The 66,770-nt window shown below is 62.8% G+C and overlaps 4 protein-coding genes across 4 annotated transcripts; 2 read left to right on the top strand and 2 right to left on the bottom strand.

Moving 5' to 3' along the window:
• Positions 1-6,876: 6,876 nt before the first annotated feature.
• TOR1B (torsin family 1 member B) lies at positions 6,877-11,827 on the top strand. Its single transcript, XM_055130601.1, has 5 exons — positions 6,877-7,113; positions 7,268-7,533; positions 8,834-9,009; positions 10,604-10,731; positions 10,821-11,827. The coding sequence occupies exons 1-5, from the start codon at positions 6,915-6,917 to the stop codon at positions 11,060-11,062; spliced, it is 1,011 nt and encodes a 336-aa protein (XP_054986576.1). The 5' UTR covers positions 6,877-6,914; the 3' UTR covers positions 11,063-11,827.
• An 899-nt stretch (positions 11,828-12,726) lies between these two features.
• On the bottom strand, positions 12,727-17,528 carry TOR1A (torsin family 1 member A). The gene is made up of 5 exons (XM_055130594.1): positions 17,276-17,528; positions 16,751-17,016; positions 14,549-14,724; positions 13,827-13,954; positions 12,727-13,105 (listed from the first exon to the last, which is right to left on the bottom strand). Exons 1-5 carry the CDS (start codon positions 17,463-17,465, stop codon positions 12,855-12,857), a joined length of 1,011 nt encoding a protein of 336 aa, XP_054986569.1. The 5' UTR covers positions 17,466-17,528; the 3' UTR covers positions 12,727-12,854.
• A 3,685-nt stretch (positions 17,529-21,213) lies between these two features.
• On the bottom strand, positions 21,214-30,885 carry C1H9orf78 (chromosome 1 C9orf78 homolog). The gene is made up of 9 exons (XM_004613270.2): positions 30,734-30,885; positions 28,661-28,720; positions 26,206-26,257; positions 25,345-25,415; positions 24,189-24,266; positions 23,594-23,791; positions 23,122-23,258; positions 22,862-22,960; positions 21,214-21,539 (listed from the first exon to the last, which is right to left on the bottom strand). The coding sequence occupies exons 1-9, from the start codon at positions 30,814-30,816 to the stop codon at positions 21,448-21,450; spliced, it is 870 nt and encodes a 289-aa protein (XP_004613327.1). The 5' UTR covers positions 30,817-30,885; the 3' UTR covers positions 21,214-21,447.
• A 107-nt stretch (positions 30,886-30,992) lies between these two features.
• USP20 (ubiquitin specific peptidase 20) lies at positions 30,993-65,084 on the top strand. The gene is made up of 24 exons (XM_055130484.1): positions 30,993-31,102; positions 45,015-45,111; positions 47,008-47,061; positions 48,740-48,802; positions 49,324-49,449; positions 51,310-51,406; positions 51,615-51,684; positions 52,530-52,643; positions 53,507-53,585; positions 53,907-54,249; positions 54,344-54,484; positions 54,682-54,797; positions 55,478-55,650; positions 56,114-56,208; positions 60,136-60,169; positions 60,271-60,316; positions 60,741-60,921; positions 61,025-61,151; positions 61,447-61,616; positions 61,694-61,775; positions 61,922-62,030; positions 63,528-63,630; positions 63,975-64,046; positions 64,122-65,084. Exons 2-24 carry the CDS (start codon positions 45,031-45,033, stop codon positions 64,280-64,282), a joined length of 2,637 nt encoding a protein of 878 aa, XP_054986459.1. The 5' UTR covers positions 30,993-31,102; positions 45,015-45,030; the 3' UTR covers positions 64,283-65,084.
• The last annotated feature ends 1,686 nt before the right edge of the window (positions 65,085-66,770 follow it).

The raw sequence follows: 66,770 nt of genomic DNA, 5'->3' as shown, positions 1-66,770 counted from the left end.
CGCCGTGCTCCCCAGGGCTCGCAGTCTCCGAGGTGCTCATGCCACTTTGGACCATTCTGGTCCGGGTCTCGCTGCGGGGGGACTCCAGGCTGCTCCCGGTCCTGTGCTCAGGAGCGACCCCTGGCCGTGTTCCGGGTCCTGTGCTCGGGAGCGACCCCTGGCGGTGGCGGGGGCAGGTGCGGCTGACGGGCCGGCGAGGTCAGACTCCTGCAAGACCCGTGCTCGGCCGCTGTCCATGGGCTACTGACCGTGGTCAACGCAGAGATGGCAACACAAGGGGGAAGTCGGGGAGACCCTCCACATGTGAATGTAAAAAGCATCAGAAAGTGGGAGCAGCGCAGAGGACACGGCGCGGACGCGGGAGTGGCCTGGACCGGCCCTGCACTGCGGAGAGAAGCGCTCCGGGCCGCGGGGGTCTCAGAGCCCCGCAGCTGGGTTTGGGGGGCTGCACTCAGGGATCGCTCCTGCCGGTGCTCGGGGGACCCTACGGGCTGCCGGGGATGGAACCCCGGGGGGCGTGCAAGGCCAACCCCCAAGGCCAGTCCTTGGGGCGGCTAGAGGGGAAGCATAGTCGGGCGGAGAGGACAGCCTCGGCTTGCATGGGTGACACAGGCCCATCCCCGGAGCCCGGCTCTAAAAGAGAACAAGAGGGGCTGGAGAGATAGCACAGCGGGTAGGGCGTTTGCCTTGCACGCGGCCGACCCGGGTTCGAATCCCAGCATCCCATAGGGTCCCCTGAGCACCGCCAGGAGTAATTCCTGAGTGCAGAGCCAGGAGTAACCCCTGTGCATCGCCAGGTATGACCCAAAAAAAAAAAAAAAAAGGAGAACAAGAGAAAGGAAAAGGAAAAGAAAAGGAGAATTAAGGCCAGGCAGAGAGGAAGAGGCGACGGCGTCACAGGGTTAAGGCGCTGGTTCCGCATGAGGCCAGGCCTGGCTCGACTCTGGGCACTGCAGGGTCCCCTCGACACCACCGGAGTGACCCCCAAACTGGGCCAGGTGTGGCTCCAGGCCCCCTCCTGACCCCCTCACCCCAAACTGAAAGGACGCTGCGGGCGGCTGGGTGCGGGGAGTGAGACAGGCGGCACGTAGAGGCGCGTGGGTGGCTGTGGGGGGCAGTTGCGCCACTTGGAAAATTTACTAGAATCACTAAATTGCAGCCTGGCCTCGTGGTATGCAAATACGCCTCCCTCCAGTTCTCTGGAAACGCCGCCGGTCTAGAACGCATTGACGGAGGGTTTGGGGATTTTTGTTTCGCTTTGGGTCACATGGGGCAGCTGTCAGGGCAGCTCCTGGCTCAGGGCCTAGGGGTCCCTCCTGCAAGTGCTCGGGGGTCTCTGCCATGCCAGGGATGGAACCAGCATATTGAATACAAAGCCACAGGGCCGGCCGGAGTGATAGCACAGTGGGGAGGGCGTTGGCCTTGCACACTGCCCATCTGGGTTCAATTCCCAGCATCCTATAGAGTCCCCCGAGCACCGCCAGGAAGAATTCCTGAGTGCAGAGTCAGGAGTAAGCTCTGAGCATCGCCAGGTGTGACCCCGAAAGCAATAATAATAATAATAATAATAATAATAAATACCAAAGTTACGCTCTGCCATTTTTCCAGCCCTGCCTCCCAGACTCAGTGACCCTCTGCCTGAAAGGCCACCCGGTGTGGGCAGCATCTGGACAGACACCGCCTGCGACCCCCTTCTCTGCCCGCCACACTGCACAGGAGCCGTCATTTCCACGGGGCTAAAGCGATAATACAGTGGGGAGGGCTCTTGCCTTACATGTGGCTGACCTGGTTTCAATCTCCGGCCCCCATAGGGTCCCCCGAACCCCGCCAAGAACGGTCACTGAGCACGGAGTCGGGGTAAGCCCTGAGCGCCGGCGGGTGTGGCCCCAAACAAAACAACACAGCCAGTTCCTTGATTCCGTGGCCAGGCCACGCAGCGCCTCACTCCAAACCCTGAGTGCTCGCGCCACCTGCTGGTCATACTTGGGAAATGCACCAGCCGCCCTGCAACGCGGCGAGGTGGGCGGTCTAGGGGGGCCCCAATTGTCCAGTTTTCTCTCCCCCCACACAGAGCAGCCGCGCGCCACGTTCCCCAGGGACGCTCAGGCTACAGCCCCGGAGGCCGCTTTAATTCTTTGTTGGTTGCTTGTTTGTTTGTGGGCCACACCCAGCAGTGCTCACTAATCACTCCTGGTGGTCACTAATCACGCCAGGGACCATAAGGGGCTCCGGGGATCGAACCCGGGTCCGTGCAAGGCAAATGCCCTCCCCGCTGTCCTGTTGCTCCAACCCCAAATGAGCCCGTGTGCTGTTTCTTTAATAAAATTAATTTCTTTTTTTGTTTTGTTTTGTTTTGTGGGTCACACCCGGCGATGCTCAGGGGTCACTCCTGGCTCTGCACTCAGGAATTACCCCTGGCAGTGCTCAGGGGACCATATGGGATGCTGGGAATCGAACCCGGGTTGGCCGTGTGCAAGAAAAACACCCTCCCCGCTGTGCTATCGCTCCAGCCCCTAAAATTAAGTTCTAAAGGCACTACCAGGTGTGGCCAAAAGAGCAAAATAAATAAAAAATTAAAATTAAAAAATCAAAGTCTACATCCTCTCCTTTCTTCCTCACCCCACCCTCAAGTCACCTCCGTGCTGAGGCTGAGACTGTGCCCATTCTTTCTCGTGCTTCTATTTTATTTTGTCTGGGGGGGGCACACTTGGCTGTGCTCAGGGCTCACTGCTGGTGGGACTTAGGGGTGGTGCCTGGGGCCCCGTCTCACCCCCATCATATCTCTCCAGCCCGCGGGCAGTCAGGAGTCTCAGCAGCAACGGATGCGTCTGTCGTGTTGCATGAACGCAGGTGGTGGGAGAAAACGGTCTTGGGAAATTCTGACGCCCTTGCTCCATCTTCCGCAGCAGCCGTGGGCGCGCCTGTGGGAGGCCTGGTTTGCACCCCCCGGTTCCACAGGGGTCCCTGAGCACTGCAGGGAGCGAGCCCTGAGGATCCTGCCCGGAGTAGCCCTCGGGCACTGCCAGGTGTGACCCAGAAACAAAAGTAAGGGGGCTGCAGGGATGGTCAGAGGGGGAAGGTGCACTGTGGAAGCTGCGTCCACCCGCACCGCCACCAGGGGTCACTCCTGAGCACAGAGTCCAGAATGGCCCGTGAGCACCAGGGCTGTGGACACCCCCAACAAAACGAACACAAACTAGCGGAAGTGGGGCTGGAGAGATAGCACAGCGGGTAGGGCGTTTGCCTTGCATGCGGCTGACCCGGGTTCAAATCCCAGCATCCCATATGGTCCCATGAGCACGGCCAGGGGTGATTCCTGAGTGCAGAGCCAGGAGTAACCCCTGTGCATCGCCAGGTGTGACCCAAAAAGCAAAACAAAACAAAACAAAACAAAAAAAAAAACAAACTATCGGAAGTGATTAGGGAGCCGGTGGCCCCAGAGGACAGGTGCTAAGAGAAAAGGGGTGTGGGGAGGGAAGATGGAGCACCCAGTATCGTTCCCAGCCCAAACCGGCTGCCCTGCGGGTCCCAGCCAGGTCCGGGCACACATCCCTGGGAGAGATGGGGGGGCTGGAGGGAGCGAGGAGAGGGACGATGACCAGCGGCTGGAATCACTTGGGGGTGACCGCTCGTGTGGTCCCTGCGGATGGAGGTGGTGTTGGAGCCACAGGCATTTGTCCAAAGCAAATCTGAGGGCCGGAGCGATAGTCCAGCGGGGAGGGTGTTTGCCTTGCACGTGGCCGACCCGGGTTCGATTCCCGGCGTCCCATGTGGTCCTGTGAGCACCGCCAGGAATGATTCCTGATTGCAGAGCCGGAAGTAACCCCTGTGCATCACCAGGTGTGACCCAAAAACGCAAAAAAAAAAAAAAAAAAGAATAAAGAAACCAAAGAACAAAATAAACAAAGCGGATCTGACTACCCCCCCGCCCCCCGATGGAGGTGAGGGACCAACTATGTGTCAGCCAAGTTTGGGGGAGCAAATGTCCCTCTCAACAGCCTCTCAGGCTTCCTGGAAATTAACAGCGGGTGTGGCCGCATAAAACGAAAGAGAGGGTGCCATGGGCGCGGGGGGGGGGTCTGTGCCGCAGACCACCCCTCTTATTTTTAATTTATTTATTTTTTGCTTTTTGGGTCACACCTGGCGATGTACAGGGGTTACTCCTGGCTCTGCACTCAGGAATCACTCCTGGCGGTGCTCAGGGGACCCTATGGGATGCTGGGAATCAAACCCGGGTTGACTGCGTGTAAGGCAAACGCCCTCCCCGCAGTGCTCTCGCTCCAGCCCCAGACCACCCCTCTTAATGAGGACGGGGATGGCCTAGGTCAGCATCCTACAGCGCGGCTGGGTCACCCCTGGCGGTGGGGCTGGGGGGTGTGATGCCAGCGCAGGGGAGGGGCCTAGTTGGGGTCACATGCAACAAGCAGCCTCCTAGCTCTGAGCCCGAGACCCGCGTTTTAAGGGGGTCAGAGCGATAGTTCCGAGCGTGGGGCGTTTGCTTTGCCTGCAGCCGATCTGGGTTCGATTCCTGGCACTCCACAGGGTCCCCGCGCACGGCCAGACGTGATCGCTGAGCACAGTGCCAGAAGTCAGCCCTGAGCACCCCTGGATATGGCCCAGATTCCACCCACCCCCTCAAAAAAACCCAAATTTGAATCATTTTATTTTTGCAGGGTGGGTGGGTTTGGGGGTCGCAGGGTTTCTGGCCTGGATTCAGTTCCTCCTAGGGCAGGTGGGCGAACCCCTGCACTGTCTGGCCCCGAGGCTTTTAAGCTTTTGGTTCATCCTTCCCGCCTGGCACCTCCCGCAGGGAGTTAGTCTCCGGCCTGGGAGGTGGGGCCCGGGCTGAGCCACCGGCGCTCGCTCGGCAGCGCCCCCTAGTGCTCCCGCCGGCCACGGTCCTTCCCGGCCGGCCGGCGCGCGGGCGCCCCTGGGCGGTCCACTCCCGGGGAGCTGGGGCCCGGCCAGGGGGCGCTGTCTCTGGTCCTGAAAACCCGCCAGCGGCGCCCGAGGTCAGGATCCGCCACGGAAGCAGCCTTCCGGGTACCCCCTGGCTGAGGATGTCCGCAGGGCCCAATGCGTCCAGCTGATGGTTTTGGTACTTTGGTGGCCACACCCGGCGGCACTCAGGGGTCACTCCTGGCTCCAAGCTCAGAATCACTCCTAGCGGTGCCCAGGGGACCCCACGGGATGCCGGGGATGGAATCAGGTCTGCTGCGTGCAAGACAAATGCCCTTTCCGCTGTACGATTGCTCCACGCCCCCAGTTTTGAATTTTTCTCTTTTTGGGTCACATCCGGAGATGCTCAGGGGTTACTCCTTGCTCTGCATTCAGAAATTACTCCTGGTGGTGCTTGGGGGGACCCTACAGGATGCTGGGAATAGAACCTGGATTGGCCGTGTGCAAGGCAAATGCCCTACCCGCTGTGCTATCGCTCCAGCCCCTATTTTTTTTTTTTTTGACCACCGTTTATGCATGGCTGGGCGCTCCCTGCTACTGTTCAAGGGAAAAACTGTGATTGGGGATCAGGGTGCCCGCGGGGAGAGGAAGGGACCAGCTCCAGGGACAGTCCCACAAGGAGGCAGCCAGCACTGGCTCAGAACGTCTGTGAAAACAGCAGCCTTTAAAGAGAGGGAGAGGGGGGGGGGCTGGAGCAATAGCACAGCGGGGAGGGCGTTTGCCTTCCAAGCGGCCGACCCGGGTTCGATTCCCAGCATCCCATATAGTCTCCTGAGCACTGCCAGGAGTAATTCCTGAGTGCAGAGCCAGGAGTGTCCCCTGTGCATCACCGGGTGTGATCCAAAAGAAAAAAAAAATTAAGAGAGAGGGAGAGAGTATGTGTGTGTGTGTGGGGGGGGGGAAGAGTGCAGCATGGAGTCCAAAGGTCCCCCAGGCACCAGCAGGACCGAGCCCTGAGCACCTGAGTGGGTAAGGCTCCACAACAAAATAATGTTTTTTATTTGAAATTTATTTAGTTATTATTATTATTTCTTGCGTCACACCCGGCGATGCTCAGGGCTTACTCCTGGCTCTGCACTCAGGAATCACTCCTGGGGGTGCTCAGGGGACCATATGGGATGCTGGGAATCGAACCCGGGTCGGCCGCATGCAAGGCCTCCCCGCTGTGCTGTCGCTCCAGCCCCGAGAGAAACTTGACCTTCGCTGAGTGGCTCTGAGGGTTGACTCCCACCGCCTTACCTCGCCGCTGAGACACATCCCAGGCCCAGTTTCCCATTGCTGTTTGAGTTTTGTTTCTGGGCGACCCTCAGGGGTCACTCCTGGCGGAGTGCGGGCACCGGCTACGGTGCCAGGGGTGCCAGGTCAGCTCCAGGCGAGGCCGGCGCCCCCCTCCGTGCTATCAACCTGGCCCCAGTGTAGATTTATTTTTGGGGGGGTGTCACACCGGCGGCGATGCTCAGGGGTTCCTCCCGGCTCTGCACCCGGGAATCATCCCGGCGGTGCTCGGGAGGCCTTAGGGGATGCTGGGAATCGAACCCGGGTCGGCCGCGTGCAAGGCAAACGCCCTCCCCGCTGGAGCTCCCAGTTCCGCCAGCTGCGTGCGGTCCGTATTCCGGTCTCTGCCCCCGCGCTGGGCCGTGGGAGCCGGGGTGAAGCCCGAGGGTCCAGCACCTGCGGGCGGGAGGCCAGGGGGGCGGAGCCCGGGAGAAACGCGCGCGCGGAGCCCCGCCCCCTCGCCCCGCCCCGCCGCGCCCCGCCCAAAGGGCAAAGGAGCAGCGCGCGGAGGCGGGGCCGGACGGACGCCTCTCGCGGCCCTCCCAAAGATGGCGCCGCCGGGATCCCGCCCCTCACCAACATGGCCGCCCGCGGGCGGGGCCGGGAGCGGAAGTGACGCACCGGGAAGTCCGGTCTGGCGGGCCGCCCGGGAGCCGGGCCGTGGCGGGGCGCGCGGGGCTATGCCGCCGGCCGGGCGGCTCTGGGGCGCCGCGGCGCTGTGGCTGCTGCTGGCGGCGCGGACGGCGGCGGCCTTCGAGCCCATCAGCGTGGGCCTGGCCATCGGGGTGGCGGCGTCGCTCACCGGCGTCCTGCTCAACCGCGACCTGTACTGCCGCTTCGCCGAGTGCTGCCAGGAGGAGCGGCCGCTCAACGCGTCGGGTAGGCCGGGCGGGCCGGGGGGCGCGCGGGGGCCGGGGGGCGCCGGGGCGGGGGGCGCCGGGGCGGGGGGGCCCGGGTCCAGCTGCACCTGCCCCCGCCCCGCGCGACCCTCCCCGCGCCCGTTAACGTGCCCCCCCCCCCCCCCGCCCCGCAGCGCTCCGGCGGGACCTGGAGGAGAAGCTGTTCGGGCAGCACCTGGCCGCCGAGGTGATCCTCAAGGCGCTGGCCGGCTTCAAGAGCAACAAGAACCCCAAGAAGCCCCTGACCCTGTCCCTGCACGGCTGGGCCGGCACGGGCAAGAACTACGTCAGCCAGATCGTGGCCCAGAACCTCCACCCCAAGGGCCTCAAGAGCCGCTTCGTCCACCTGTTCGTGCCAACCCTGCACTTCCCTCACGAGCACCAGATAAAGCTGTACCAGGCAAGGGCACCCCACCACCCCTGGCGCCCCCCCCCCCCGCTAACTTTGGCTTCTGCTGAGTAAGGGCCCCCCTCCAACCCGAGACTCCTTTGCGCAGTGCTCCTTTCTTGAATCCAAACGAATCCACCGGGGGTGTAGAGGCCGGTGTTCCCGTCTTACCGGGAGAGGTGGGGTGTCCTGCTCCGTGCAGGCTCTGTGGCCCGGCGGAGGGCACAGCTCCCAGCCAGCCGGCTCCGCGTGGCCACCAAGACCCCTTAGCGCAGGGGCCCGAGTCTTCCTGTGCCTGGACTCGGCTTCCCTCCTCTCCCCCACCTGCCCTGCTCAGGGAAGTGGCCCAGGGGAGGACCCAGAGGAGGGCGGTCACTCCCCAGGGCTCCTGTGTGCTCTGTCCTGCCCCCCCTCCCTGATGGCTTCAGACAGTGGAGCTGGCCGCCCCGTGTTGAGTTGTGAGTGGAGCTGGCACCCTTGGGGCCGGGGTCAGAAACAGAAACTGAAGGAGGAGGAAGGGCCGGAGAGCTGGGACGGGAGGTGAGGCCCTGGCCTCGCTGCCACCACCCGCTTCGGTCGCTGGCATCATGCAGTTATGTAGTTGCCCCGAGCAGCCCCCCCAGCACAGCCAGGGGTAGCCCCAGGTCCATCTGAGTGTGCAGAACTCCCCCCCGCCCCCCAAGAATCAAGAAACGGGAGAAGGAAGTGGATGTGGGGCCTGCACCCTCCCTGCCAAACTGAATCCTTTTCTTCTAATTTTTTCTGTTCCCAGAAATATGGGGTGGAAGGGGCTGAACTCGAGGGTGGCTGCTGGCTGGGGGGGGCAGGGGGCGGCGGGAGGGGGCGTTGGGCATTTGCTTAGGAACTGAGGCAGCCTAGCCCTGCGCAGGGGGGCGGAGGTAGGGGTCATGCCAGTGAGGGAGTGAGTGGCCACCCTCCCCCCATTCTTTTTTTTTTGCTTTTGGGGTCACACCTGGCAATGCACAGGAGTTACTCCTGGCTCATGCACTCAGGAATTACTCCTGGTGCTGCTCAGGGGACCATATGGGATGCTGGGAATCGAACCCGGGTTGGCCGCGTGCAAGGCAAATGCCCTCCCCGCTGTGCTCTCACTCCAGCCCCATCCCCCCATTCTTTGAGGAAGACACTTTGCACGTGATTGTCCCTGTCTGGGTGGCCCCGGGTGTGGGCCAGGGCCCCGGGCTCAGGGCTACGGCGGTTCCTGGTGCTCGTGCTGACCCTGCCGGGTGGACAGCGGCCCCCCACCCGGCCCTTGATCGCCCACCCCTCCTCCCTGTCCCGGCGGGTCTAGGAGCAGCTGCAGAAGTGGATCCGGGGGAACGTGAGCGCCTGCGCCAGCTCCGTGTTCATCTTCGATGAGATGGACAAGCTGCACCCCGGGGTGATCGACGCCATCAAGCCCTTCCTGGACTACTACGAGCTGGTGGACGGCGTGTCCTACCGGAAGGCTATCTTCATCTTCCTCAGGTCAGCTGCCCACAGTGACCCACCCCGCCCGCGGGGCCAGCGTGTGGCCACGGGGACAGGCTGCGTGTTCTGTCCCTGCAAAGGGGCGCTCGTGGCCAGAGCACCTGGTGTTTGGGGGCAGCAGCGTGGGCAGGGGGTGGGGGGCATGGGGGGGCCTGTTGGGAGGCAGGAGATAAAATCCCTTTCCAGGCTGGAGCGATAGGACAGCAGGGAGGGCTCTCGCCTTGCCCAAGGCCGACCCGGGTTCCATCCCTGGCATCCCATGTGGTTCCCTGAGCGTCACTGGGTGTGACCCCAAAACAAGAATAAGTTCAGAGGGGCTGGAGTGATAGCACAGCGGGGAGGGCATTTGCCTTGCACGCGGCCAACCCAGGTTCGATTCCCAGCATCCCATATGGTCCACCCGAGCACCGCCAGGGGTGATTCCTGAGTGCAGAGCCAGGAGCAACCCCTGTGCATCGCTGGGTGTGACCCAAAAAGCAAAAAGCAAAAAAAAAAAATAATCAGCTCAGAGGGCTGGGCGGGAGCTTGGCACAGCGGGCGCTGGCCTCGCGCGTGCCTGACCCAGAATCAATCCCTGGCATCCCAGGGAGCCAGGAGTGCTCCCTGAGCACTGCAGGTATGGGTCCCCCCGCCCCCCAGGAAAAGGCTTAGAGCTGCGCCTGTTTCTGAGCATCACAAGGAGCCACAGGCGGCGTGGGGAGGTGACGCCACGCGGCCGGAGCACGTGTTTACCACGTTGAGCCCCGGCTCTGGGGCACCAGCACTGCTGGGACCCGAGACCTCGGGGTGGCCCTAAACCCAAGCAGCAGCCCCAAAGCCACAGCACTGACGTGCCGGCCTGGAAGTGACTTTACACCTCTCGGGGAAGATGCTATTTCCTGTGTCCCGTAGGGGGGGAGTCGCTCTCTTCCCTAGGGACAAGCCCAGAGGGCCAGAGAGATGGCACAGCAGCTGTGGCGCCTGTCTTCCTGGGGCCCACCCGGGTTTGGTTCCTGGGCCCCCGGAGGGCCCCCCACAAGCCCGCCGGGAGTAATTCCTGAATGCAGGGTCAGGAATAACCCCTGAGCATCGCTGAGCGTGGCCCCCAAACAGAACGAAAACAAGAGTGAACTTAGAGGGGGCTGAGCTGTCGCACGGCGGGTCGGGCGCTCGCCGTGAACCTGGCTGGCCCAGGCTCGGTTCCCGGCACCCCACATGAGCCCCGCGCCCCTCGGGGAGTGATCCCTGCGCACGGGACCAGGAGGAACCCTGAGCACCGCCGGGTGTGGCCCCCAAACAAACAGTAAACTTAGAGCTAGAGCAGGGGTTAGACGGGTGAGTCTGACCCTCCCCCCATTCCATCACTGGCACCCCTGAGCACTGCTGGGTGAGCCCCACAATGCCCCCTCGGACAAAGGGGCTGGCGTGATACAGCAGGTAGGGCACTTGCCCCGCGCACAACCAAATGGGTTCGATCCCCGATTTCCTGAGCGCCCAGGAGCGGGGTCCCATCCCACCCCCGCCCGCCCCAGCCAAAACAGAATAGACTCCGAGCAGGCCTGTGCCCGGGCGGCCCCGTGCAGTTTCGCTTTCTGTGTCTTCACACGCCCAGCAACGCGGGGGGCGACCTCATCACCAAGGCCTCCCTGGAGCACTGGCGGGCGGGCCGGAAGCGGGAGGACATCCAGCTGAAGGACCTGGAGGCTGCGCTGTCCGTCGGGGCGTTCAACAACAAGCACAGTGAGTCCGCGGGCCAGGCGCCCCCGCCCCCCGCCCCTCTGGCCGTGCCGTCTGGGCCCCGGTGACCCCGGCGGGTGTCTCTGTGGCAGGTGGGCTGTGGCGCAGTGGCCTCATCGACCGCAACCTCATCGACTACTTCATCCCCTTCCTGCCGCTGGAGTACCGGCACGTGAAGATGTGCGTCCGGGCCGAGATGCGGGCCCGCGGCGTCGCCGTGGACGAGGCCGTCGTCACGCAGGTGGCCGACGAAATGACCTTTTTCCCCAAAGATGAGAAAATCTACTCGGACAAGGGCTGCAAGACGGTCCAGGCGCGGCTGGACGTCCACTAGCCCCGCGGGCTGCCGCCCGCCGTGCTCTGCAGCCCAGGGCCTGCGCGTTTGCACCGGGGCCGGGAGCTGCCCGACCCTCCCCAGGGTGGGGCGTGCCCGACCCCCTTCCAAGTGCCTTGCACGTGCCGGGGGGCAGCTCCAGGCCCGCCTGCCGCCTGGGCACCTGAGACTGAAGCTCTGAGGGGTGCAGTGACGAGGAGGGGGCGGCCAGAGCCCCGCCCCCAGCACCCACGTTTCCTCCGGAACTCGACAGTCACTACGAGGGTCCCCAGCCAGACGGGGACCCACCCGGGAGGAAGCAGAGCCGCCATTCCGGGGGGCCTGGCCCTCCGCCCCCGGGGGCTGCAGGCTGCAGGGCTGGCCGTGGCGGCGCGGTGGGCTGGGGTCTGCTGTCCTGATGCTCTGGGCGCCCTGGCCACGGCTGGCGGGGGGACAGCCGGCCCCTCCCACGCTGGCCCCGAGTGCCAGGTGCCTGAGGTCTCAGCTGTGACTGTCGCCGGGGCGGGGCGGGGCGGGGCGAAGGGGAGCGGAGAGGAGGGTGTCGTGCCCAGACCGCACCCCCCAGACCTGCTGGGTGAGGCGGGCGCCCTCAGTCCTTCCTTCCGGGCCAGGCCTCCTTGACGATGATGCAATAAAGGACGCGTGGCGGCCACCTTTGGACCGTTACTGTTGTGTAACTGGAGGCCACGGCCGTGCACGCGCCCCAGACACGCGATTGAAACGACCTCCTGAATGTCAGAGAATAAAGCCAGAGTGGAAATCTCATCACGCCAGCGCCCCTTTCGAACGGGCTTGTGAGCGGCTGGGTGGCTTCTGTCTGGGAGGAGGGGCCGGAGCACCCCGGGTCGCCCGCTGGGGTGTCTGCGCTGGCCGGGTGGCACAGTGGTTCCTGCCACCGCCCTCGGGGTAAAGCCAGACACGGCTCCTGAGCCCTTCGGACAGGACAGGTGTCGGGAACCTCACGGCTGGCCCTGGCGCTGCCTGGGGCCACACCCAGCAGTGCTCGGGGCTAACTCCTGGCGGGGGCGGGGGAGGACAGTGTACAGGGTGCCAGGGAGAGAGTGGGCTGGCCGCATGCACGGGGAGTATCCCAGCTGTCCCTGACCCTCTCACCTGGCTCCCCAGAATTAAGACCTCTGTCTCCACACCTCTGATCCCCGTTTCTGGGCCCTGAGTCTGGGGGGGGGGGTGTTGAGGGCACCTGTCCTGAGGCGCACCTCTGCTTTGCCACAATCACAGACTCGCTACTGAGGCTGGGGGCCCCTGGCCAGAGGCTGGCCCTGAGTCCAGCTGGGACAGAATCACGCTTGGGGCTGGACGCCCTGCAGGGACAAGGTGGCTTGGCACGGGCGACCCCGGTTCCACCTCCAGCTCCGTGGAGGGGTGGCCCAGAGCCAAAACGAAGCGCACGAGGGTCCGAGAGAGGACGGGGAACGGCCTGGTGACACGTGGTCCCCCGAGCAGCCAGGTCGGGCTCCCTCTCCAATCCGACACTTGTCGCAGGTGCCACAGCCGCCGGCCTTGCCGGGGGTGGAGCCGGCCTGGCAAGCGGCAGCTGGGATACCCCGGGGACTTTCCGGGACCCTCTGTCCCCCGCCCCGCCCTGCCCCGCCCTCGGAAGCACAGGTGCGCGCACGCCCACGGGGACAGCAAACAGGCAGGCGCCAGGTTTCTGACAGTAAAAACCATTTTAAATAGAGTCAGGCCCTTTTCAGTGAAACGCGAGTCGTCCGTCCTTGAGGCGGAGAATATTTAAAAACATGATTTTCAAGACACGGCGAGCGCGGCGGAGTCAGTCGTCGTAGTAGTAGTCGAGCTTGGTGAACACGGTCTTGCAGCCCTTGTCGGAGAAGACGCGCTCGTCCCGCGGGAAGAAGGTCATCTCGTCGGCCACCCGGGCCACGATGTCCTCGTCCACGGCATAGCCTCGGGCGCGCATCTCCACGCGGACGCACATCTTCACGTGCCGGTACTCCAGGGGCAGGAAGGGCACGAAGTAGTCGATGAGGTTCCGGTCGATCAAGCTGCTGTGCCAGAACCCGCCTGGCGGGAGGGGCGGGGAGGGGCGGGGAAAGGCGCCACGTTTGCGCAGGGCAGACACGGGGGTGGGGGCACGCCCAGCTCTGGGACAAGAGGCCGGTCCCCCTGACCCGGGCAGCAGGGTGGCTGTGGCCTGCCCGGGGTCCGCGCGCCCCTCACAAGGCCCCACCAGGGAGCGGCGGGGACAGGCTCAGGGGCCACGGGGGGGGGGGCCTGGGGCAGGGTGGGGTCAGCCTGGGGGGGGCCCTCCAAGCCTCTCTCCGTCAGGACGAGCTCTCCGGACCTGGCTGGGTACCCTCCCGCCCACAAGTCCCCGGCCCCTGCGGTGAGAGGCGGAGAAGCCGCCGGACTGACCAGGCCTCAGACCCACCCCAACCTGGGCCGGGCCTCTGGGCCGAAGCTCAGGACCCCACAGCTGGGCGGTGCCGAACTAGCCATAGCGAGAGTTCTGGGGGACGGGAGAGCAAACGCCCAAGCCCCGAGGTCAGCCTGCAGGGTCCCCGAGCACCCCTGGAGCACTGAGCTGGGAGCAGCTGCCCTGAAGCCCTGCCCTGTAGCACTAGGTGTGGCCCCCCCCACCACCCCGCCCCGCGGGCTGAGTCCTGGCCTGGCCGTCCAGGGGTCGTGACACCCATGTGTGGCCCCCTGTCCCCCGCGGGCCCAGCGTGGGGGACGCCCCCGCCCTGGGGTGTCCGGGCACCCTCCGTGGCGCAGCCCCACTCACTGTTCCTGTTGTTGAAGACGGACACGGCCAGCGCGTGCTCCACGTCCCGCAGCTGGATGTCCTCCCGCTGCCGCCCGCGCCGCCAGAAGTCCAGGGCCACGTCCGTGATCCTCTCGGCGCCGGCGTTGCTGCGAGGGCGGGCAGGCGTGGGCACGGGGCGGGCGGGCCGGGCGCGGGCGCGGGGGCGGGGAGGATGGGCGCGGGCACGGGGGTGGGCACGGGGCGGACAGGCCGGGCGCGGGGGTGGGCACGGGGTGGCCGGGCCAAGCGTGGAGTGGGCATGGGGCGGACTGCCCGGGTGCGGGGGCGGGGACGGGGCGGGCGGCCCGGGGGCGGGGACGGGGCAGAGGAGTTGTGCGCGGGGTGGGCACGGGGCGGACAGCCGGGGCGCGGGGGTGGGCACGGGGTGGACGGGCCGGGCGCGGGGGTGGGCACGGGGGTAAGCACGGGCCCGGGGTGGGCACGGGGCGGTCAGGCCCGGGCGCGGGGGTGGGGACGGGGCGGACGGGCGGAGCGTGTGGGTGGGCACGGGGCGGGCGGGCCGGGCGCGGGGGCGGGGAGGATGGGCGCGGGCACAGGGGTGGGCACGGGGTGGACAGGCCCGGGCGTGGGGCGGACGGGCCGGGCGCGGGGGTGGGGACGGGGCGGATGGGCCGGGCGCGGGGGTGGGCACGGGGTGCAGAGGACGGGCCGGTTGCGGGGCGGGGCCGGGGGCTGCCCACCTGAGGAAGATGAAGATGGCCTTCCGGTAGGACACGCGGTCCACCAGCTCGTAGTAGTCCAGGAAGGGCTTGATGGCGTCGATGAGGCCCGCGTGCATCTTGTCCATCTCGTCGAAGATGAAGATGGACCTGGCGCACGCGCTCACGTTGCCTCGGACCCAGGTCTGTAGCTGGTCCTGCGGGTGCGCGGGGAGGGGCGGCTCAGCCAGCGCCGCGGGAACCCCCCTCGGCTGCGGCCCCACCCGCGGCCTGGGCTCCACGGCCAGTCGCACAGGGCGGCTCAGGCCGGGGCTTAGTCCACCGGCCCCAGTGAACAAGCCCGTGTGGAGCGGAGCGGGGCTGGGCAGCCCACCCCTCCGGGCTCCTGAGCCCCCACTGTCTGCGTTGGGACTGGAGTCACGTGTCCCGGAGCCCCCAGCCCTCTTCATAAAAATGGATTTTTCGGGGGGCTGGAGCAATAGCACAGCGGGGAGGGCGCTTGCCTTGCACGTGGCCGACCCGGGTTCGATTCCCAGCATCCCATAGGGTCCCCCAAGCACCGCCAGGGGTAATTCCTGAGTGCAGAACCAGGAGTAACCCCTGAGCACAGTGGGTGTGACCCAAAAAAGTTAAAAAAATAAAAATCCACCCAGAAATGCCCCTTCTCTGGATGGAAGACTTCCTGGAGGAAGCCCAGCCCCTGGAGCCCAGAGATGCATGTGCCCAGAGAGGAAGGGCACAGGCCCTTGTGCCACAGGAGAGCTGGGAAGTGAATGTCCCGTACAGATGGTCCACGAGTCCCGTTTGGACCCCTGGAACACGGAACAACCACAGAGCAGAAAGCCAGGGGAGGGGGGCAGTGGCTCTGCATGTGGCCGACCCCACTCACTCTCCAGCCCCCACCCGCTCCCAGAGCTGTGCTGGGCATCGCTCAAAACCCGGAAGGTTCTGGAGTCTCACTCTGAGCCCTGGGCATGAGCGGCTCGTCCTGGGCAGCCGGATGGGCTCGACTCACCGAGGGGGCCGCTGGGAGAACCCGGAGCCCAATCCTGTTCCTCCCCCCCCACCGGACTGCTCCCCGTGGGCGCCCCCAGGCCTCCGACAGGTCACGTGGAGGCGTGAGAGGTCACTCTGCTGTGGGGCCTGAAGGCTGAGCCGTTGGACCAGCTCATCAGGGTCCTGTATCCCTGCACCCGGGACCACAACAGGGAAAGGCTCATTCCTGGTTTCCCAGCGTGACGACGCTGCCCCCTGGTGGCGGGAAGCGGGACGGCCCTCTGGACGCAGGGAGGGCTTGGGGGTGTGTCTGCTGACAGTGCACTGGGGTGGCTCCTGGTGGGTGTCCAGGGACCACGTGCAGTGCTGGGGTCCCAACTAGGGTCAGCCATCCAAGGCAAGTGCCGAAACCCCTACGTTACTGTTCCATCTCCTTTCTCTGGCTTCCGGCCACACCTGAAGGTGTTTGGGGCGGGGTGGTGCGGTGTGGGGCGGGCCCAGCTATCAGCCACGTCCAAGGCAGCAGCCCCGGCCCCCACCCCGCGCTCTCCTGCCCAGGGGGGCATCTTCTTTGCTCACTTAAAGGCTTCCAGCAGGCAGCAGCGAGGGGATTCTTCTGTCAAAAGGGGGAGCAGGTCCGGCCTGTTTAGCGCCTGGGCTCTACCTGCCAGGGGCCCAAGTCTCAAGCCGCCGTGTTACAGGTGGAGAAGCCGCCTATTAAAGGCCATCAGCTGCGGCCCGAGCCACGGCACGGCGGGGAGGGCGTTCGCCTTGCAAGCAGCCAACCTAGGTTCAATCCCCGGCACCCCGGATGGGCCCCCACGCACCGTCCGAACCAGGAGTAAGCCCCGAGCATGGCCAGACCCGGTGTGCCCCCCCCACACACACAAAAAAAAAACAACAAAAAAGCAAAAAGGTTATCCACGGTGCCCGGAACCACGCTGGCGACCCTTCAGTGAGACACAGGGTGGGAGGAAAAGCGGAACGGGTACTCGGGTTGCGTCCCTACAGCCACCTGAGCACAGGGCCAGGAGTTAAGCCCCGACCGGGCACTGCCCGGAGTCCGAGCGTCCCCCAGTCCCCTTCTACCAAGGGCTTAGGGAACCCCGCTACTAGGCCTTCCCAGGGGTGAGCCCCGAGGGCCTCACTCACCTGCAGGTGGCCTGCCCGTGCCCCCACCGGCCCCCGCAGACCACCCCCGCGAGAGCGCCCCCGACCCGCGCTTGCCTTATACAGGGTGAGGTTGGAAGCGTGGGGGAAGTGCAGCGTGGACACGAACAGGTGGACATAGTCGCTGTGCAGGCCGCCCTCGTAGATGTTCTCGGCGATGATCTTGCTGACGAAGTTCTTGCCGGTGCCGGTCCACCCGTGCAGGGAGAGGGTGAGCGGCTTCCTGGGCCGGGGGTTGCTGATGAAGCCCGACACCGCGTTCAGGATGACCTTCTTGGCCAGGTGCTGTCCGAAGAGCTTGCTGTCCAGGTCCCTCTGCAGCGCTGGGCCGAGGGCAGGGCCGGTCAGCGCCGGGGGCCGCGGGCAGCGCCGGGCCCGGACACACCCCCCGCGGCCACCGCCGGGCGGAGTCCGGCTGCAGCGCGCCCCGGCCGAAGTCCGCGCCGCGATCCCGGCCGCCCGGAGCCCGCCGGCCCCGGCCCGGCCGCCCCGGCCGCGCGCCCCCCGCCCCGCCCGCCCGCCCGCCCGGCCCGGCCCGCCGCCCCCCGCGCGCCCCCCGCGCGCCCCCCGCGCGCCGCCCACCGTCCCGGCTCAGGCTCCGCTTCTGGCTGCAGCACTCGGCGAAGAGGCAGTAGAGGCGCGGGTAGGAGATGTAGCCGGTGAGGACGCCGGCCAGGGCCAGGCCCAGGCTGATGGGCTCCACCGCGCGCACCGCGCCCGGCGCCAGCAGCAGCAGCAGCAGCAGGGCCAGCGCGGCCCGGCCCGGCTTCATGCCCGGACCCGCGCCGCCCCGCGCGTTCTCGCGTTGACAGCCGGCGCGCGCGACGGCCTCGCGCGCTTCCGGTGCCTTCCGGCGCCGCCGCCACCTTGGTAGGGGCGCGGCGCCGGCGGCCGCCATCTTGGTGAGGGCAGATGCCGCGCCCGCTTACGTCACACTGTTCGGATTCTCCCGCTCCCCGCCCACTTGTTTACATGGAAGTCGTGGGCCCAAGCGCGGTTTATTTATTGCAGTGAAGGTATGAGGGAGATGTCGGTCATTTGAAAAAAATTGTTAGACGATTTCTCGCATTGACGACTTATGGATTTTTCTCTCCAATGATTTAGAAATATTTTTCAGAACTACAACCCCAGGACATGTGCCCTAACCAGTAACCCCGTGTACTAGCGCATCACCCCCGAGTTTACATTTGTTTAACTGAGCAACTTTGCAGTGTAGCACTAGATGCTGAAAACCGTGCGTATACTTCGTTCAGCTCACCACTGAACGCCTGCTGGCAGGTGATGCTCCCTCTGACCCAGTTTACTCAGGTCTCCTTGCTCTGGCACCCACTAAATGGTCTCATTGCTTATTTTATTTGGGGCCACGCCTGCTGATTTCTAGGACTTACTCCTGGCTCTGCACTCAGGAATTACGGCAATGCCTGGGGGACCACTTGGGATGGGGGGTTGGAACCCAGGTCAGCGCGGTAAGGTAAGCTCTACTGTCATTCCCGCCCCCCATACTTCACTCCGGCCCCCCAAGCTTTTATTCAGTTCTTTGTTGTTGTTTTCTTTTCTTTTCGGGTCACACCCAGTGAGGCACAGGGGTCACTCCTGGCTCTGCACTCAGGAATCACCCCTGGTTGTGCTCAGGGGACCCTATGGGATGCTGGGAACCGAACCGGGGTCGCCGTGTGCAAGGCAAACGCCCTCCCCGCTGTGCTGTCGCTCCAGCCCCTTTATTCAGCTCTTTGAACAGCTTTGAATCTGAGGATTACCGAGAAGGAATGCAGCCCTCGCTGGCTCCCGGTTCCGCCTTTCACCGTGCACTAGGCTGGTTGCTGCCTTTGTTTCCAGAATGAGCCCGCGGGTGCTGGTAGGACACGACCCGAAGGCGCCACAGCGCTCCCGCTCCCGTTTCTATCCTGTCCCTTTACCGACGCGCTGGCTGCACATTTCTCCCTCTCTCGGTGCTTGGGTCTGCTGTGGTAACGTCTTTGCAGGATGCCCTGTGATCGATTGGACTTGGATCTCTTCATTACAATAGATTGTCCCTCTGGACTGGGGTAGGTGAGCGGTGATGCGCCCCTCTGGTGCCAGGGATCGCTTCTGGTGGTGCTCTGTGTGGCACCGGGATGGAACTGAGGCCGGCCGCGAGTAAGGCAAGCACCGACCCTCTGCACTGTCGTCTCCGGCCAGAAGGGGTCGCTCCTAGCTCTGCACTCAAGGGTCACTCCGCGTGGGGTCCAGGGACCATATGTGGCGCCTAGGGACAAACCTGGGTGGACCAGGGGCAAGGCGAGCACACCCCCCACCATAACATACTATTTTTAACACTAGTTACATGCTACTGACAGAGCGAACTCTTGCTGACTGGCCTTGGTCACCGACACAGCGAGCGGAGGCTGTCAGTTCTCTCTGCTGTAGCCCCCCACCCCTCACCCCTCCAGCCCTGTTTGGGATACGGGCAACCCCACACTCGGGGTCCTGCTTCCCCTTCGAGGAGCTGAACAGGGCAAATCTTTGGTTTGGGGCCACTCCTGGTTCTGCGCTCAGGGATGACTCCCCGCGGGGTCTGGGATTGACTCTGGGTGGGCCACACGCACGGGGAGCCCCTTCTGGCTGTGCTGTGGCTCTGGCCCGGGGTTCCATCTCCAGTGTCAGTATTCACATCATTTTTTTTTTTTTTTTGCTTTTTGGGTCACACCTGGCGATGCACAGGGGTCACTCCTGGCTCTGCACTCAGGAATCACCCCTGGCGGTATATGGGATGCTGGGAATTGAACCCGGGTCGGCGCGTGCAAGACAAACGTCCTACCAACTGTGCTATTGCTCCAGCCCCAGTATTCACATCATTTTTAACTCAGATGGAACCTGCACCCGCCTGTTCATAGTTCTACACATTTTAGGTTTACTTTTGGGTTGTCCTTGCTCCTCCCACAGGGAGCTTGTTACTCCCACCACAGTGCTCCCGAGGCAGACAATTCCATTTGGCACCCCCAACCCTGTGTTTATCTTTAACCTTTCCTTTGTGCTCTCCTTCTCCTGTTAATCACTTTTTGTCAAATTCTTCTGAAGGCTCTGGATTTTGTTAGGTGAAATATTGCCTCTTTCGTGTTCTTTGCAGTTTATTTTAGAGCACTGTCCTTTTTGTATAGACGCAGGAAGGCAGTTAATGCTATGCTTTTTTAATGGGAATTAATTGACTCTGAATATTTACTCCTGGGCATTGACCATATTTACTTAAGCCTCAGTGCTAATTCCTAGCACCCCAATAGGTTGGTCCTGGCGAGGGACTCAGATGGACCAAGGACAAGTCATAAGCTACACCGGCATTGAAAAGGGACAGGCTAAGCACCATAAAACACGAAAGAGCACAGTCATGGAACAAACTGTCATGACCCAAAAGAGAAGTAATTGGATAGGGACCCTGCGGGGGTTAGGCAAGACTAATCTGGCCTGAGGACTGTGGTCTGGGAGCTATAGCGAGATGTCCCCAGGAAGAGCCAGCCTTTATTTTAAGCTTAATATATCTTATTGTGTTCATACAAAATCGATAAAATACATAATTGATAAAAAAGAAGCAAATTTAAGACGACTGTTTAAATGGATCCTGGCTAAGGAAAGGAGAAAGAAATACACCCTTTGGGGCTGGAGCGATAGTCCAGTGGGGAGGGCGCTGGCCTTGCATGTGGCCAACCCGGGTTTGATCCTCAGCATCCCATATGGTCCCTCAAGCACTGCCAGGAGTAAAGTAATTTCTGAGTGCCGAGCTAGGGGTAACTCTGAGCAGCGCTGGTGTGACCCAAAAAAGCCAAAACAAAGAAAAAATGCACCCTTAGACGGAATTCTGTTTTGGGCAGATCTCCTAGCAGGAATCTAGAGTGCTGGCACTTATGTAAAATTTAGCCCTTGAGTAAATCCCCTAGAAGAGCGTCCCCTGAGGGAGGGCTGTACATCTGCTCCTTGTTTATAAGGTCCAACCACACCTGTGTGGAACTGCTACCCCGACCCTTCCTGATTTCTCCATAACTAACGCTATGAGATTTGAATAAACAGCCACTGGTCACCATCCAGCCTGTGGCCCCTGTTCCTTAGTCAACCAGCTGGTGCACCAGGGGACGCTCAGGTCACTGTGGGCGGGTCGGTGACCTGCCAGAATAGCGACACCCGCCCATTCACTCCCAGCCCCGAGGGGTGCCCGCACCTCAGCGGCTGGCTCCCGAGGGTGAGGAGGAAACTGAGGCATATGTGATCCCCCTGCTTCACTGACCGGCTGGAGAGGGCCCCGTCCCCCACAGCTTGTCCCAGGCTGGAAGAGGAAGGGACCAGGACCCAGGGACCCGGCGCGTTTGGTCCTTGCCCTGACCCGGGTGACTTTGTGCCTCTGGACGAAGAGTAGCTGGGTGACCCCCAAATCCAGCCTGCTGGGCCACGTCTCTGACCCTTCCCCGGAGACTTGCAAGAAGCCACGACTGTGCCACGAGAAAGCCAGCCCCACCTGCAGGACGCATGCTGGCCCGGACAGAGGCGGGACCCGCTTATGTACAAATCATTTAGTGACACGGCAGGAACAGACTTGGCCCCGCAGGGAAACGACAGTCTCATCTGCAGAGGTTACAAACCCGGTGCCCGGCAAGCCCAGCTGCCCGGCGGGTGGCCGCAGTGGCCGGGCCTTGGGGATGGCTGGCCCGTGCGACCCAGGCTCCCGCCCCGGGCAATGTCCAGTGCAGGGGCCGCCCCGCCCTCCCTCCGCCCGCTCCCCGGAGCGTCAGTCAGTAGCGCCTGTTCATCTTCTTGAACTTCTCGTAGTGGTAGTCGTCCGTGGCCTTCTCGTTGGCAGGCCGCTTGCGGTTCGGGGGGGACCCTGTGGGGGAGACATGGAGGGAGGTGTCATGGGGAGGCTGAGCTCGGCGGGTCACAGCAGATGCAGGCCCCGTCCAGCCCTGGCCGCCCCCAAGGCCCCGCAGCTTCTCTGCTTGGGCTGGCAGGGGCTCGAGACCCTCAGGTTTATTACTCTTCATGTCTTTCTTTGGGGGCCGCATCCGGTGGTGCCAAGGGCCGACTCCTGGCTCTGCACCCAGGGAGCAACCCCGGCAGGGCCCAGCGGCCACTAAGGGGTTCTGGGGACGAAATCCTGGGCAGCCTTGCAGGGTAAGTGCCCCGCCCCTGTACTCTCCGTCTCTGTATTGTTATTTTGGCTTTGGGCCACCCAGCACTGCAAGTTACTCCTGGCTCTGCACTCAGGAATCACTCAGTGGTGCTGGGGACCCCTTTGGGGTCCAAGGACAGAACCCGGGCGAGCCACGTACAACCAAGTGCCCTCCACGCTGTACTACTGCTTCCTCTCTCTCTCTCTCTCTATATTTTTTTTGCTTTTTGGGTCACACCCAGCAATGCACAGGGGTTACTCCTGGCTTTGCACTCAGGAATTACTCCTGCCAGTGCTCAGGGGACCATATGGGATGCCGGGGATCGAACCTGGGTCGGCCACGTGCAAGGCAAACACCCTACCCGCTGTGCTATTGCTCCAGCCCCTCCCTCTCTATATTTTTAATTTATTTTGTTTTTGGGTCACCCCTGGCGATGTTCAGGGGTTACTCCTGGCTCTGTGCTCACTCCTGGAGGTGCTCTAGGGGCCGTATGGGATGCCAGAGGTCAAACCAGGGTCGGCCATGTGCAAGGCAAATGCCCTGCGCTATGGCTCCGGTGCCTATTTTTTAAATTTTTGAGCCACACTCTGGGTTCCCTCCAAGCCTCTGTGCTCAGGGATCGCCCCTGGGGGCCCCGGGGGATCATATGCGCTGCCAGGGGTCCAATGGGGGCCGGCCACAGGCAAGGCCGGTGCCTCCCTGCTGCCCTCTCTCCCCGGGCCCCCAGCCCGTGACTGGCCCGAGCATGGCAGTGTCTGGGGACCCCGAGAATCACGGGATGCCACCCCCTCGCCTCCAGCACTGCTTGCGGGGCCCAAGGAAGAATAAACATGAATAACGGGTCTGGGTGGCGACAGAGAAAGCCAGTCACAGGGGCAGCCCGCGGCGAGCGTCTGAACAACTCGAGTGGCTTCTGCTCCTGGTGGTCTCCGAGGGGCGCGAGCCCCTCTGCACAGGCCCACAGGGAGGGGTGAGGAGCCTGAGGCTGGCTGGGGCCCAGAGCCCGCCCCCAGTCCCCAGCCCCCGGCCCACTCACGCTCCGGCTCCGGCCGCTCCGTGTCGCCCACTCTCAAGGGCCGAGCCTTGGGCTCCTCCTTGTTCCTCCGGATGGGGGCGTTGAGCTCCTCATGATAAACTGGACCCCAAAACAGCAGGGGGGGCGTGAGGGGGGGTATAGGAGTGGGAGGGACGGGGTGCAGGGGTGGAAGGGGACAGGCTGCAGGAGTAGGAGGGGATGGGGCGGGAAAGGGCGTGTGTGCAGGGGTGGGAGGTGGCGGGGCGGGGCGGGGCGCTCACAGCGGTTGTGCTGCACGTAGTTCACGGCCATGTTGGTGGGCACGAAGGACGTCTCGCTGTCCTTCTTCTTGTTCTGCTGCTCGGCCAGCAGCCGCGCTTTGGCGTCCTCCGTGGAAATGATGTTCTTGATCTTGGCGCTATGAGGGACAGGGCGCGCGCGTTGGGCGGCCAGGCTCGGTCCCCTTAGGAGTGACCCCCGGCAAGAGGACCTCAGGACAACCCAGCTGGCAGGGCAGGGCAGCCCGGCGGGAGGCAGGCCCCAGGCTCTCTCCCGCAGCAGCACTGGGGTCACCCCTGGCGATGCTCAGGGGACCCTACCGGGTGCCAGAGGGGGAACCCGGGTCATCCCTGGGGGGCGCACAGGGCCCCCCCCAGCAGGGCTGCAGGGGCAGAGACGGGGCCCTCAAACCTCTCCTCGGAGCCTCAGCCCCAACCCTCCGCCAACCCCCCGGGGACGCGGGGCGGGACGCACTCGATGCCCAGGTCCACCTCGGGGATGCCGCTGAGCATCTGGTTGGACAGCATCTCCTCCGTCTTCTTGGCCGAGGCCACGCGGATGTTCTCGGGCAGCTCGTACAGGCAGTCCTCGGCGTTGCGCGGCTTCACCCTCTGCTCCTCCTGCTCCACGACCCCCTTCCTCCTCTTCAGCTCCGTCTCGATGTACTTCATCCTGCAAGGGGCACGCTCCAGGGTCACCAGGACACGCCGCAGCCCCCGGAGAGACGGGAAACAGAAAAGGAACCTGGGAGGTGTTTTTTTCCTTCTCTCAAACAGATGGTTTTTCAGTGCAAAGCGCCAACTCTGATTATTAGGTCCAACCAAGCCTTCCGGAAGGTTCTCCGAAGATGGCGCTAACGGAAGCTTGTACGTGTTTGGTCAACACGCCCGTTGGCCAAATAAAAGTGGGCAAGTCCTGCCCCTAGCCCTGTACGTTCTGGGGAACTACCACCCTGCCAGGGCTCTGAAGGGTCCCAGAACCCCCGTTTGGAAGAACCTAAGGAGCCTGAAGTCTGCAGCCCGAGTCTGTGGCGGGCGGGCGGCGTGTTGCTCCCCTCCCCGGCACCTACATGTCGGCGTCCTCGTCCCGGCGGTTGGTCTCTGCGGAGAATGACGTCCCCAGGTGCAGGTCTTCCTCGTCACTGATCCTACAGGGGACAGTCAAGGCTCAGCAGGGCAGGGCCGCGCTCACCAACACAGCGACTGCCACGGAGCCGCGGACAGAGACGAGATGAGGCCACCTGCCCGCGCGCTGCTGATCTGGGCTCGGTCTTTGCCCACACCACCCCTGGCACCGCTGAGGGAGCCCCACGGGGGGTCAGTCCTGAGCACAGAGCCAGGAGCTGCCCCTGAGCACCTCAGGGTGTGGCCCGGCCCCTCCGGCCCCGCAGTCCACAGTGACCAGAGGGCTGGAAAACAGCTCTGAGACAAGAGGAGCTGAAACCAGAAACAGGGGGGAAAAGACACTGGGGCTGGCCAGCGGGGAGGGTGCCTGGCCTGCACACAGCAGCTCGGGTTCAATCCCCAGCACCCCCTGTGGCGTGATGCCAGGCGACCTGGCCAGGAGCGACCCCCGATTATTAAGTCCAACCAAGCAGAGGAGGAAGCCCTGAGCACTGCTAGGAGTGGCACAAAAACAAACAGAAAAGAGAAGAGCTTTTCTGTTCTCTGGGTGCAAGACACATGCCCGGGCTTGCTATGCCTCCCGCCAGCCCCGCTCAGTCCCCGCTGGGGCAGCTGAGTACCGCTGGGTGGGGCGCCCGAAACAGAGTTTGTGTGTGTCTGTGTGCATACACACACACATATATATTTAAATTTAGGGAAACAGGAAGGAGTGTGTGTGTGTGTGTGTGTGTGTGTGTGTGGGACTCAGGGTTTCCTCCTGGCTCTGCTGACGCCGGGTTGGTGCTGCTGGACTCTCTGGTCTGGTCCCTTTCCTTTTTTTCTTTTTGGGTCACACCCGGCGATGCTCAGGGGTTACTCCTGGCTCTGCACTCAGGAATTACCCCTGGCGGTGCTTGGGGGACCCTATGGGATGCTGGGAGCCGAACCCTGGTCGGTCATGTGCAAGGCCAACACCCTCTCCGCTGTGCTATCGCTCCAGCCCCCCCTTTCCATTTCCAACCACGTGGCCTGGCAGCACCCAAAGGAGGTTTCAGAACAGTCCACGGGAGCCGCAGCTGCGGGCCCACCGGGCTGTGCTCGTGAGGCCGCCCCCGTACTCACTTCTCTTTGTTCCTCTCCTTGAGCTTCTTCATGTCCACCATGCCGCCCGTCTTCATCTGGAAGGGGTCATCCTGCAGGCAGAGCCCGGCGGACAGAGGCCCCCGCCGGCAGAGGCAGAGTTATGTTCTGTTTCTCGGGGGAACCGTACGGGGAGCCGGGGCTCAAACCAGGGTCAGCTGCACGCAAGGCAAGGGCCCACCCACTGGGCTGTCTCTCCGGCCCCTAGAATTTTTTTTTTAATTGTTGTTTGTTTTGTTTTGGGGCCACAGCATTTGGTGCTCAGGGCTTCCTCCTGCCTCTGCACTCAGGGATCACTCCTGATGGTGCTCAGAGGGCCGCATGGGATGCCGGCGGGGGGGACTGAACACGGCAAAGCAAACACCTGCCCACTGTACTACGCTCTGGCCACCCCCTTGTTTTCCCGAAGAAAACACAACCCCTCTCAGGCTGGAGCGTTAGTACAGTGGGCGGGGAGTTTGCCTTGATGTGCTGACCCAGGCACCCCACAAGATCCCCGGCACCCCATAGGGTCCCCGCAGCAATGCCAGGATTAATTCCTGAGTGCAGGTTATTCCAGGAGTAGCCCCGAGCATTGCTGGGTGTGACCCAAAGAGTCAAAAAAACAGGGGCTGGAGGAATAGCACAGCGGGGAGGGCGTTTGCCTTGCACGTGGCCGACCCAGGTTCGAATCCCAGCATCCCATGAGCACCGCCAGGGGTGATTCCTGAGTGCAGAGCCAGGAGTAACCCCTGTGCATCGCCGGGTGTGACCCAAAAAAGAAAAACAAAAAAACCCAAAAAAACCACACCGCCCTCACCACCACTTCTGTCCACACCACCCAAGGTGGACCCCACAACTCACCACTAGAGTGGTCTCTTCCTGGACCTTCTCCCCCACGAGCAGGGCCACGGCGCTGAGCAAGACCAAGAAGGTGGACGGAGAGAGAGAGAGTCAGGCGCAGCTCAGGCACGGGGAGAGGGTTGGGGCGTTTGTAGGGTGTGATGTCAGCACAAGGGCTGAGGGCGGGCCCCAAGGCCAGCTGAAAAGATCTGAAGCATGAGCCAGGACGCGGGAGCCCAGCCACAGGGAAGGCCCCTGCCGGGCACACTGCGCCCCTGGGCTGGATCTCGGCGGCACCTCGGATGGTCCCTGTGCCCCGCCAGGAATGACGCAAGTGCGTGCCACGAAGAAGCCCTGAGCACCGGCGGGTGTGAACCCAAAATCACAAAGCAACTTCAATACTGTTTCGGACTAGGATGCTTCAATATTTAAAACACACACACACACACACACACACACACACACACACACACACACAGAAAAGGGCCTGAGAGGTGGGTACTCATCTTACACACTGTGCATCAGGGGTTGATACCCAGCATCCCATATGGTCCTCCAGCACCACTGCTGGGGGTGATTCTAACAACCCTGTAACTGTGTATTTCACAGTGATACAATAACAACAAAGATGGGAGCAATCCCAGTGCAGAGCCAAGGGGAAGCCCTGAGCACAGGTATGGCCCAGAAACAGAAATAAAAACAAAGAAACAAAAACAAACCAACAAAGACCTACTAGCAGCTGAAACATTATGCAGCCATTAAAAAGGCTTGGGAACATAATCCATGTCCTAATGAACTGAAATAGCAAAGAAGAGGGGCTAAAGGGACAGTATAGGGGTGAGGCCTGGCACACAGCCACCCTGGGTCTGGTGCGGGTATTGCATACGGTCCCTTGAGCTCTGCCAGGGGTGATCACTGCATGCAGAGACAGACGTAAGCCCTGAGTATAGCCTGGTGTGGCCCCAAAGCCAAATCTGAAAGCAAAGCCAAGGAAACAAACAAAAAACCCTCAAACAGGGGCTGGAGCGGTAGTACAGCGGGGAGGGCGTTTGCCTTGCACACGGCCAGGTTCAATTCCCAGCATCCCATATGGTCCCCCGAGCACTGCCAGGAGTAATTCCCGAGAGCATGAGCCAGGAGTAACCCCTGTGCAACGCGGGGTGTGGCCCGAAAAGAAAAAGAATAAACAACCCTCAAACAGCAAGGAAACATGCTGTGGGCAGGAACAGAGGTGGAAGGCATTTGCCTAACACGGGGCAGCCTGGGCTCAACCCCTGGCAGCTCCTACGGTCCCTGGGCCCGCCAGGCATGATCTGTGCGTGCAGAGCCGGGGGCAGCCCTGAGCACCGGCAGGGTCTGGCCCAACCCGTGCCCCCAGCAAAAACCCACCCCCCCAACCCAAAACCAAAAGAAACCGACAAAATAGCATAGTATAAAAGCGAAACTGCTTTTTCATCTTTGCAGAAGAGAAAACAGATTGGGGGGAACACCAGGCCCAGAAGGGTCCCTCAGGACAGCCTGGTGCGATCACTGTAATTACTGCTTCCTTTGCTAGTTTGGGGGCCCTCCCTGCTGCACCGCGCCAACGCCAACCATGTCCCCCTCTCCTGGCCCCGCCCGGTGGTTAGCGATGGAGCCTACAGCTTCCCTGCTCTGACGTTTCGGAATTAAGCCCAGCCCAGGAGCCTGTGTTTCATTCCACTCATTTCATCCCGGGCAATCGGGACAGGAGTTTCTGATTCCTGTACTTCCGGCGTGAACCGTAAGACCACCTGGTTTGGGCCGGAGCAAAAGCACAGCAGGTTTGGCATTTTTCTTACACACGGCCTACCCGGGTTCGATCCCCGATATCCCATATGGTTGAGCCCCACCAGGGGTAATTCCTGAGTGTAGAGCCAGGAGTAACCCCTAAGCATTGCCGGGTGTGACCCCCCCCCAAAAACAAAACAAAACAAAACAAAACAAAAAACCCAGCTAACTCAAGGATTGTCCTGGTCAACACCTGCAAAGAATGGGTTCCCTCTCCGGGCAGCGCCAAGTACCCAGCATGTCAGAGAAAGGGGCTCGTGGGGGCTGGAGCGACAGAACAGCGGGAAGGGTGCTTTGCTTGCATGTGGCTGGCCTGAGTTCAATCCCCAACACCTCATATGGTCATTGGAGCACTGCCAGGAGTGATTCCCAAGTGCAGAGCCAGGAGTAACTTCTGAGCATCACCAGATGTGGCCCCAATGCCTGCCTCTCTCTCTCTCTCTCTCTCTCTCTCTCTCTCTCTCTCTCTCTCTCTCTCTCTCTCTCTCTCTCTCACACACACACACACACACACACACACACACACACACACACACACACACACACACACGAGGGTCTTGTGAGGAGCCACGAGGACAGCAACCTGGGCAGGCTCTGTCCCTGACGCCCCAAGTGCTCCTCCTGCACATCCCTTTTACACCCCCCCACCCCCCCGCCATGTACCCACCTCACCCCATTGGGTCTCCTCCTCAAATTCTGCACCTCTCGGGTTTCTTCCAGTTTTAATCTGAAAATAAATAAGTAAATTAGAGCCACGCGCACACAGGTGAAGGGCCCCTTCTGCAGAGAACTCCACGGGTCCCGCTGCCTCCCTTTGCTGCGGGGCCAGAGAGCGTGCCCAGCCCCGCTGGGAACCAGACCCACTCCGCATTCGGGGTACCCCGCCGGCCGGGAGGCAGTTCCATGGCACAGCGCGAGCCTCACACCCACGAGGCCAGGGTCTGCTACCTGGGACCGAGGACGGCAGAAAGGAATCAATAGAGACCCGGCACCCCTCTCCCAACTCGCTGCCTGGAGAACAAACCCGTCGCCAGAGATCTCAGTTTCTTTTTTCACACAAGGGCGCAACCATCCCTCCACACACAGGGCACTGTGAGGTTTATGGGGCACCTGGGCCCCGACCCCCGCCGTTTTAGGGCCACTCCTGGCACTGATCAGGGATTACTCCTGGCTGTGTGCTCAGGGATCACTCCTGGCTGTGTGCTCAGGGATCACTCCTGGCTGTGCGCTCAGGGATCACTCGAGTGGGGGGGTGTTGGGAAATCAACCCTTTAGGTTGCTGGGGATCGAGCCAGAGTGGGCCACGTTTGAGACAAGCCTCTCTGCTTCCTACTCTATCTCTCCGGCCTCGTGTTCTGAATGATTTCAGATCGTTCTGACCTGCTGGAAGCTTGTTTTAGATGAAAGCTGTTTATGTCCCTCTCCCCTGTCCTAGCGCCTGCAAACGGTCCCTGGAGAATGAAGCACAGAGCTAGGAGTAAATCCTGAGCACAGCTGGGTGCGCTCAAATCCGACAAAGTTGTTTGTGGTTTGTACTTAACACGTTGGGATGAAATTATTCAAAAGTTGGCTGGTAAGCCTGATCACACCCCGAGCGCTTGTCAGGGTCACACACTCGGACACCTCGGCAGCGGCAGCTCTGCGCACGCCGTGAATGCTCAAACTACACGCCTCAGGGTTTGCTGGGTGTCTGTGAGGAAAACGCTGGCTGCTGAGTCAAACTGCTGCTCCAAAGCTACCTGGAGACACTGACTCCTGGGGTCAGATGGTGCCAAGCCTCTGGGCAGTTCCCAGAGAACAAGGGAGATCTCCTCCTTGCCGCGGCTCAAGGGGGAAGCAATCCCCTTAACAACTCCCGGAGCGGCCCACCTGCCTGCCAACGCTTCCGGGCGGTGATTCCACAGATCCAGCTCCAGCAGGGAGGGATCTGCATGGGGAGCAGGCGGGTAAGCCCCCGGCCCCCCTTCCCAAGAAGCCAGCCCTAGAAAGGTAAGTTCACAACTGAATCTGAACTTTTTTTGAGGGGGTCACACCCAGAGATGCTCAGGCGTTACTCCTGGCTCTGCGCTCAGGAATTACTTCCGGCGGTGTTTGGGGGTCCTTATGGGATGCCGGAGATTGAATCCAGGTCAGCCCTGTGCAAGGCAAACGCTCTACTTGCTGTACTATCGCTCTGGGCCCCTGAATCTGAACTTTCAGGTTTTGTTTTTCTAACTTTTGCTTTGGGGCCACAGGGGAGATGCTGAGGGAGAGCGCGGGGACAAGACCCTGGGGTGCTGGGGATTGAACCGGGGGCCCCCTGCAACTCGAGGCAGGCGCCTTAACCGCCCGTACTTACGTCTGCTCCCTGGGAGGGGCGGGCCGTGTACCTGACCCACCGCTGGTTTGGTACCCGAGAGCGTACCTGACCCATCGCTGCTCTGGGCTGCAAAGTTTCCGGATTGACTTGGCAGACGACACGGGGGGCCGGCTATGCGCGTACCTTGCACCAGGGCCGATCCCGGGCACCACCTACGACGCCCCGAGCCTGCGGGACCCCCGAGCGCACAGCCAGGAGGGAGTCCCGAACACAAGCCGGGTGGGGGGCCCCAAACCCGAAGCCAAAGCAACGGTCCGCCGGCGGCACCGAGCGCCGCCGCCCCCTGAAAACAATCGCCACGACGGCTCCCGGGCAGCAACGTCCATGCCGGAAACAGCCCGAGCCCGGCCGGTCCCCACGGCAGCCCCGCCCCGGACTCACCGGACCTCCTCTGAGTCCTGGTCGTCCTCTTCCGACTCCGAGTCGGCCCGCCGGCGGCGGAACGTCTTCCCGGTGACCGGCATATCGGCGCCGGCCCCGCACTCCGGCAGCCCCGCGCTGCTGCTTCCGGCGCGCGGCGATGACCTCAGCGCGCCGGCCCCGCCCCCGGGTCGGCTCCGCCCCTGCGCTCGCCACGCCTCCCCAGTGCCCGCGCGCTCGCCACGCCCCCGCCTCGACGAAGTGCCTCCCGATTGGGCGGCCCGCGCGGGGGAGGCGGGGCGCTGCCGGCCGGGCCCCCGGACCCGGCGCGGCGCCACCGCCGAGGACGAGCTTGACTGACAGGCGGCGGCGGCGCGGTGGCGACGGCAGGTGAGTTCCGGGCCGCCGCCGGCTGCTTCGGGGGGGGCCGGGCCCGCGGGAGCCGCCCGCCGGCCCCCAGCCCCGCTCGGCCCCGCCGGGGGAGCGGCCTCGGGCCCGGCCGCCGCCGCCGCCCCCCGCGCTCGCTGCGCCCCCGGAGCGAGCAGCCTGCGCCGCTGTCCCGGGGCCCGGCCTGCCCGCGTGCGGCGTCTCGGGGCGCCGGGCCCTGACGTGCGTGCCCGGGGATGACGAGGAGGCACCGATCCGGGGGCCGCGGGGTGGACGCGAGCCCCCGCTGCGAGCGGCCTCGGGGCCCGAGACCCCTCGGGAGGGGCCGAGGCGCAGGCAGGCGGGGTCTGGATGCCCCCGATCGCTGCACACCCCCCGCCCGGGAGTGGGTGTCTCGGGAATTTCCAGCCGCTTGGGCAGTCGCTGAACACTGGTCACTGTTAGCGTGCCCCGGGAACCTGCCGTTCTCCTGGACTCCTGCTGCCCTGGCAAGAACCGGCTCCCTGCCGAGCCGGCCCAGGTGGCAGGCCCCGGGCCAAGCACAATCTGGTTGAACTGGGCGTTGGGTGCAAGGGAAGTAGATGTCAGTGGCTTATCACAGTGCCAAGAAGGATGCCGAGCCCTAGGGACAGCGGGGCACGGGGCAGCAAGAGGCCGTGCCTGACCGCCAGCCTGCGGCTCCTCGGCCCCGGGGAGGGAGGAAACAGGGCTTTGGATCCTGCTGCTGCAAAACCTTTTCCCCCATGAGGCAGCCTCGCTGGAAAACCGCCCTCTCTCTGGAAAGTTCTCCTGGGAGATGCTCGTTCTCCGACTCCTGCTGAGCAAATGGGAGTCAAGACTTCCTGTCAAGGCCTTGGGGCAGAGGCCCTGGCTCAGTGGCCTGTAGGTCTCGCCCGCTGCAGCTGGGCGGTGGTCATTGCTGTTCTGACTGTCTTAGTGATGCTCACGCATACTGGCTCAGTACTGGGGGTCACTCCCATTGGTGCTCGGCGGAGCCATTGCAATGCTGGGAATGGCACTTGAGGGTCCCTGAGCCATCTCCCTAGGCCCCTGGGCTCTCTGGGCATCCATGGGCATCCCTGGCCTGGGCTCCTGCTGGTGGTCGGAGGGTCTCTGGGGAGCTGCCGTGGACGTGCCCAAGACTCTGCCCGCAGCTGTCTTGGGGCTCACCCCGTTTGGAGTGCCGGCAGGTACTGGTCCTCCTGGACCGTCTCTGGGCCCAGACGAGGGGTTCCCAGGCTGCCTTGGTCACTCCACCACCAGAGTGAGCTGCGTGTGGGAAAGTCGGCTTGCTGGGCGGGCCAGGGATGGGGGAAGCAGCTTCTCGGCGCTTCTGGAAAGGTGGCGAGTGCCTGACTGGGCTTGGGGGTGGGGGGGGGATGTTTGTGTTGTTTGTTTGTTTTTGGGTCACACCCGGTTCCGCCTGGCTCTGCACTTGGGCACCACGCTGGCGCTGGCGGCTGGCAGGCGGGGCTCAGGGAACCATAGGGGGTGCCGGGGATGGAGCCCCGGTCCCGCGTGCCAGGTGAGCGCCCTACCGACGCCCTCCGGGAGAGTACCCTTCGCTTCAAGAAGGGCCCCAGGGTTGGCCCGGCGGCGGGTGTGGGCACGCTGGCCCGTTTCCAGGGCTGGTGCGCGGAAGCTGTCGCGGTGGGTGCGGCTGGCGGGAGCGGCTGGCGGGAGCTTGGCTGCCTGGGGCAGGCGCTGTTCTAGGTGCTGGAAGTGAGCGGTCAGCCCGGAGGGGCAGCGCTGGGTGGGTGGCGGGAGTGGGGAGTGTCTCTCAGGCCCTGGGAAGTGTGCCGGAGTGTCGGAGGGCTGGGTCTGCACAAACAGGAGAGGCACCCGCAAACCGGCTGGGGGGCCAGGGGGGCAGCAGCTGAGGAGGTGGGTTGGGTGGTGCCTTGACATGACCCTGAGTGTGCTCTGTCTGGGCGCGGGGTCCTGGGTCCACCGGCTCCCCCCGTGGCCGAGAACAGGAGTTGCCCCCCCCGCGCCCCCCACCCACCCCCGTTCCCACTTACCATTTCCTGGCTGTGTACCCCCAGCGTTGTGGTTTTAGGGTCCCAGCTTGCCTTCTGCTTTTTTTTTTTTTTTTTTAGTTCTTGAGCCACACCCGGTGGTGCTCAGGGGTCAGTCCTGGCTCTTGACTCAGGAAGCCCTCCCGAGAGGCTGAGGGGACGCTTAGGGATGTGGGGGAGCGAACCCGGGTCAGCAGCATGCCAGGAAACTGCCTTCCACTGGGCCGCCGGGGCCCTGCCTTCTGCTGCGGGACGCTCACTCTGAGGTCGCGTGGACCCTGGGCGCCTCCAGCTCCAGCCTCCGGGGGCCCAGCCACAGCCCTTGCACCTCAGGGGGTTATTTATGAGGAGTGGAAGGGCTCTGGGAGGCCGCTGGGTGGGGGCTGTCCCCACCTCCTCCCCCCGCCCCAGCGCGGAGTGGGCTTTAGGGAAGAACCTCCCTGTGCAGGGCTGAGTAACTGCGGGCGCCGGTTGCCACTTGGGATTTTGGGCGCTGCACGGCCTCCAGCCGGCCCAGCACCTGTTTGGGCCTCTATGTGCCCCCATTGGAGGGTCGGAGGCGGGGGGATGGGGGCTTGGGATGGGGCTCAGGGAAGGGGCGTGGCTGGGATGTAGGGAGCCGAGTTTAGCAGGAGGACAGAGAGAAGAGGCAGAAAGGAGGGAAGGGGAGGAGTTTCGGGGAGGGGAAGGGAACACCGGGAGGGGGGCAGGGGGCTGATGTGGGGCCCGTGAGCACTGAGTAATGGGCGCCCGCTGCTGGGTCCCTGCCCGCTGCCTCCCTTCCTCCTGCTTGCCGGGGCCCTGGGGGAAGCAGACCCAAGGGAGCAGTGCTCCGGGAGCTGTGCCCGCCGCTCCACCCCGCTGGAGAGGTCCCTGGCGGCCCACGGCAGTGTCGCCCGCAGCCCCCGAGACACCTGTGCTCGGGACCCCTGCTCAGCAGACGAGGGTGTTTTTGTTTTTATTATTTATTTTTTTTTTTTTGCTTTTTGGGTCACACCCGGCAATGCTCAGGGGTCACTCCTGGCTCTGCACTCAGGAGTCACCCCTGGCGGTGCTCAGGGGACCCTATGGGATGCTGGGATTAGAACCCGGGTTGGCCGCGTGCAAGGCAAATGCCCTCCCTGCTGTGCTATCGCTTCAGTCCCCTTGTTTTTATTATTATTATTATTATTATTATTATCATCATCATTATTATTTTGCTTTTTGGGTCACACACGGCGATGCACATGGGTTACTCCTGGCTCTGCACTCAGGAGTCACCCCGGCGGTGCTCAGGGGACCATATGAGATGCTGGGAATCGAACCCGGGTTGGCCGCGTGCAAGGCAAATGCCCTACCCACTGTGCTTTTGCTCTAGCCCCTAATTTTTAAAGTTTTCTTCAGAGCCACACCCAGCAGTGCTCAGGGCTGACTCCTGGCCCTCTGCATTCAGGGATCACTCTGGGTAGGCTGGGGACCAAACCTGTGTTCAGGGCAAGCACCCCACCTCTGTCCTGTCCCTCTGACCCGTCCCCTTGAACATTTTGTTTCTCTGGGGGGCCACACCTGCCAGTGCTCAGGGCTTCCCCCTGACTCTTTGCCCAGGGATCTTTCCTGGTGGTGCTCGGGGGACCCCGTGGGGTGCCAGGGATTGAGCCCGCATTGGCTGTAGTACCTGTCTCCCCGTCCTCCACTTACACCCCAGAGCCTCTTTGTGGGGGTGCCCTGACCATCAAGCCGGAGGTAACCTCCTCCCCCATGCTTCACTGGGTGTGACCCCAAAACAAGAATCTCCCAAAGATCCCCTTTCTCTCTTTGAGGGGAGAGCAGGAAAGGGGCTGGGGGTGTCTCCTGGAAAAGGATCGCCCAAACTCAGCGACAGGAATTCTGGGAATGGGAATGAGAGTGTCTCTGGGAAAGGGTCCCCCAAACTCAGCGACAGGAATTCCGGGAATGGGGGTGTCTCTGGGAAAGGGTCCCCCAAACTCAGCGACAGGAATTCCGGGCTCCAGCACCAACGTAGGGGCAGGCCCAGCGCTGAGGGTTTCGGTGGAGACGCCACTTGCCTGGGACCACACCGCAGGACAGGCCCCTTGGGGTCTGCGCCTCCGTCCGTCCCACTGTCCTGGGGTGCGTGCTGCCTCTTTCTTCCGTAAGGGACTTGGGGGATTTATTTGGGACCCGGAGAGCTTTGGTGGTTCTGAAGCCCCAGAGTGCGGCGGGGGAAGGTTGGGCCACGGCCACTGGTCACTGTGGGACATGCAGAAGCAGCTGGGCCGATAGTTCGGCGGAGGGGGGACTTCCCTTGCACACGGCTGACCTGGGCTCAATCCCCAGCACCCCAGAGGGGCCCCTGAGCTCCGCCGGGAGTGGCCCCCAAACAAAATCCAAATGCAGAAGATAGCAGTGGCCGAAATGAAGAGGATGCGGACCTTTGAGATGGACAAAGGCCAAGGGGAAGTTCAAAAGCAGGGCCGGGGAGGCAGGCCGGGGGGCGAGGCCGGCCTCGCACAGGGCTCCCGAGGGTCCTACCCCTGGTACCATGCATGGTCTCCTGGGTACTGTCCGGCGTCATTCCTGAGCACTGGGCCAGGAGTAGTCTCTGAGCACTGCCAGGTGCGGCCCAAGAATCTCGAAATGGAAGGGGACCAGGGAGATAGAGCAGCGGGTGAGGCGTTTGTCTTGCACGTGGTTGACCTGGGTTCAACGTGGCATCCCCTATTGTCGCCTGGACAGCACCAGGAGTGACCCCTGTCAGGTCCAAGAGCAAAATATACGGAATCCCTGAAACCGAGAGCCAGCAGCCTGCGAGCAGGGGGGGGGGAGACTTCGGAAGCACGAAGTGAAGGTGAGGCAGGGCCGGGACAGGGCACAGCAGGGAGGGCATTTTCCTGCACTCGGTGGCCTGGGTTCGATTCCCAGCACCCCAGATGCACCACCAGGAGTGATCCCTGAGTGCAGAGTCAGGAGTAAGCGCTGAGCATCAGCAGGTGTGGCCCCAAAACAAGACAGAAAAAATGTAAAGGGAAATCTCTTCTCTCTCTCTCTTCTTTCTTTCTTTCTTTCTTTCTTTCTTTCTTTCTTTCTTTCTTTCTTTCTTTCTTTCTTTCTTTCTTTCTTTCTTTCTTTCTTTCTTTCTTTCTCCATCTTTTTCTTCCTTCCTCTCTTTCTCTTTCTCCTTTCTTTCTTTCTTTCTTTCTTTCTTTCTTTCTTTCTTTCTTTCTTTCTTTCTTTCTTTCTTTCTTTCTCTCTTTCTCTATCTTTTTCTTTCTTCTTCTCTTTCTCCTTTCTCTCTTTCTTTCTTTCTTTCTTTCTTTCTTTCTTTCTTTCTTTCTTTCTTTCTTTCTTTCTTTCTTTCTTTCTTCCTCTCTTTCTCTCTCTTTCTCTTTCTTTCTTTTTTTCTTTTGGTTTTTGGGTCACACCCGGCGGTGCACAGAGGTTACTCCTGGCTCTGCACTCAGGAATTACCCCTGGCGGTGCTCAGGGGACCATATGAGATGCTGGGAATCAAACGCGGGTCGGCTGCGTGCAAGGCAAACGCCCTACCCGCTGTGCTATCGCTCCAGCCCCTTTCTTTCTTTCTTTCTTTCTTTCTTTCTTTCTTTCTTTCTTTCTTTCTTTCTTTCTTTCTTTCTTTCTTTCTTCCTTCCTTCCTTTCTCTCTTTCTCTTTTTCTTTCTCCTTCTTTCTCTCTCCCTTTCTTTCTTTCTTTCTTTCTTTCTCTTTTTTTTTTTTTTTTTTTGCTTTTTGGGTCACACCCAGCGATGCTCAGGGGTTACTCCTGGCTTTGCACTCAGGAATTACTCCTGGCGGTGCTTGGGGGACCATATGGGATGCCGGGGATCGAACCCGGGTCGGCCGCGTGCAAGGCAAACGCCCTACCCACTGTGCTATCGCTCTGGCCCCTCAGCTTGATACTCTTCATGGCCATCCATTTAGGAGCGAATTTCATAACTTCATTTTTTCCTGACGACTGCATAGTATTTCATTGTGTCGATGTATCATGAATTTTTTTTAAGAAAGTTTGATTGTTTGTTTGTTTTGGATCACATCCAGCAATGCTCAGGGGTTACTCCCGTCTCTACACTCAGGAATGACTCCTGGCGGTGCTCAGGGGACCATATGGGACGCTGGGCAAGGCAACGCCCTCCCTGCTGTATCACTCCAGTTCCCAGGGAAACAATTTTAACCTGAGCCCCAGTTGTGAATTTGGAACTCACTTTTATTATTTTTTTTTTATTTTTTTTTTTAATTTATTTATTTTTAATTAGAGAATCACCGTGAGGGTGCAGTTACAGATTTATACACTTTTGTGTTTATACTTCCCTCATACAAAGTTAGGGAACCCATCCCTTCACCAGTGCCCATTCTCCACCACCCGTAAACCCAGCGTCCCTCCCACCCTCCCCAATCCCATCTCCCCCCCACCCCACCCTGCCACTGTGGCAAGGCATTCCCTTCTGTTTTCTCTCTCTAATTAGCTGTTGTGGTTTGCAATAAAGGTGTTGAGTGGCCGCTGTGCTCAGTCTCTAGCCCTCATTCAGCCCGCAACTCCCTTCCCCCACATGGCCTTCGACTACAATGTAGTTGGTGATCGCTTCTCTGAGTTGACCTTTCCCCGGAACGTGAGGCCAGCCTCGAAGCCATGGAGTCAACCTCCTGGTACTTATTTCTACAGTTCTTGGGTGTTAGTCTCCCACTCTGTTATTCTATATACCATAGATGAGTGCAATCTTTCTATGTCTGTCTCTCTCCTTCTGACTCATTTCACTCAGCATGAAACTTTTCATGCCCATCCACTTGACTACAAAATTCTTGACCTCCTTTTTTCTAACAGCTGCATAGTATTCCATTGTATAGATGTACCAAAGTTTCCTCAACCAGTCATCCGTTCTGGGGCATTCGGGTTTTTTCCAGATTCTGGCTATTGTAAACAGTGCTGCGATGAACATACATGTGCAGATGCCATTTCGATTGTACTTTTTTGCCTCTCTGGGATATATTCCCAGCAGTGGTATTGCTGGGTCAAATGGGAATTCAATATCTAATTTTTTGAGAGTCGTCCAAATTGTTTTCCAGAAGGGCTGAACCAGTCGGCATTCCCACCAGCAGTGAAGAAGGGTCCCTTTCTCCCCACATCCTCTCCAACAGCGGTTGCTTTTGTTCTTTTGGATGTGTGCTAGTCTCTGTGGTGTGAGGTGGTATCTCATGGTTGTTTTGATCTGCATCTCTCTGATGATTAGTGATGCAGAGCACTTTTTCATGTGCCTTTTGGCCATTCGTATTTCTTCCTTGGTAAAGTTTCTGTTCATTTCTTCGCCCCATTTTTTGATGGGGTTGGATGTTTTTTTCTTGTAGAGTTCAACCAGTGCTTTATATACCATTGATATCAACCCCTTATCTGATGGGTATTGTGTAAATATCCTTTCCCATTCTGTGGATAGTCTTTGTATTCTGGTCACTGTATCTCTTGCGGTGCAGAAGCTTTTAAGTTTAATGTAGTCCCATTTGTTGATCTCTGTTTTTACTAGATTGCTTAGTTCCGTGTCACGTTTGAAGATACCTTTATCTTCAATATCGTGGAGGGTTTCGCCGACCTTGTCTTCAATGTACCTTATGGTTTGTGGTCGAATGTTGAGGTCTTTAATCCATTTTGATCTGACTTTTGTGCATGGTGTCAGGTCAAGGTCTAAACCCATTTTTTTGCATGTGGTTGTCCAGTTGTGCCAGCACCATTTGTTAAAGAGGCTTTCCTTGCTCCACTTCACATCTCTTGCTCCCTTATCAAAGATTAGATGGTCATACATTTGGGGTTGTGTGTAGGGATATTCCACCCTGTTCCATTGGTCTACGGCTCTGCCTTTGTGGAACTCACTTTTAGGGTGGAATGAGGTCGAGGTACGGGTGGCCCCCGGCACCACCGGCTACTCTTGCTCTAGTCCCTCCGACGGCCGTGTTGCACCGTGGGTCGGCCGAGCGCGTTGGTTTGAGCCCGGCTCTCGCTTCTCTCTTCCACAGGGGCTGAGAGATCGGCCTGACGGTTTCCTTCCACGCGAGAGCCTGCCGGGACCCGGCTGGCGGTTTCCCTGGCGGCCGATGCGTGTGGGGGGCAGCGTCTCCCGAGGGCGGCCGCCTCTTTGCAGATCTGCAGCATCTCTGGGCCGGGAGGGTTCGCACGTCCTGGTTTTTTAGCCATTACATGGCTCCCGCCAATGTTGTTGTGTCCCGGCCCGAGGTTCGCTTGGGTGTCTGCGGGCCCGCCGTGCCTTCCCGCCCAGCCTGTCACTGTGCTTGTTTCTGCACCCCTCCTGGACCCTGGGCGCAGGAGCAGTCCGGCAGGGAGGGCGCTGGCCTTGCATGTGGCTGTCCCAGGTTCAACCCCGGCACCCCGCAGGGTCCCCTACGCCCTGCCAGCCGTGATCAGAGCCAGGCGCACGTCCTGAGCACCTATCCGGGTGCGGCCAAAAACTGAGACAGAAAGAATGCCAGAACCCCGGGTGAGCTTTCAGGAGCTCCTGCTGAGAACGAGGGGTCAGCGGGCTGGCACTGGGCCGGGGCGGTCTTGCGGGGCCCCGGCGGAGAGTGTCAGCATCAGTGACCCCGGGGACTGACCCTGAGCCAGGACTGTGCCGGAGAGGCCCGGGGCGGTGCTCTGCCTGCCTGTCCTCTCAGGGGGGTGGTCTCCCGGGACCCCGAGCCAGGCTCTGCAGCAGACAGACGCTCGCAGGTCCCCCCCCCCCACATGCCTCCGTGGGCCCCGGCCCCCTGCCTGCCTCCCTGTGGCTCCAGCATGGCCCTGTCCCGGGAGACGGGCACGGAGGGCGGCTAGCCGCACAGTTTTCAGGTGTTTTCCTATGTGGCGTTGTGGGAACCCGAGTGGGTTGTTTGCATCTGTGAGCTGAGAGTGCCGTTGGCACCAGGTCTCGGCTCCTGCTCTCCGCCAGAGGAATTGGGCACAGGGCAAGGACTGGAAAGCTCAGGCCGGAGCCAGAGTTCAGCAGGGAGGGCGTTTGCCTTGCATGCTGCCGACCTGGGTTCGGTCCTCGGCATCCCACAGGGCCCCCCTGAGCACCGCCAGGAGTGATTCCGCATGCAGAGCCGGGAGTGACCCCTGAGCATTGCCGGGTGTGGCCCCCCAAAGACGAAATACAAAACCAAACCAAAAAAACACACCTTACGGCTTCAGATTGTGTCAGGCTGGCGCCCACCCCATACTCTTGCCCTCCGTGAAGGTGACCAGGACCCGAGGCAGCAGGAAGGGCGTTTGCCCTGCACGTTGTCAGCCTGGGTCTGACCTTCACACCCCATACGGTTCAGGGAGCACCGCCAGGAGGGATTGAGTGCAGAGCGGGGAGTTAAGGCCTGAGCACAGCGGGGTGTGACCTCAGAGTGGGGGGGGGGAGACAGGGGCTGGAGTGATAGCACAGCGGGGAGGGCATTTGCCTTGCATGCGGCTGACCCGGGTTCGATCCCCAGCACCCCATAGGGTCCCCCGAGCACCGCCAGGAGTGATTCCTGAGTTCAGAGCCAGAAGTCACCCCTGTGCATCGCTGGGTGTGACCCAGAAAGAAAAAAAATTAAAAAAGAGCCTTCAGCCGGGAGTGACGGGCCTGGCACGCAGAGGGGCGGGAAAGAGGCCCGAGCCGCCTCCCACAGACCCTGAGATCTTGGGGATCACTGGGGTCCCCCCACTGGAGCCTCTTCACGAGCCCTGTGAGCGGCGTTCGGGGCCTTGAAGAGGCCTCGGGCCTGGGCCCTGCGAGTGTCTCAGTGCCCCGCGCCCGGCCCCAGCTCCCCCTCTGTCTCACAGGTGCCCTGCCAGAGGCCGGCTCTCCCTGCACCCCCTGCCCCCTGCGGTCACTGGAGAATGCGGGGCCAGCTGCTCCCCGGCAGTGCCACTGTCCTCAAAGGTGGGGCCACGCCTTCCCGGCCCTGAGCACTGTCTCGGGAGGCAGTCTGGTGATTTTGTAGGTGAAATAATGGCATTGAAGTCACCGGGCGTTTGTCTAGTGGGGGGGGGGGGGGCGGTGCCTCCAGGTTCTGCCCAGGGCGTTAGGGCGGCCGCTGCTCGGCTGACGGGCATCCCGGGCCCTCTGTGGTGTCGGGCCTCCAGGCTGTACTCGGGGTTCTCAGGGAACTGCGGGGTGCCACGGATCAGACTGGTGTGGCCGGCAGGGCCTGAGCCCGGAGGCCCCCCCATCCCCTCCTCCTTTCTTTTCTTACTTTTTTCCCTGGTTTTGGAGCTGCACCCGCAGTGCTTCCTCCTGGCTCTGCACTCAGGAGTCACTCCTGGTGGCTCGGGGGAGCATGTGGGGCGCAGGGGGTGGAACCCTGGCCGGGCAAGCGCCCTTTGCCCTGTCCATGGCTCCATCCTCAGCCCCGTCTTCTGCCCAGTGAGCAGGCTGGCCACAGCCGCCTGAGGGTGGCCGGGAGGACACCGGGACTCCAGGCCTCCGGAGCTCGCGTGCTGACGGGGTCTGAGCCAGGGGAAGGGTCACCTCGGGCTGATCATTCCAGGCGGGGAGGGGCACAACCCTCCAAAATGGACCCCAAGTGGTGTTGACACAGCCCCCAGAACATGTGCAGGCTCCACTGGTTCCCACCCAACGTGTGTGCCTGTGTGTGCCTGCATGCATGTGTGTGTGCATGTATTTGCCTATATATGTCTGCATATACACACTGCGGGTGTATGTATGTGTGTGCCTGTGTGCATGTATGTGCCTGTGTATGCCTACATGAATGTGTGTGCATGTGTCTGTGTGTTTGCCCATGTGCCTGTGTGTATGTTATATGTGTGTGCATGTGTGCGTGTATGTTCCTGTGTATGCCTGCATGGATATGTGTGTGTATGTGTGTGCCTGTATGTGTGTACCTGTGTGCATGTGTGCATGTATGTGCCTGTGTATACCTGCATAGATATGTGTGTGCATGTGTGTGCCTGTGTATGCCTGCATGAATATGTGTGTGCCTGTGTGTATGTGTATGCCTTTGTGCATGTGTGCACATGTGTTGCTGTGTATGACCGCATGGATATGTATGTGCATGTGGGTTTATGTAAGCTTATGTGCCTATTTATGCCTGTGTTATGCAAGTGTGTATGGGTGTATCTGTAAGCATGCTGTGGGCATACGTGTATGTGTGCCTGTGTATGTATGTGCACATGTCTACATATGTGTGGCCTTTTGCATCCATGCATCATGTGTGTCTGATGGGCTGTAAGGATGTGCATGTACTGTCCCAACATGGAGCCCCAGCAAGTGAAGCATTTCTTTTCAGAAATCATTTTTCTGGGGCCAGAGTCATAACACAGGGGATATGGCATTTCCCTTGCGTGCGACTCACCCAGGCTCGATCCCGGCATCCCAAATGGTCCCTCTGGTACTGTCAGGACTAATTCCTGAGTGCGGAGCCAGGAGTCGGCCCTGAGCATCGCCAGCTGTCGTCCCCAAACAAAACCAAATGAAACTAATCATTTTTCTTCTTGCTTTTCTCCCCCCATTATGGGCACATACCTTGTATTTATTTGTTGTTGCTGTTGTTGCTCAGAGATTTTTTTAATTGAATCACCATGAGATATACAGTTTCAAAGTTGCTCATGATTGAGTTTCAGTCACCCAGTGTCTTAACACACACCCTTCATCAGTTGCGAATTTTCTATTATTTATTTATTTACTTATTTTGCTTTTGGGGTCACACCTGGCAATGTACAGGGGTTACTCCTGGCTCTGCACTCAGGAATTACCCCTGGCAGTGCTCGGGGGACCCTATGGGATGCTGGGAATCGAACCCGGGTCTGCCGCATGCAAGGCAAATGCCCTCCCCGCTGTGCTATTGCTCCAGTCCCTCTCTTTCCTTTTTTTTTTTTCCTCTTTGTGTCACCCCACACCTGGCGATGCTCAGGGGTTACTGACTGCGTTCTGGAATTGCTTCTTGCTCTGCTCGGGGAACCACAGGGGTGCCGGGGATAGGGTCCGGATTGGCCACATGCGAGGCTAGACACCCAGCTGTGCAGCCCTCCCACCCTCTCTCCTTTCAGGCACTGTGGTTTGCAGTAGTTACTGGAAGGTTATCATGGGTGCCATTTACCTCCTTTGGATCAGTTCTTGTTCAGAGTGATCATTTCCAGTTATTATTGTCATAGCGGTTCTTCTTTGTCCTAACCGCATTCCCCACAGCTTGTGGCAACTTGCGGACTGTCCTCTTGGCCCTCATCTCTCCAGTCTTTGGGTATTATTCACGTACTGTTATTTCCTATATCCCTCACATGAGTGTGGTCGTTCTATGCCTGTCCCTCTTCCCCGGGCTCGTTTCACTCAGCATGATATTCTCAGTGACCATCCATGTACGAGCAATTTTCATCACTTCATCACTTCATGTTCCCTAACAGCTGCATAGTACCCTACTGTGTAGCTATGCCTTGGTTTCTTTATCCTCTCTTCGGTTGTTTCCAGGCTCTGGCCCTTGGGCGCAGGGCTGCAGTGAACACAGAATGCAGACGGCTTTTCTGCCGTGCGTTTCTGGGCCGCAGAGTATATTCCCAGGAGTGGTAGTGTTGGGTCACATGGGAGCTCAATTTCTAGTTTTTTTGTTTTTTTAGGAATACCCATATTGTTTTCCAAAAAGGCTAGACCAGTAGACATTCCCACCAGGGATGAATGGGAGTCCACTGGCTGGTCTTATTCTTTTTGATGAGTGCCAGTGTCTGAGGCCTGAGGTCTTACCTCATTGTTGTTTCTATTTGCATCTCTGGTGATAGTGATGTGAAGCACTTTTTCAGGGGCTGGAGCAATAGCACAGCGGGGAGGGTGTTTGCCTTGCGCACGGCCAACCCGGGTTCGATTCCCAGCATCCCATATGGTCCCCTGAGCACCGCCAGGAGTAATTCCTGAGCGCAGAACCAGAAGTAACTCCTGTGTATTGCCGGGTGTGACCCCCCCCCCAAAAAAAAAAAGAACACTTTTCATTTGCCTTTTGGCCATTTGTATTTTTTTTTTCTTTTTGGGTCACACCCGGAGATGCACAGGGGTTACTCCTGGCTCTGCGCTCAGGAATTACTCCTGGCAGTGCTCGGGGGACCATATGGGATGCTGGGAATCGAACCCGGGTTGGCCGTGTGCAAGGCAAACACAAGCCCTACCCGCTGTGCTATTGCTCCAGCCCCTGTATTTCTTCTTTGAGGAACTTTCTGTTCATTTCCTCAATTCCTCAGATAATCACCTCCTCAGATCCTCCCTCATCTCCTCAGATCCTCCCTCATCTCCTCAGATCCTCCCTCACCTCCTCAGATCCTCCCTCACCTCCTCAGGTCCTCCCTCACCTCCTCAGATCCTCTCTCACCTCCTCAGATCCTCTCTCACCTCCTCAGATCCTCCCTCACCTCCTCAGATCCTCCCTCATCTCCTCAGATCCTCCCTCATCTCCTCAGATCCTCCCTCACCTCCTCAGATCCTCCCTCACCTCCTCAGGTCCTCCCTCACCTCCTCAGATCCTCCCTTACCTCCTCAGATCCTCCCTCACCTCCTCAGGTCCTCCCTCATCTCAGGTCCTCCCTCACCTCCTCAGGTCCTCCCTCACCTCCTCAGATCCTCCCTCATCTCCTCAGATCCTCCCTCATCTCCTCAGATCCTCCCTCACCTCCTCAGATCCTCCCTCATCTCCTCAGATCCTCTCTCACCTCCTCAGATCCTCCCTCACCTCTGCGAATCCTCCAGCAGCCCTGTGGGGCGGGCAGTCTCTTCCCCCAGCCCTCAAAGGCGTCGAGAGGGCTCGGGCAGGCCCCTACCTTCCTGCTCAGAAAGAGTGTGTCACCCTCTAGGGGGCCCGGGGACCGTCACTGCCAGTCAGGACCCCCCAGCCCCCGGCCAGCCGTGGCGGCTGTGCTGACGCAGCGGCTCTGCGTGTCTGTCTGTCTGCCTGCAGGTGAGCCTGCGCCAGCATGGGGGACGCCGGAGACTTCTGTCCGCACCTCGACTCCATCGGGGAGGTGACCAAAGAGGACCTGCTGCTCAAGTCTAAGGTAAGGCCGGGACGCCGGGCCCAGTGCCCGGGGCTGGCACCTGCGGGGCCTCCTCCAGGCAGCTCCTAATGGCACTAACGGCCACTTCACCCGTCCACCGGGGAGCCACGGGCCACGGCCCATTGGCTGGCGGAGAGTCCCCTCGGCCTTCCCCAGCCCAGAGCCCGGTGGCACAGGTGTTGGGACAGACCCAGGTCTGGTCTGCTGAGGGCCCAGACTGCGCAGGCGTCTCTGGATGCTGGACCCCTGCTTAGGGGGCGATGCCGTCATCTTTCTGCAGTTAAAATTGTGTGACTGGGGGGGGCCGGAGCGAGAGCACAGCGGGGAGGGCGTTTGCCTTGCACGCGGCGGACCTGGGTTCAATCCCCGGCATCCCATAGGGTCCCCCAAGCACTGCCAGTGGTAATTCCTGAGTGCAGAGCCGGGAAGAGCTCCTGAGCACTGCCAGGCATGACCCAAAAAGCCCCTCCTCACCTCCAAAAAAAACATTGTGTGATTGATCCAGCAGCGAGAGGCCCGAGACAGTGCGAGATGGTGCCCCAGCCCTCGCGCTGAGTCCCGCCCGGCCGGCCAAGAGTGGCCAGGAGGGACGCAGCCTCCTCAACAGCTAGGAGCCCCCCTCCCTCCCCCTCTCCCAGGGAGAGTAAGTCTGAGGCGGAGGCTCAGCGGTAAAGCACTTGCCTCGCGCGGGGGAGCCCTGGGCTTGAGCCCCAGCACCCCACGAAGGGGAGAATGAGCTTGCTCCGCGCTCCCCTCCGTCCCGTGCGTGAGAGAGTCACAAAGCTGTCATGAGTTTCAGTTACACAGTGATCGAACACCCATCCCTCCGCCAGTGCATTTCCCACCTCCAGCGTCCCAGTATACCCCCCCACCCCAACCCTCCCCCGCCTCTATGGCAGACAGTTTCCCCCAGACTCTTACTGTTGGGCATCATGGTTTGCTCCCACCATCATACAAGCCTGCCTGCCGGGGGCAGATGCTGGATAATTTATTCTCTTGCTTATTATGGGCTGGAGCGAGAGCACAGAGGGTAGGGCATTTATTTGCCTTGCATGCGGCCCACCCGGGTTCGATTCCTTCATCCCTCTCGGAGAGCCCGGCAAGCTACCGAGTATCCTGCCTGCACGACAGAGCCTAGCACACTCCCCGTGGTGTATTGGATATGCCAAAAACAGTAACAACAAGTCTCACAGTGGAGACGTTACTGGTGCCCGCTCCAGCTAATCGATGAGCAGCGGGAAGACAGTGCTACAGCGCAGTGCTGTTGCCTGTTGTGAATATCATGAGGCCGCGCGGACGCCTTTGCAGCTGTCTCCTTCTGGAATTCTAAAATCGTCAATGGTTGGGGTCCAGAGACACCTCAGTAGGCAGCTGATCCATTCTGAGATTCATCCGGGGGTCTCTGCATCCAGGCCGCTGATGCGCTGAGAAGGTGCCGGGAGGCAGATCGTGGGCGTGACAGCCGGGACCCCCAGCGGGCGGGGAGACAGGGAGGGCCGCCGTGAGGCCTGGAGTCCCCGTCCTGGGACCCGCATACCTGGGTTTTGCTCCTGGACGCTCCTGACCCGAGAGGTCACACCTGCGTCCTCTGAGGTGCCCCCGTGGAATTGGCTCGGTGCGGGGTCCCGAGAGATCTCTGGCGAGCCGCTGTCTCCCGGGACTCGCTGCAGTATCTGCGTCAGCGCCGTTGGCGCGCTGAGAAGGTGCCCACAGGCAGACCGTGGGTGAGACAGCCGGGACCCCGACCTGGGAGTTGCCTGGCATGGAACAGTCAGGCTGGCCTTGAAGCAGAGCCTTGTGTGTCTGTCGGCCCGGCTGGGTGGGTGGAGCCAGGGGTGCGCCCTGCCCCGCCCCCTGCCCCCCTGCCCCCCTCACCGTGCTCTCCCTCTGCTCCAGGGCACCTGCCAGTCATGCGGCGCGGCCGGACCGAACCTCTGGGCCTGCCTCCAGGTAAGCAGAGCCTGATGGGGCGCACCCGGGGCTGGGCTGGGCTGGGCCGGCCTCAGGGCACCACGCACCCCCTGGGGTGCCTGGGTGGGCCCGCCTGGGGCTGCAGGAGGCGGAGTGAGACGCAGCAGCAGAAGAAACTTCTCAGCCCAAGGATCCCAGCGTGCGCGGGCATCTGTTCACGTGTGCAGGGCATGATGTGGGCCTTTGTCTCCTGCCCGTGACACAGGGTGGGGGGGGGTAGGAGACGCAGCTGCCGGGGCCTTGGCGGGCAGGACCCTGGGGGACGCTGGGCGCTTCCTGGATGCTGTGTTTGGGAGTGGCAGAGTGCGGGGCCGAGCAGGGGTGCAGCTGGCCCAGCTTCAATCCCTGGCCCCCCTTCCCCAAGCATTGCTGCCCCCCGCCACACCCCTGCCCTGCCGAGTGAGGCTCCAAAGCAGAATAGATAAATAAGTCAGAATACCCCACGGGGCTTAGCTCCAGGGCCCCGCCAAGGCCGTGCAGCCGCCTGGCCGAGGCACGTGACCCTCTGCCCTGGCTCCGAGTCCCGAGTGGCTGCAGCTGGGTGTCACCCCCCCCGCCCCGCCCGCCCTCGGCCTGTGTGTGGCTGCGTCCAGCTCTGAGCGGCCTCTGCCTGGTGTGTGTGAGCACCGGCTGATCTGGGCCCTTGGGGGCCCGGACAAGACAGGCCAGCCTGCAGGGCCTCATGCCCGCTAGGACAGAGGGCTGGGGAGATGGCTCAGAGGGTACGGCACGTGCCTTTGGACCCCGGCACCACACGCAGCCCCCAAGCATCCCCAGGGACCACTCCGGAGCCCAGGGCCAGAGCAGCCCTGCGCACCACTGGGTGTGACCCCAGCCAAAACCATTAAAAAATCAAGACAAATGCTTTTGAAATTGTTCCTTTTCTTTCTTCTTTGGCCACACTGACCATGTACGGGGCGTTACTCCTGCCTCTGTGCTCAGGGATCACTTCTGGCAGGGCTCAGGAGACCTTCTGGGGTCACAGGGATGAACACTGGTTCGGCCCTTGTTGCTCAGCCCCCACACACACTGTATGGTCTCTTGGTCCAATATGTTGGGGGGTGGCTTTGTGGGTCACACCTGGTGATACTCAGGGCATCCTCCTGGTCTGCACTCAGGAGTCACTCCTGGCAGTGCTCGGGGGACCCTGTGGGATGCCGGGGATCGAATCCAGGTTGGCCGTGTGCAAGGCGAACTCCCTCCCTGCTGTCCTGTCACTCCAGCCCCCCTAAAATTCTTTTTAAAGAAAAATAACGGACAACAGGAGGGTCTCGGGCGGTGGTCCCTGCATGTGGGTGGCTCTTGCCTTGCACACAGATGTTCCATCCCCAGCAGCCCCTGTGGTTCTCCCGAGCCCCCCGGGCGCGATCCCTGAGCACAGAGCCAGGGGTGACCCCAAAACCAAACAAAAAGAAAAATGACTGAGGCCCTGTTTCCCCCCGAAGTGTGAATTCCCGTGACACGCTGTCGTCGGAGGTGGGGTTTGGGCCCGAGGGGGGTGGTGGGGGGAGAGTCTGGCTACCCTGTGTGGCCTCAGTGCCGTCCAGGCCCCAGGACGCCGTGTGTGCGCGGGGCAGGGCCCTGTCGGGTGGACACGGGGGCGTGGAGTCCTGCACGCCCTGGCGGCCGGTCAGCCCCTGCCGCCCGCTCTCCGCAGGTCACCTGCCCCTACGTCGGCTGCGGGGAGTCCTTTGCTGACCACAGCACCATCCACGCTCAGGTGAGCCCGCCCTGCCCCGCCCCGCCCCCAGCCCCCCTGCAGCCCATCCCCACCCCACAGGGGGCGGGGCCAGACCCTGAGCCTCCAACCCCCTCCAGGGAGCTGGGAGCCCCTCCCCCTGCAGGACCCCTCCCCCTGGCTGGCCTCTATTTGGATTTTGCTTTTGGGCCACACCCAGCGATGCTCAGGGCTTACTCCTGGCTCTGTGCTCAGGTGGGCTTGGGGTGCCCTATGGGGTGCCAGGGATTGAACCCGGGTTGGCCATGTGCAAGGCAAGTGCCCTCCCCGCTGTGCTGTTTCTCTAGCCCAAGACTCTCACTTGTTTCGTTGTATTTGGGGCCCCGCCAGGCAGTGCTCGGGCCGCACTCCTGCCTCTGCACTTGGGGACCTCTCCTGCCGGTGCTCAGGGGACCCTACGGAGTCCATCCCGGGCCGGCCGCGTGCACGGCAAGCGTCCTGCCCGCTGTACTGTCCCTCTGGCCCTGCGTCCTTATTCTGGGTTCCCCCCCGCCCGCCCCCAGGTGAAAAAGCACAACCTGACCGTGAACCTGACCACGTTCCGGGTGTGGTGCTACGCGTGCGAGAGGGAGGTGTTCCTGGGCCAGCGGCGGGCGGCGCCCCCAGCCGGCCCCGGCTTCGGGGAGCAGGTGAGGGTGTGGCCGCGCGTGCGGGTGGGCTGTGTGTACGTGGACGGGACGGTGTGACCCGAGCCGGCACGGGACACGGTTCTGCTGCAGCATCGCCCCTGGCCCAGCCTGCGGAGGCCTGGACAAGCCTGTCGGGAAATGCTTCCCGCCGGGGCCACTCTCCGGCGAGGCTCGCGGCCGGGGTTCCTGCGGGGCCTCGCGGGTGTGGGGTGGACCCCAGGCCCTCAGCCCGGACAGCTGCTGGCTCCCCGTGTGGAAGTGTGCCGCAGCCCAGCGCCCCGAGGACTCCCTCGAACCTGCCTGAAGAAGCGCCGAGCTGGGCCCGGTGCAGCTCACGCAGGGCGGCACGTGTCTCCCGGGGCGCTGCCGGCAGACGGCCGCACAGAGGGCGGCTGGGGGTCTGTGCTTCTGCAGGAAGGGCTGCCGTGGGCCAGGCCCGGCCCAGGGGGCGTGCACGTTTGTGTGTGTGTGTGCACATGTGTGTGCATGTGTGTATATTGTGTGTGCATGTATATTGTGTGTGCGCGTGTGTTTGTGTATTGTGTGTGCACGTGTGTGAGTATGTATTGTATGTGTGCATGTGTGTATCGTATGTGTTCATGCACGTGTGTATTGTGTGTATATGTATGTATTGTGTGCACACACGTGTGTGTTGTATGTGCATGCATGCATGTGTGTACACATGTAGTGTGTGTGTGCATGTGTGTGTACTGTGTGTCTCTCTGACTGCAGTTGAAGTGGACAGGGCCCAGGGAGATGGCCAACAAGGCTGGAGCACTGGCTTTGCGTGCGGGAACCCCAGGCTCCATCGGGACCTGCGTGGCCCCCCAGCACGGAGTGGGGTGACACGCGGAGGCCGGGAGGCCCCGACAGTGGCTCCCCGATGCTAAGGACCAGCTCGGGGAGAGTTGGCCCCGAGTGCTCTGTGCCGCTGCACCCGGGCTCACGGTGGCAGGTCCCCCAGCCCTCACCCCGAGTCTGTGTGCGGGGTCCCCCAGCCCTCACCCCGAGTCTGTGTGCGGGGGTCCCCAGCCCTCACCCCGAGTCTGTGTGCGGGTCCCCCAGCCCTCACCCCCAGTCTGTGTGCGGGATCCCCAGCCCTCACCCCGAGTCTGTGTGCGGGGTCCCCCAGCCCTCACCCCGAGTCTGTGTGCGGGTCCCCCAGCCCTCACCCCCAGTCTGTGTGCGGGATCCCCAGCCCTCACCCCGAGTCTGTGTGCGGGGGGTCCCCAGCCCTCACCCCGAGTCTGTGTGCGGGGGTCCCCAGCCCTCACCCCGAGTCTGTGTGCGGGTCCCCCAGCCCTCACCCCCAGTCTGTGTGCGGGGTCCCCCAGCCCTCACCCCGAGTCTGTGTGCGGGGGTCCCCAGCCCTCACCCCGAGTCTGTGTGCGGGTCCCCCAGCCCTCACCCCCAGTCTGTGTGCGGGATCCCCAGCCCTCACCCCGAGTCTGTGTGCGGGTCCCCCAGCCCTCACCCCCAGTCTGTGTGCGGGGTCCCCCAGCCCTCACCCCGAGTCTGTGTGCGGGGGGTCCCCAGCCCTCACCCCGAGTCTGTGTGCGGGTCCCCCAGCCCTCACCCCCAGTCTGTGTGCGGGGTCCCCCAGCCCTCACCCCGAGTCTGTGTGCGGGTCCCCCAGCCCTCACCCCCAGTCTGTGTGCGGGGTCCCCCAGCCCTCACCCCGAGTCTGTGTGCGGGGTCCCCCAGCCCTCACCCCGAGTCTGTGTGCGGGTCCCCCAGCCCTCACCCCAAGTCTGTGTGCGGGATCCCCAGCCCTCACCCCCAGTCTGTGTGCGGGGTCCCCAGCCCTCACCCCGAGTCTGTGTGTGGGGTCCCCAGCCCTCACCCCGAGTCTGTGTGCAGGGCTCCCCGCTGCTCTCCCGCCCGCTGCGCGCCGTCCCGATCGCGGTGGCCGATGAAGGCGAGTCGGAGGCGGAGGAAGATGACCTGAAGCCAAGAGGTGACAGTCCCTGGGGCTGGGTGGGGCCCAAAGCGAGACCAGGTGCACCCCCCCCCCAGCGTCCCCCACAGGCCCCTCTGCTGGCGCCTGGGCGGGGACTCTGAGACGCCCCTTGTGTCTCGACTCACTCGGCCGGTCTCTTGGGAGGGGTGCCCCGTGCCCTGCCCCAGGCCGGGCTCACCCTGACTCTGCGTGTCCCGTGTCCCAGGCCTCACGGGCATGAAGAACCTGGGGAACACATGCTACATGAACGCCGCGCTGCAGGCCCTGTCCAACTGGTGCGTGCGCGGCCCGGTGTGTGTGTGGGGGCCTGCGGGAGCCTCGTAGCCGGGGGGGTCGGGGGGGAGCAAGGGAACATGGGGGCAGAGAAGTTCAGGTGAGAGGGCAGTGTGAGGGGCCGGGCGGGGCCCCGGGAAGCAGGTTTAGGGCTTCGCCAGGGCCAGGGGTGAGAGAGAAGCTGTTTGCACGGGAAAGGCTCACTCTGCCCCGACCCTCAGAGGGGCAGGTCAAGGCCATGCTGCTGCCAAGGTCAAGGGCAGTCGGCCCGCCTGTATTTTCTGTTTATTCTCCCAGTGAGTTTTTCTTCTTTCTTTTTGTTTTTTGGGGTCACACCCGGCAATGCTCAGGGGTCACTCCTGGCTCTGCACTCAGGAATCACCCCTGGCGGTGCTCAGGGGACCCTATGGGATGCTGGGAATCGAACCCGTGCAAGGCAAATGCCTTCCCCGCTGTGCTATCGCTCCAGCCCCAGTATGTGTTTTTCTTGCCACGTTTTCAGAACGAAGGGAACGGGGTTGGGTGTCCGCCTTCATGGTCAGGCGGGGGCCCGGGGAGGGCCAGCGGGAGGAGCGGGTTCCTGAGTCTGCCCCCACCCGGCCGCCCCCCAGGGGCCACTGTCAGGCAGGGTTGTAGGCCTGGGGGGTGGGGGCCCGGGCCCCTGGCCTGCCCTCTCTCCCCCCACCATATCGAATCGGGGACCCTCGGGACCCCCTTGGAAGGCCCTGGCCCAGATGCAGCCACGGCGTGTGGGTTGGCCCCAGGGGCGCTTAGTTCAGCTCTGGGGGTCCCCCACTGCCCGCCCGCTGTCCGTCCCAGCACTGCCCACTCCCCCTCTCCCGCCCAGCCCCCCGCTGACCCAGTTCTTCCTGGAGTGCGGCGGCCTGGTGCGCACCGACAAGAAGCCGGCGCTGTGCAGGAGCTACCAGAAGCTGGTCGCCGAGGTCTGGCACCGGAAGCGGTGAGCGCGGCGCGGGGGCGGGCGCCCCTGGGTCCTGCTGCCGCTGGCGCCCCGTGTGCCCCGCGGGGGAGACTGAGGCCCGGCAGGCTCGCAGGGCCAGTGTGGGGTGCTCATGCGTGCTCCTCGGGTCACACTTTGACATCAGTGCTCACTGCGGTCGCCCACGTGAGCAGCAGCTGTGGGAACACGTTCCGCCCGTGTGGGCCCTTCTCTGCCACCCGCGGTCAGGCTGGGGGTCTCGCCGCGCACGCCGCCGGGCACGTGGCCCCACACTGAGCCGCAGCCCAGCCCCGTCCTCCTCTGTCCACTCTCACGGAGTCCAGTGGAAATCTGGATAGTTTTTGTTTGGGGGCCACAGCTGGCAGTGCTCGGAGCTTACTCCTGACTCTGTGCTCAGGGGTCACTGCTGGGAGACCCCAGAGGACCTCACGGGGTGCCGGGGTTCCGGGTGTAAGGGACCCCTGTCTTTCTCTCCCCCTCTCCCCCCTTTTGGGCCACACCTGATGGGGCGCAGGGCTTGCTTGTGTCTCTGGGCTCAGGGATCACTCCTGGTGGGGCTCGGGGGGCGCCTTAACGCTGTTTTATTTTATTTTTTACTATTCGGCTCCTTGGGCCACCCGCGGCGATGCTCAGGGGTTCCTCCTGGCTCTGCACTCAGGAATTACTCCTAGCGGTGCTCAGGGGACCCTGTGGGGTGCGGGGGATCGAACCCGGGGCCGGCTGTGAGCAAGGCCAGCGCCCTCCTCGCTGTGCTACCACTGCAGCCCCGCCTGACTTGTTTTGTCTCTTGCCTGGAGCGACGTGAGCGCCCCCAGCCGCAGGGGTGCCCTGGCGCCCCCCTCACGCACCGGCTCTCCCCGCAGCCCCAGCTATGTGGTTCCCACCAGCCTGTCGCACGGCATCAAGCTGGTGAATCCCATGTTCCGAGGCTACGCCCAGCAGGTAGGCGGCGAGCGGGGCCCTGTCGCGGGCGGGGGGTCTCCCCAGGCCCCTGGCGGGGAGATGGGGCGCAGTCAGCACAGCTGCGGACACCGCGGCTGTGGCACGGGCCGGGCCGAGGACAGAAACGGGCCCCTCGTCCCGCGGCTCAGCCCCAGGAGGCCCCCCCCCCGGGGAACCAGGGGTGCCCTTGTCCCGGCGTCTGCGGGGTCCCCGGGGAGGGTCTCGGGCGGCAGCGCAGGGCTCCCCCGCAGGGGCCCGGTGCCCGGGGGCGACCCTCGGGGCTGCCCTGCCGGGGGCCCGCACTGACCGCCCCCCCCCCAGGACACGCAGGAGTTCCTGCGCTGCCTCATGGACCAGCTGCACGAGGAGCTGAAGGAGCCGGCGGCGGCGCCGGCCGAGGCGCGCGACTCGGACTGCAGCGACTCGGAGGAGCGGCGCGACGGCCCGTCCGAGGACGAGTTCGTGTCCTGCGACTCGGGCAGCGAGCGCGGCGAGGCGGACGGGCAGGGCGGGCCCGAGGACGGCCGCGCGCTGTCCGAGAAGGAGTGGCGCAAGGGCCGCGCGCCCGCCTGGGCGCAGCAGCGCGCGGGCTCCGAGCAGCTGGACGAGGACGCCGACGTGGACACGGCGGCCGCGCGCGCCCCCAGCCCCGGCCCCGCGCCAGGTGCCGCCCCGCCCGCGCCGGCTGGGGTGGGGTGGGGGGCGGCCCTGCCTTCCCCTGGCCCGGGTCCTCGACGCCCTCCCCTCTGCGCCCCCAGAGCCCGACAACGAGGCCCACCTGCGCAGCGCCTCCCGGCCCTGCAGCCCGGCGCCCGCCCACGACGGCGCCCCCAGGCTGGCCAGCAGCCCGCCCCGGGGCAGCCCCGTGCGCCCCGCGCCCGCCTACGTGCTGAAGAAAGGTGCGGGCAGGGGGCAGGGGGGCAGGGGCGGGCAGGGGGGCAGGGGCGCCCCTCAGCTCCCGACCCCACGGTGCGGGGAGGGGGTCATGAACGTCCCCCCCAGGGGCCCATAGCATGGCCCAGACGGAGGGGCTTGCATCCCGGCGGGGCGGCCCCAGTGCCCCCCGCCCGCCCACAGCCGCCCGCCGTGCCCGCAGCCCAGGTGCCCAGCGCCGGCGGCCGGCGGCGGAAGGAGCAGCGCTACCGCAGCGTCATCTCTGACATCTTCGACGGCTCCATCCTCAGCCTGGTGCAGTGTCTCACCTGCGACCGTGTGAGTCTCCCCAGGGACCAGGCCCCCCTCCTGCCCCCGGGTAAGGGGCGCTGGCCACGCAGTCTTACCCAAGAAAGGGGCGCTTGCATCTAGCTCAGGAAGGGAAAGTAATGCTGAGGTGTTGGCACCGCCATGGAAACAGTTGTGATTAGTCTCTGTCGTGTGACAAAGACTCTGAGTAGGACTACAGCGCATTCCATGTGCACGAACAGAAACTCACTGGGACCAAAGTGTGCACAGCCTTGGCGGGCCAGGAGTAAACAGACTTTCACAGAATTGCGCAGGAAGCACACAGGCCACGGCCCGCCTGACCCAGCCCTGCTCCCTCCATGCTGCGAGGCTCTGAACTCCCTCAGAGTACACACACACACACACACACACACACACACACACACACGCTCACACGTGCATACGCATATACACACACGCACACATACACATGCACACACATGCATACGCGCACACGTGCATATGCACATACACGCATGCACACACGTGCACACATGCACACACATGCATACGCGCACACGTGCATACGCACACACATACATGTACACACATGCACACATGCACACACATGCATATACACACACGTGCACACATGCACATGCACACACGCACACACGTCTGGGCAGGGCTGTGCCCTGGGGGCAGCGGCTGGCTGACCTCTCGCCCCACAGGTGTCCACCACTGTGGAGACGTTCCAGGACCTGTCCCTGCCCATCCCGGGCAAGGAGGACCTGGCCAAGCTGCATTCGGCCATCTACCAGAACGCGCCGGCCAAGCCGGGCGCCTGCGGGGACAGCTACGCGCCGCAGGGCTGGCTGGCCTTCATCGTGGACTGCATCCGCCGGTACGGCCGTCACAGCCCAGCGCCGTCGGGGAGTCCCGAGCCCAAGCTGCTGGGAGTTGGTTGGGGGGCAGCTGAGGGGGCACGGGAGGGTGGGGGCGCGCTTTCCTGAGCCCCGCAGGCCGGCATGGGGAGGGGCCGCAGGGGGTGTTACCTAGGAGGCTCCGGTGTGTCTGCTTCTGACTTCCTTTGGTTTGCTTTGGGGCACACCCGGCAGTGCTCAGGGCTTCCTCCTGGCTCTGCACTCCGCGGTCACTCCTGGCGGTGCTCGGGGGACCCTCTGGGATGCTGCGAGTGAACCTGGGTCGGGCATGCACAAGGCAGACGCCCTCCCCGCTGGACTGTCGCTCCGGCCCCTGCCCCTGACTTGTGCCCCTCCCACCCCGGCGCCTCTAGAAAGCAGCAGACTCAGCCCCCCACACCCCCGGCCGGACCCTCCCAGCACGCTGCCTTTCTCTCTCCATAGGTTCGTGGTCTCCTGTACCCCCAGCTGGTTTTGGGGGCCAGTGGTCACCCTGGAGGATTGCCTCGCTGCCTTCTTTGCTGCTGATGAGCTGAAGGGTGAGGGGCCTGGCTGGCCGGGGTGGGCCGGGGGGGGCTGTCCAGTCCTCCAGGCAGGACTGGACCTGATGTTCCTCCACCCGTTACTTGCTGACTTCCTGTTCGATTTTTCTGTTGTTTGTTCATTCATTCTGGTTTTTGGGCCACACCCGGCAATGCTCAGGGTTCCTCGTGGCTCTGCAACCAGGAATTACTCCTGGCGGTGCTCAGGGCCTCACATTCGATGCTGTGGCTCAAACCCGGGTCGGCCCGTCCTGCTGGACCATGGCTCCGGCCCCCGTTCACTCATTCTTACTGACCCGCTGGGCAAACGTGATTTCCTGCTTGGAGTCTGCATTTCCTTCCCTCCGGAAGAGCGTCTTGCTGACGTGCACGGGCCGTGTGCATTCCCAGTGGAAAACTTCCCGGCCCTGACTTGCCCGTCTTCTACTTGGCCTGTGAGAAGCTTTCTGTGCTTCTCTGGGTGCTTTCCGCTTCGGAGTTGGACCTCCCAGGGGCCGCACTCCGGGACTGCAGTCTGTCTTCTGTCTGGAATATTCCATTCGCCATCATGCCCTCAAGTCCATCCTCGGTGGAGGCGAGTCAGAGCTTCTTTGACTCAAGGGACTTCATCATTCCGAGTCATCATGGTTATTGCCACCTGTGAACTCTGGCTGTTCCCACTTTTTTGTTTTGTTTTGTTCAGTTGGTTTTGGGCCCCACCTGGCAGTGCTCAGGCCTCACTCCTGGATCTGGGTGGGTCTCAGGACCCTTTGTGGTGCCAGGGATTGAACCAGGGTTGCCCGCATGCCAGGCAAGTGCCCCAACCTCTATACTCTCTCTGGCCCCGGCGGTGACTATTTTTAGATATGTAAGTGATATCTTGCAGTATATGTCTTTATCTGACTTACTTCACTTAACTGAATATCCTCAAATTTCATCCGTCTTGTCACCAGTGATGCTTTCTTCTTTGTAGCAGAATAACACTTCCTTTTTTGTTCATTCATCTTTGTGTTTTGTGACACACTTGACATGCTCAGGGCTGACCCCCGGCTCTGTGCTCAGGGCTCACCCCTGGCTCTGTGCTGAGGGCTCACTCCCGGCTCTGTGCTCAGGGCTTGCTCCGGGCTTTGTGCTCAGGGCTGACTCCTGGGTCTGTGCTCAGGGCTGACTCCCGGGTCTGTGCTCAGGGCTCACTCCCGGCTCTGTGCTCGGGGCTCACTCTTGGCAGTGCTGGGGACTGAATCCAAGAGCCTCCCTGCTGTCCTACGCTCCGGCCCTGAATAACCTTCCCTGACCCAGAGCCACGCCGGGACGCGCAGGTGGTTCTGGAGTCCGGAGCACTGTGCCAGAGCAGAGGCTCGGGTCTGACTTCAGCTTGATCTCCTGCAGCTCCGGCAGAGCCGTCACCGGCTCCTAGGGTGGTTCCGTTTCGGATCCATGGAGCAGTCTCTCCGCTCTTTTCCATGGCTGCCTCAGTTTCCCTTCTCCCCCGCGGCACACGAGGGTCCCGCTTCTCTGCATCCCCGACACGGTTCTCTCTGCCCGGTTCCCAGAGAGCTCGGCGCAGGTCACCCGGCAGATGACAGGCCGGTGCTGGCCGGCCTTTCGTGGAGCTGTTGACTCTTTCCTTTTTTTTTTGTTTGCTTTTTGGGTCACAACCAGCGATGCTCAGGGATCACTCCTGGCTTTGCACTCAGGAATTACTCCTGGCGGTGCTCAGGGGACCATATGGGATGCCGGGGATCGAACCCGGGTCGGCCGCGTGCAAGGCAAACGCCCTACCCGCTGTGCTATCGCTCCGGCCCCTGACTCTTTCCTTTCTTTCTTTCTTTTTTTCTTTTTGGGTCACACCTGGCGGTGCTCAGGGGTTCCTCCTGGCTCCGTACTCAGGAATCACGCCTGGCGGTGCTTGGGGGACTCTATGGGGTGCTGGGGATCGAACCCGGGTCGGCCCTGTGCAAAGCAAATGCCCTCCCCGAACTATCACCCTGGCTGTGTTGACCCATTCCTGTGTCTTCATTGTTTCTAACAAGAAAAACAAAAAAAGGTCTGTCCAGGTCAGCTGGCCCCTTCCCACCCCTCGGGGTGGCCCGGTGTGTCGTGCTTGGGCGGCCTGAGTGCCTGAGGTGATGGCCACCCAGGGTCTGATTCGCGGCTGCACACTTCCTCCCTCCATTCCGCCTCTGTCGGCCAGGGGCTGGGCAGACGCCGGGGGCTGGGGGCGGCCTGTGCCCGGCCTCTGTGCTGGTGGTTCGGCTCCTGATTTGATGCCCTGAACTTCCTGGCCAGGCCGCTGCCTGCGGCCCCTTCCCCGCCCTCTCCTGCCCCCCCCTCAGGTCTCGTGTGAGGCCTTTGCTGCGTTTCAGATGGGTCTCGGTGAGGGGGCCGGGCCGCGTCCTGGGCCGGGCCGAGGCTTAGCGCGCTGGGCCTTGCGTCTCCGGTTCTCCGGGTGCGTGTGCGGGAAGGTCCCCGTCTCCCACCCCGGGAGCCTCCCATCGAGCTGTGGCTGATAACTGGGCATGAACTTGGCTCCATGCCTTTGGGGCTTTACTCAGGAGGCCCGATGGCTTCTTGCTCGGGCTTCAGTGGTTTGGGACCTTTGATCGTGTCGCAGGAATTTTGGGGTGCTTTTCCTATTTCTGTGGGCGATGTGTGCGGTGGACCTCTGCATGTGTGGGACGCGTGGCCGCTTGGCACTGTTGACTCTTCCCTTCAGCCTGTATCACTCAAGGGTTTTTGCTTTATTTCCGGGGGAGCCACCCCTGGAAGTGCTCAGGGCTGGGCTAACTCCTGGCTCTGTGCTCAGGAATCACTCCTGGCAGGACTTGGGGGGCCGTATGAGATGCCGGGGATCTCACCCAAGCCGGCCGCGTGCAAGGCAAGCGCCCTCCCTGCTGTGCTATTGTGCTGGACTGGTTTTTTTTTTTTTTTCTTTTTGGGTCATACCTGGCAATGCACAGGGGTTCCTCCTGGCTCATGCACTCAGGAATCACTCCTGGCGGTGCTCAGGGAACCATATGGGATGCTGGGAGTCGAACCCGGGTCGACCGCGTGCAAGGCAAATGCCCTACCCGCTGTGCTATTGCTCTAGCCCCTGGACTGTGTTTTTATAAATTTTTAAAATTTCATTTTGACCTATTTATTGTTCCTGAGCGTGTTAACTTCCACCTACTTAACTCCCACCACCACTTAACTCCCACCTACTCAAGGGTTTTCCGCTTTCCCCATTTTCGATGTCCAGTTTCATACCACGCTGGTCGGGAAAGCTAAGAGCTTGGCCCGTGGCCGGCACGTGGCTCGGGCCCTGTAGCTCGCACCAGCCAGAGCGCAGGGAAATGTTCCCCGTGGCCCGCAGGGGCTCCCCCTGGGGCCCGGCGCGTGAGCTGCCCCGGGGCCGTTTCGGGGGCAGCCGAGGCGCGTGTCCGCGTGGGAGCCGCGGGTTCTCGCTGCCTGCCAGGCCACCGAGTGGGTCTGCAGCGTCGCCCACTCCTGCAGTGATTCTCCGTCGGGTTGACGCTGTCCTTGTGGAACCCGGGACCAGGTCCCCGCCATGCCCAGTTGCGACTTCCTCCCTTTGATCGTGGCTCTTGGCCCTCACCATCCCGGTGCTGAGCTTGGGGGCTCCGAGCGGCGGTGGCCGCACCTGCCTTGTCTCTCCAGGGGCTGATCCCGGAGGTGTGCAGGGGCCACTCCTGCCGTCTTCCGGTGGTGCTCGGGGGACTGTGGCACCAGGAAGCAAACCCGGGCCTCTGCATGCCTGGCCTGGTGCCGCCCCCTCAGCCCAGCCCGGCCTGGAGGCGGCTCTGCATCTGCTGCCCACTTGGGGGCGCTCTCCCCCTTCTCGCTCAGGGTCGCCAGCGGTGCTCCAGCCTCAGCGGAGCCCTGCGAGGGGGGTCTCCCGTCCCCCTGCCGCGCCCGCCCACAACCCCCCTCTCCCCGCCCTAGGTGACAACATGTACAGCTGTGAGCGGTGTAAGAAGTAAGTGTGTGCCTCCGGGGCTGCTCCCCCGCGCCCCACGCCTGCCCCCTGCGTCCCGCCCCCCGTCAGGGTGCTCACCGCGCCCCGCTCCCTCCCGCCAGGCTGCGCAACGGGGTGAAGTACTGCAAGGTGCTGCGGCTCCCGGAGGTGAGTGCCGTGGGGAGGCCGCGGGGCCAGGGCTCGGCAGACAGTGCTCAGTGCTGGCTCCCCTCCCTCTCTCTCCTTCTCTGTCTCCTCCTCGCTCCCTGCCCCCTCCCCCATGAGTGCCCCTGGTGCCGCCATGGTCTGTGCGGGGGGGTGGGGAGGTGGGGAGGGGGAGTGGGAGGAGCGCCTGGGCTGGGGGCCGGCGCGGGGGCGATGGTGTCGATTGGGGAGTTTTTGAGGCAAAGCGTCTCCAAGTGGTGCCTGGGGCTTCTCAGGCTGTAAACCCCCGACACAGCAGGGGGTTCCGGGGGGCCGGGTGGCACACGCCTGTTTCCCGCGCTCTGCCCGCTGCCGCTGGGAGAGCAGGCCTGGGGGGCCCTTCCCGCGCCCCTCGGGTCACCATGGCCACTGCCGCCGGCACCCCCAGATCCTGTGCATCCACCTGAAGCGCTTCCGGCACGAACTGACCTACTCCTTCAAAGTCAGCAGCCGGGTGGCCTTCCCGCTCGAGGGCCTGGACCTGCGCCCCTTCCTCGCCAAGGAGTGCACGTCCCAGATCGCCACCTACGACCTGCTGTCTGTCATCCGCCACCACGGCACGGCAGGCAGTGAGTGCCGCCCGGCCCCCCACCCCCCTGTCCTGTTTCCCGCACCCTGTCCCCCACCCCGCCCCAGCCCCCACCCCGGGGTCTGAGCTCGGCCCCGCCACAGGTGGCCACTACACCGCCTACTGCCAGAACGTCATCAACGCACAGTGGTACGAGTTTGATGACCAGTATGTCACGGAGGTCCACGAGACCGTGGTGCAGAACGCCGAGGCCTACGTCCTCTTCTACAGGTGAGCGGGACACGACGGGCCTCCAGGGGGCGCTGCTCTGGGGCCGCTGGGCTCACCCATCTCCAAGAGGGTGGGGGTCCAGGGCTTAATACAGAACATCTGGCTGCCGGGGACCTGCCTTGGTCCGCTGGGATACTGGGTACAGGAGTCAGGGGCTGTGGGGACCCGGGACAGGAGTGGGGGGCGGTGGGGACCCGGGACAGGAATGGGGGGCTGTGGGGACCCAGGGCAGGAGGAGTGGGGGGCTGCGGGACCCGGAGCAGACCCCCGATCCCTACTCCCGACCCCGTCGCAGGAAGAGCAGCGCGGAAGCGGCGCGGGAGCGGCAGCAGGTGGTGGCGCTGGCGGCGCTGCGGGAGCCGGGCCTGCTGCGCTTCTACGTGTCCCGGGAGTGGCTGAACAAGTTCAACACCTTCGCCGAGCCGGGCCCCATCACCAACCACACCTTCCTGTGCCCGCACGGAGGTGAGGGCGCCTTCGGGGCGGGGCGGGCGGGCGGCGCGGCCACCCCCGTGCTGGCCACCCCCTGCTTCTCCCCGCAGGCATCCCGCCGCACAAGTACCACTACATCGACGACCTGGTGGTGATCCTGCCGCAGAACGTGTGGGAGCACCTGTACAACAGGTGCGCGGGCCCCCGCCGGCCCCCCTCCGCTGTCAGTGCGGTGGGCTTTGGGGTTCAGGCCATCAGCCCGAGCAGCGCGTGGCGGTGCCTCCGGGACCGGCGGCTGCGCCTCGCGCCTCCCCTCATGTCCCCCTCCGCCCGCGCAGGTTTGGGGGCGGCCCCGCCGTGAACCACCTGTATGTGTGCTCCAGCTGCCAGGTGGAGATCGAGGCGCTGGCGAAGCGCCGGCGGATGGAGATCGACACCTTCATTAAGGTGCGGAGCGGCACATGGGGGGGCTGCTGGGGCTCATGGGAACCCAGACGGGGAGGCTCCCGTCCCCCCGCGCCACGGGCACTAGGCTCTTCTGTGGGGCACGGCCCCTGCTTGGGGTGGTCTGCGCTGTGAAGGGGCTGGGGAGGGGCCTCAGCTGCAGCCCCGCCTCTCGCTCAGTGTTGCTCGGAAACCCAAACCGGCAGGGCCTCGGAGATGCTCGGACAGCAGCTCGAGCTTGTAGAAAGGAGCCTGGCACCGCCCCTCTAAGCCCGACCCGTCGGGACTCTGCCCACCCAGACTCTGAGCATCCAGACTTCGCCCCCATGCAAGCCCCGCCCCAACCAGACCGCCCCATCTAGGCTCTGTCCCCTCTAAGCCCCGCCCAACCCCGGACTTTTTATCCAGGCCCCGCCCCCACACGTGCTACGCCCCAACCAGACCGCCCCATCTGGGCTCTGTCCCCCCGTAAGCCCCGCCCAACCCGAACTCTTAATCTAGGCTCCGCCCCCACACAAGCCACTCCCCATTTAGGCTCGGTCCTACCTAACCCCGCCCCATCGTGACTGCTCACCCAATAGCCGTCCACCTAGGCTCCGCCCCCATACAAGCCCTGCCCCAACCAGACTGCCCCATCTAGGCTGTCCCATCTAAGCCCCACCCAACCCAGGCTCTTCATCCAGACTCCGCCCCCATGCGAGCCACGCCCACCCAGGCTCCGCCCCCATATAAGCCCGCTCCAACTAGACTGCCCCATCTAGGAGCTTTCCCTTCTAGGCCCCGCCCCACCTGGACTGGGCACACCCAGACTCCGCCCCTGCGCAAGCCCCGCCCCTCCCCATCCAGACTCTGCCCCATAAAGGCTTCACCCCACCCAGACTCCGCCTCACCTCACCAATTCTGCTCCCAGCCTGGCTCCATCTCCACCAAAGCTCCGCCCCAAAGGGTTTGCTTCCATTCTGGCTCCGCCCCCGGAGGGCCTGCCCCGACCCAGGGCCTGGTGCCCCTTCCCCAGCCATGCGGAGGGGCTGGCCCCCAAACTACTTCCCTCCGTGGCTGCGGGCCGTACCCCTCCAGACAGCCAAGAGGAGGCCCTGAGCCCGGCTCAGTATGGCCCCCAGACTCGTCCCCAAGAGAAAAACCTTTCCTCCAGGTGTTGCCAGGGTTCCTGGAGGCACCCTTCCCCACCAGAGCCAGCGGGGTACCGCAGGCTGGGGGGGGGCAGGAATCCGCATCGGGACTCTGCCGTGGCGGGGGTCGCCCCATACCGCCCTGGCTGCTGAGAGCGGAACTGAGAAGGGTGGAGATGCTGGGGGGGGCAGGGCCGCGTGCTGGGGGGCGCGCAGCTCGCCTTGGAAAGCAAGGGGGTCAAGGAAGGCTGGAAACCGAATCCCTAGGCCGCTCCCGGCAGCCCAGGCAGGGGGGAGATCTCTGAATTCCTAGCGCTTTCTCCCCGAGTGTGGGGGGCAAGTGGGCTGATGCTGCCCCCCAACCTCCCAGCTGAACAAGGCGTTCCAGGCCGAGGAGTCCCCTGGCGTCATCTACTGCATCAGCATGCAGTGGTTCCGGGAGTGGGAGGCCTTCGTCAAGGGCAGGGACAGTGGTGAGTGCAGCCCCCAGCCCCCACCCTGCACCGGGGCTCCGCCTCAGCCCGCGCCCGGGGACCCCACTCAGCCCACGCCCGGGGTCCCCACTCTCAGCCCACACCCGGAGACCCCACTCTCAGCCCGCACCCGGGGACCCCCACTCTCAGCCTGTACTCAAGAAACCCCACACTCAGCTCGCACCTGGGAACCCCACCCTCAGTCTGCACCCGGGAACCCCACACTCAGCCTGTACCCTGGGAACCCCACCCTCAGCCCGGGACTCCGCCTCCGCCCCGGGCCAGGACTGGAAGCCCAGGGCGGGCGTGGGGGAGGCGGGGCCCTGAGCCGCACCGTCTTCCAGAGCCCCCCGGGCCCATCGACAACAGCAAGATCGCGCAGGTCAAAGGCAGCGGCCACGTGCAGCTGAAGCAGGGTGAGTGTCGGGGTGCAGCCCGGCGGGGGCGGGGCGGGGGTGCCCCGCCCCGGGCACTGACCCTCCCACCCACAGGGGCCGACTACGGGCAGATCTCCAAGGAGACGTGGGGCTACCTGAGCAGCCTGTACGGCGGGGGCCCCGAGATCGCCATCCGCCACAGCGTGGCCCAGGCCCCGGACCCCGAGAACCTGCACGGGGAGCAGAAAATCGAGGCCGAGACCCGCGCCCTGTGACGGGGCTGCGCCCCACGCCCTGTGACCTGGGGGGCTGCGCGCCCCTCCGCCCTCTGCAGGGACATTCTGCTCCCCTGCACACGCCCTGCAGGGGTCCCGTGGGCCCAGGGACGGGCTGGCCCCCCTGGCCCACCTGTGTCCCCGTCCCTGAGGGCGAGGGGGTCCCAGGAGGCGGGAACCCCGTTGTGAGAGGCAGGAGGTGGCGTCCGGCGCTGCTGGGGAACAGAGCGGCCAGCTCTGTGTCTGCTGGCGTCCCGTCACCGCCCTGAGCCTGGCCTGAGCCCTGCCAGGGCCACTGCTGCTGGGGCGCCGCCCAGACGGGGGCAGGTGAGCAGAGCGCCCAGTGCCCGCCGAGGGCCCCCGGCCTCCTGCTGAGCCCCACACCCCCCCACCTCCCGGGGACCCCCAGTACTCAGGCTCACGGTTTCCATCCAGCAGGTGGGGGCCCCGAGGGGGTGGGTTCCGTTCCTAGGGGAGGTTTCTAGAAGCTTCCGGCTGGCCCTGGGGCTTGGCTGTGACCCCACCGACCAGGGGAATGATGATGAACCGGAAATACCTCGAGTGTCTGTGACCTGGCCCCACCCTCAGGAGGCGTGGGGGTCACAGAGACCCCAGAAAACAGTGCTGGGGCCGGAGGGGAGGCCAGCTCTCCGTCCCTCCCCACTAGCAGGGGGAGTCGCACTTGGGTCTCCCGGGTGGGGGGCCCGAGGCTGCACGCGGAGCCCTGCCGGCCGGACTAGGCTCCCCCGTGCCGTCTCATCGTGTCCAGAATGTCCTAATAAATACTCGCGTACGGTGGGCAGTGCTGTCGTGTTGGGGAGCATGGGCGGGACCCCCAAATCTGTGCTCACTCAGCCGCCCCTCGCGCCAGCGCCCGCGCAGCCAACCCTGCCCCGCCTCCGGGCCGGCCCTCCCCGGCCTCCAGGGCTGCGTGCCTGGCAGGGACCCCAGGGTTTGGCCTGGTCGTATCCTTTGGACTTGGGTGGAGGTGGATACCCTCCCCCACCTCCATACTGCCCCCTTGGGGTCTCCTGGCTGTCCCCGCGAAGGCACCCCACTTCTCCCTGTAGTTCCCCAAATGCATCTGAGCCCCCCCGAATATGGCCTGTGGGGCTCTGCACCCCCTCTCTTTCCCACACTGAGTTTTGACTCTGATTCCTGGAAGGTTCGAGAAATACAGGAAGGGACCAACACACCCTCTCGGTGTTTCCCTCACAGGGCGGGGAGAGGGGGGCTGGGGCCCCGGAGCACCACCAGGGGTGACCCCCAAACAGCACACAAAAAAAATGCAAACATTTCCTCCAGGTGGCCCCGAGAAACCCCCTCCCCCACCCCGCCCCCGCTGGGGCGGCTGCAGGCCCCTTCCCGGGTGTCGGCTCCTGTCTCAGAGGCTCCCGGGAGGGCCTAGGCCTTGCCTGTGGCCGGGCACAGACCCCATGTGGTCTCTGAGCTCTTCTGAGAGTGCTCCCTGGCCAGGAGGCGGCCCTGGGCACTGCTGGGTGTGCCGCTCTCCCCCCAGACAAAACGGGCCGAGCCACAGGACAGTGGGGAGGGCAGTTGCCTTGCACTTAGCTGACCCGGGTTCACTCCCCGGCACCCTGTATGGTCCCTAAGCCCACCAGGAGTGAGCCACGCGTGCAGAGCCAGGAGTAACCCTGAGCACCGCTGGGTGTCGCCCCCAAAACCAACAAAAAACCCAAACTGCTCCCAAAACGAAACAAAACTCCATTTGAAGATGCAGCCCCCAGGAAATGACACTGTCCTCAGCCGTTGGGGCCGCGCGTCTGAGAGGGAGAGAACGGGGAACCGGGCAGAGGGGACTCGGAGAGGAGGCACCAAGCACGGCCACATGCCCGCAGAATGTTCTGGAAACTGCCGAGGAGGCGGGTACAGTTGACTGCAGCAGGGACACAGGTGAAGGGGTGCGGCAGCCCCGCCTTCCTCACTGCGCCCGTCCCTGCGGGCTCCCTGTGCTGCTCCTCGGTGACCCCAGCCGGGAGGGGTCACGTCACTGTCCCCGGGTCAGGCTGCAGGACAGGACTTGCCGTCAGGACCCAATGGCGCGTGACATCTTTCGAGGGACAGCTCTGCCCCCGCACGCGCCTGCTGAGGGAGGCAAGCAGAAGCCAGGCGGGAAGGGGTGAGGCACCTCCGGGGGTGACGGGGGGGTGCAGTCGCCCCGAGTCCCGGGCCAGAGAGCCAGCGGGGCTGATCTGCAGCCTCAGCAGCAAACAGCCGGGCTTCCGGACTGTTCTGAGGTCTCCTTCATCGGGAGAGACACCGGGGGACGCTGTTTGCCTTCACGCTGCCAGCCTGGGTTCGACTCTCTGCCACCCCACATGGTCCCCCAAACTGCAGATGTGACCCCTGAGCACAGAGCCAGGATGAACCAGGTGTGGCCCCAGAGCGAGAGGGAAACAAACACAAAGCCACGCAGGAGGTGTGTGCGGTCAGCGACGGAGCATGCGCTCTGCGTGCCTGGGCCCTG

This window comes from Sorex araneus, chromosome 1 (assembly GCF_027595985.1).
Source record: "Sorex araneus isolate mSorAra2 chromosome 1, mSorAra2.pri, whole genome shotgun sequence".
In the NCBI taxonomy this organism is placed as follows: domain Eukaryota; kingdom Metazoa; phylum Chordata; class Mammalia; order Eulipotyphla; family Soricidae; genus Sorex; species Sorex araneus.
This window is presented reverse-complemented; position numbering and strand designations above follow the sequence as displayed.

Coding starts and splice junctions, on each gene's coding strand:
- TOR1B (XM_055130601.1), top strand. CDS start 6,915: ATGCCGCCGGCCGGGCGGCTCTGGGGCGCCGCGGCGCTGTGGCTGCTG. Junction 7,114..7,267: donor GCGGCCGCTCAACGCGTCGG/GTAGGCCGGGCG, acceptor CCCGCCCCGCAG/CGCTCCGGCGGGACCTGGAG. Junction 7,534..8,833: donor ACCAGATAAAGCTGTACCAG/GCAAGGGCACCC, acceptor CGGCGGGTCTAG/GAGCAGCTGCAGAAGTGGAT.
- TOR1A (XM_055130594.1), bottom strand. CDS start 17,465: ATGAAGCCGGGCCGGGCCGCGCTGGCCCTGCTGCTGCTGCTGCTGCTG. Junction 17,017..17,275: donor GCGGAGCCTGAGCCGGGACG/GTGGGCGGCGCG, acceptor CCCTCGGCCCAG/CGCTGCAGAGGGACCTGGAC. Junction 13,955..14,548: donor GCCATCTTCATCTTCCTCAG/GTGGGCAGCCCC, acceptor CCGCCCTCGCAG/CAACGCCGGCGCCGAGAGGA.
- C1H9orf78 (XM_004613270.2), bottom strand. CDS start 30,816: ATGCCGGTCACCGGGAAGACGTTCCGCCGCCGGCGGGCCGACTCGGAG. Junction 28,721..30,733: donor CAGGACTCAGAGGAGGTCCG/GTGAGTCCGGGG, acceptor ATTTATTTTCAG/ATTAAAACTGGAAGAAACCC. Junction 26,258..28,660: donor AGGAGACCCAATGGGGTGAG/GTGGGTACATGG, acceptor GGTCTTGCTCAG/CGCCGTGGCCCTGCTCGTGG.
- USP20 (XM_055130484.1), top strand. CDS start 45,031: ATGGGGGACGCCGGAGACTTCTGTCCGCACCTCGACTCCATCGGGGAG. Junction 52,644..53,506: donor GAGGTCTGGCACCGGAAGCG/GTGAGCGCGGCG, acceptor CTCTCCCCGCAG/CCCCAGCTATGTGGTTCCCA. Junction 55,651..56,113: donor ATCGTGGACTGCATCCGCCG/GTACGGCCGTCA, acceptor CTCTCTCCATAG/GTTCGTGGTCTCCTGTACCC.